The 63685-nt window shown below is 35.4% G+C and overlaps 2 protein-coding genes across 6 annotated transcripts in view; one reads left to right on the top strand and one right to left on the bottom strand.

Annotated features, from left to right (window-relative positions):
* Positions 1–3459: 3459 nt before the first annotated feature.
* On the top strand, positions 3460–43243 carry LOC110462241 (hepatocyte growth factor receptor-like). 2 transcript variants are annotated; one of them, XM_021516123.1, is made up of 20 exons: positions 3460–3595; positions 12665–13966; positions 16796–16999; positions 21448–21579; positions 25903–26094; positions 28961–29100; positions 29695–29833; positions 30301–30437; positions 30901–31080; positions 31625–31727; positions 31878–32141; positions 33390–33545; positions 34756–35014; positions 35398–35541; positions 36025–36108; positions 37519–37703; positions 38357–38466; positions 39174–39336; positions 39862–39998; positions 40369–43243. In XM_021516123.1, the coding sequence occupies exons 2-20, from the start codon at positions 12836–12838 to the stop codon at positions 40631–40633; spliced, it is 4125 nt and encodes a 1374-aa protein (XP_021371798.1). In that variant the 5' UTR covers positions 3460–3595; positions 12665–12835; the 3' UTR covers positions 40634–43243. The 2 variants fall into 2 exon arrangements, with proteins under 2 accessions (XP_021371798.1, XP_021371799.1); XM_021516124.1 differs by lacking the exon at positions 3460–3595 and adding an exon at positions 12177–12255.
* Positions 43244–52874: 9631 nt separating this feature from the next.
* Positions 52875–63685, bottom strand: part of LOC110462240 (hepatocyte growth factor receptor-like) — a 33628-nt gene continuing 22817 nt past the window's right edge. For all 4 annotated transcript variants that reach the window (XM_021516120.1, XM_021516118.1, XM_021516119.1 and 1 more), the window contains exons 16-20: positions 63490–63674; positions 57805–57914; positions 55928–56090; positions 55496–55632; positions 52875–54957 (exon numbers count right to left, since the gene is read on the bottom strand). In XM_021516120.1, coding sequence (XP_021371795.1) covers positions 54666–54957; positions 55496–55632; positions 55928–56090; positions 57805–57914; positions 63490–63674 — 887 coding nt within the window. In that variant the 3' untranslated portion in view covers positions 52875–54665. The remainder of the gene's footprint in view (positions 54958–55495; positions 55633–55927; positions 56091–57804; positions 57915–63489; positions 63675–63685) is intronic.

Genomic DNA, 63685 nt, shown 5'->3' with positions numbered 1-63685 from the left:
TGCGAGTCTGTGCTGTCCGTTGTGTATCTGCCTGTATGTCTGTTGCGAGTCTGTGCTGTCAGCTGTGTATCTGCCTGTATGTCTGTTGTGTATCTGTCTACACGTCAGCTGTGTATCTGCCTGTATGTCTTTTGCGAGTCTGTGCTGTCAGCTGTGTATCTGCGTGTATGTCTGTTGCGAGTCTGTGCTGTCCGTTGTGTATCTGCCTGTATGTCTGTTGCGAGTCTGTGCTGGCTGTTGCGAGTCTGTGCTGTCAGCTGTGTATCTGCTTGTATGTCTGTTGCGAGTCTGTGCTGTCCGTTGTGTATCTGACTGTATGTCTGTTGCGAGTCTGTGCTGTCCGGTGTGTATCTGCCTGTATGTCTGTTGCGAGTCTGTTCTGTCCGTGACAGCTGTTTATCTGCCTGTATGTCTGTTGCGAGTCTGTGCTGTCCGGTGTGTATCTGCCTGTATGTCTGTTGCGAGTCTATGCTGTCCGTTGTGTATCTGCCTGTATGTCTGTTGCGGGTCTGTGCTGTCCGTTGTGTATCTGCCTGTATGTCTGTTGTGTATCTGTCTTCACGTCAGCTGTGTATCTGCCTGTATGTCTTTTGCGAGTCTGTGCTGTCCGCTGTGTATCTGCCTGTATGTCTGTTGCCAGTCTGTTCTGTCCGTGACAGCTGTGTATCTGCCTGTATGTCTGTTGCGAGTCTGTGTTGTCAGCTGTGTATCTGCCTGTATGTCTGTGGCGAGTCTGTGCTGTCTGTTGCGAGTCTGTGCTGTCAGCTGTGTATCTGCCTGTATGTCTGTTGCGAGTCTGTGCTGTCCGTTGTGTATCTGCCTGTATGTCTGTTGCGGGTCTGTGCTGTCCGCTGTGTATCTGCCTATATGTCTGTTGCGAGTCTGTGCTGTCAGCTGTGTATCTGCTTGTATGTCTGTTGCGAGTCTGTGCTGTCAGCTGCGAGTCTGTGCTGTCAGCTGTGTATCTGCCTGTATGTCTGTTTTCTGTCTGTGCTGTCCGTGACAGCCGCAAGTCAGTTGTGATGTATATTTGTTGTGACAGACAGATAGACAGACATACTCTTTTTACACTTTCACTTTATCCTGACATACTCTCAGGATCATTTGAGTTTTTATTAGCGTTCTTAATACGTCACCATTGAGCTTTTAACACCCATTTACCATCAGCCTTAACCTTCTATTCGTTTACCTAGCCTCCATTACCATCCCCACCATTATTCTAAAACCTCCTATACACTCACTTCACATTGGCCTCCACTGCTACACGATGCTGTTACGTTGACTGTATACACATTGACAAACCAAATAAAAAGTATTTTCCATGGAGAACTGTGAGGTTGCTGATATTTTCTGGGTCATTATGGAGGTAATTACCAAATTATCAATGGTAATTTGATGCTATGTTACTGATGTGTCATGTACAGCCGTTGCTATGGTAATTGGCCGATGGGTCCCCTTTGTCACTCTACTAAACCCTATTGTGAGGAAACGTGAAATTGATGACACATATGTAAATTTCAACAAAGATGAGGGATCGGTATTTCTAATGTATTTTCATTTTGTTTCATCAATGTTTTGGTTAGAAACAGACAATTCAAAATTTGTGAAGTCTTGAAAATTTGAAACAGTCTGAAATCAAACTAAAAACGCATACATTTATGAAATTAATGTCGAAATAAACTTACATTTTGTGACCGCGGTCGGATTAAACTTTTTTTTTTTTTTTTTTTTTTTTAATCTCATATTTCAACCAAACCTAACGTTCGTATGCCTGATGTAGGACTTCATGTAAAAGTGTGTTGAAGCATTTTACATGATCAAATCTCCAGAATAACCGTTCCATCCAATCGAAATTCAGTTGAGGGCCAGAATGTATATCTATATATATATTAATATAAGTCCATGTGGTGGTTAAATATAGAAGAAATGACAAGAGCGTTTCTTAGTACTTCCCCACTACTTTCACCTCTTTAGAGGTTCATCAGGGGCAATGTTCATACATAGGTGAACGTACTACTTGCGAAACTGCACATGAACATAACGTGTTTCATTTTCCAATAGGTCAAAATCAAACATGGCAGGTGTGACCTATACTTGATTCAAATGATTTACAAAATTAAAGCATCATTTACTCGGGGGTCACCGTTATAATCAATACGTGTTCCAGAATGCTAAGAAAATGGTTCATCTAGTATTGTTAAGATTTATACAGTAGTGGTAATTTGAAGACATGCGCATAAAACACATTGCTGACTAATTGATGTAGTTAAACCTGTCTTATCGGAAACCCTGTTTGACTCAACACAATTGGTCAGATTAGACAAGTTGTCAGAACATACAGGTCCTATTTGATAATTTGCATTAAAAGTAGGGTTCCTTCCCTTTGAGGAGCCCCATGTTTATCTGACTTAGACCTACTGTAGATCTGTAGATTCGACCAAAATCGGAAAGTTTTGTAATAAAAACAGTGTTCAGGGTGACATGTTTGTGTTGTTTTTGTACTCTTTTGTTACTATTGACAAAGAGATGAACACATTTTAAAAGAAAGCCAGAATATAAATTTGTGAAATGTCAACTTTTAGAGGTAGAACGCGCTTTTACAGGCGAGATGTAAATATAATATGAAGTGTACACACTTGATTAAGCAAGCATGTCTATAAACGTTTGTCGATCCATTTTTGTTCTAAAGAACAATCGATGTTACATGATTTGAGTACAGATAATTGTAATTGAATACCGTCTTACTGCATTCCGACATATATTGTCTATGAAATATACTTACTGAGGATAAATGAAACTACTTCCTGCGTTTAGTTTGGAATACGCCAAGATATACATGTATGTTTGTGGTATAAATACGTTTAAGATAGATTGTTTGCTAAACATGTATGTATACCGTGTTTGTTGTTGTTCATTGTTTGCTAAACATACATGTATACAGTGTTTGTTGTTGTTCATTGTTTGCTAAACATACATGTATGCAGTGTTTGTTGTTGTTCATTGTTTGCTAAACATATATGTATACCGTGTTTGTTGTTGTTCATTGTTTGCTAAACATACATATATGCAGTGTTTGTTGTTGTTCATTGTTTGATAAACATACATGTATGTAGTGTTTGTTGTTGTTCATTGTTTGATAAACATACATGTATACAGTGTTTGTTGTTGTTCATTGTTTGATTACCAAATTGACCGATTAAGCGGTTACTAGATCGGAGGATTGTTCGAGTAATCGGTTACCAAAATTTGACCGGTTTCACAACCCTAATGCAAAGTGGAACTGTCTTATTGTTTTCTAATAGGAAGGATGTTTAAATAAATATTCAGAGGTCGGATTAGACAGGATTTTTGAAACTCAGGGTCGGAGTAGACATATTTCACTATGCATACATTTAAAACAGCAACGAATAGTACACTCGCATCAAACCTTTTCGGCGTCACATCTCCCACCATGTGGTCTTTAATTGAGGTATCCCTCCATCATCACTTGCTGGTCAAATGATGTGATTCGTGTTTTGTCCCAGCAGTGTGTCTGGTTGTGAAACAAGGGTCGGACCGAATGTCCAGTTATTGTTGAGATTTTACACACATGCAGGTGAGTATAAATATTACTTCTATCCGTATTGTTTAATGGCGCCGTTTATATGTGCCTGGAATGTGTATGTATGGAATTTCCTGTGAAGGCTGTCCCCAACAAAAGGTCGGATGAGGCTCCTTGTATTTCAGTGTGTATAAATATTTCAATTGTATAAAATCCAGAAATCTTTTCCTAAACTCAGGAGTAAATAACTGATTCAAGAATTGCTGATGTTGGAAACCCAATCGTGCTAAGGGTGTTATGTAAGTTAAAAATGTATAGTGATACTCCTACATAGGAACTACCTGTACATAGTATCAACCTGAACATAGTAACAACCTCTACATAGTAACAACCTCTACATAGTAACAACTCTACATAGTAACAAATTATACATAGTAACAACTTATACATAGTTACAACTTATACATAGTAACAACGTATACATAGTCACACCATCTACATAGTAACAACTTATACATAGTAACAACTTATACATTATAACAACTTATACATAGTAACAACGTATACATAGTTACACCATCTACATAGTAACACATTATACATAGTAACAACTTATACATAGTAACAACTTATACATACAATGTAGTAACAATTTATACATAATATCAACCTGAACATAATAACAACGTCTACATAGTAACAACCTCTACATAATAACAACTTATACATAATAACAACTTATACATGATAACAACGTATACATAGTAACAACGTATACATAATAACAACCTATACATAGTAACAACGTATACATAGTAAAGCGTATACATAGTAATTATATCAAAATAGTAACAACCTCTACATAGTAACAACTTATACATAGTAACACCATCTACATAGTACAATTTATACATAGTAACAACGTATACATAGTATCAACGTATACATAGTAACTAGCTCTTACTAGTAACAACCTCTACATAGTAACAACCTTTACATAGTAACAACCTCTACATTGTCACTACATATATTTAGTAACAACCTGTACATAGTGACTACGTCCACATAGAAATTACCTGTACATAGTGACTACGTCTACAAGTAACAACTTATACATAGTAACAACTTATAAATAGTAACAACATGTACATAGTGACTACGTCTACAAGTAACAACTTATACATAGTAACAACTTATAAATAGTAACAACCTGTACATAGTGACTACGTCTACAAGTAACAACTTATACATAGTAACAACTTATAAATAGTAACAACCTGTACATAGTGACTACGTCTACAAGTAACAACTTATACATAGTAACAACTTATAAATAGTAACAACCTGTACATAGTGACTACGTCTACAAGTAACAACTTATACATAGTAACAACTTATACATAGTAACAACCTGTACATAGTGACTACGTCTACATAGAAACTACCTGTACATAATAACAACTTATACATACAATGTAGTAACAATTTATACATAGTAACAACCTGTACATAGTATCAACCTGAACATAATAACAACGTCTACATAGTAACAACCTCTACATAGTAACAACCTATACATAGTAACAACCTGTACATAGTATCAACCTGAACATAATAACAACGTCTACATAGTAACAACCTCTACATAGTAACAACCTCTACATAGTAACAACCTCTACATAGTATCAACCTGAACATAATAACAACGTCTACATAGTAACAACCTCTACATAGTAACAACCTCTACATAGTAACAACCTCTACATTGTAACTACATCTATTTAGTAACAACCTGTACATAGTGACTACGTGTACATAGAAACTACCTGTACATAGTGACTACGTCTACAAGTAACAACTTATACATAGTAACAACTTATACATAGTAACAACCTGTACATAGTGACTACGTCCACATAGTAACCATACCTTTATATAGACGCATTATACAGAAACGTAATTTGCGAGTCGTCTTGTTTTTTTCTTCAAAAAATAAGCATTTCAATTTATTTTAATATTTTGGGGAAAGAAAAACCTGCAATGCATTATATTGTTAAGAAGAGTTCTGCACATATCTACCATTTCACATTATTTTAATGACTTTTTGATTTTCTGTTTGATGAAAGATAAGAAAGCAACGACTTTCTTTCAGGAGACATGGCGTTAAATTTAACTTTCTGTAGTCTACGAGTTACACATACGATTGCACAACATAATCTAGATAGTACCGGAAAACGAGTTTTTAATTGCTTACGCTTAAATTTAATATTTTTATTTGTTGAAGTCAAAAATACAGTCATGACGTATTCTCTCCAGAAGGGATTTTTACAATGGTTTAAAACAAACTGTACAGATTTAGACATCTTCTTAATGAAAATATCACAATAGATTTTTAAATTGGAGCTGGGCTCTGACAACTTTCCAAAGAATACACACTGCTTCTCGTATGATCACAATTTAACAATTATTTTCAATCTATTTTTTTTTCCAAATCAAGGGTCAATAAGGGTTCAACATGTGAGCGAATCTCGCAGGATGAGCCAAGACTCAAATGTCTGTGTTCATAAAATGTACTGAAGCTCCGACCGTACTTCAATGATATCAAGTGAAATTCAGGCTGCACATTTGTTTATTTTTCTGCTATAAATTTTCCATGACAACTTGTTTGTTTGAATATTTCAAAATGTGAGTCTATTTAAGTGAACGGAATTAAACTTGCACCGAGTGAAGCTCTATATCATCCGTCTGTAATCTGTTCCAGTCAAGCGTTCAGGCGAATCTCTGATAGGATCAGGAAGCTTTCTTCATCTCTGCAATTGCATTAAAATTTCAGCTGCTGATGTAATGATGTTCTCTGGAGTGAAGGGGTCAAACATTTACCAAATACAGCAGAGCTAGGGGATGAGATCACAAAACTGTACTGTGATATAAAACTTGTATATATTTCCGTTATATTTAAACACTCTAACAGTGTTAAACATTAAGAATGTTTACACCTTTTAGGTCAAAATATTTATGCACATGTAACCTTTATACTCAGATGATCATTATAGACTGACAGTGAATTTTAATAATTTTCGTTTAATAAACAGAGATTGGTAATTTAATTTACTATAGTTCAAATAACAAAGATGTCATATTTGTATTAATATGTTATAATCGCACTGATGATCAGACTATTCAATTATATGAAATTTGAATGTGACTTTGTTATCAGAATATAGCTCTATTCAAGCTTATGGAAAACTGTTAGTTGAAGTTAATCTTCTCCGAATATTTTTGTCTAGTGAAACAGACGTGCCATATATATAACAGGAAGTGACTAAACTCGACAAATACGCTAAACGCTAAATCGTGTAATCCCCTCAAGTAGACTGGGATCGTTTTATAGGACTGTACACAGAGGTTTATTTGTGTACACTTCAAGTTCCATTCATGAGAGAGACGATACAAACGTGTATATCTAGGTAGTTTACAGCAGTGTACTGGGTTCTGACTCTCATACATAGTTAAACTGGTCAGTGTTGAGTCACTGTTGAGTCACTGAATCCTACATGAGTAAACTGGTCATTGTTGAGTCACTGTTGAGTCACTAACTCCTACAGGAGTATACTGGTCAGTGTTGAGTCACTGGCTCCTACAGGAATTTACTGGTCAGTGTTGAGTCACTGTTGAGTCACTAACTACTACAGGAGTATACTGGTCAGTGTTGAGTCACTGACTCCTACAGGAGAACACTTGTCAGTGTTGAGTCACTAACTCCTACAGGAATATACTGGTCAGTGTTGAGTCACTGACTCCTACAGGAGTATACTGGTCAGTGTTGACTTAATGACCCCTACAGGAGTATACTGGTCAGTGTTGAGTCACTGACTCGTACATGAGTATACTGGTCAGTGTTGAGTCACTGACTCCTACAGGAGTATACTGGTCAGTGTTGAGTCACTGACTCCTTCATGAGTTGACTGGTCAATTTTGAGTCACTGACTCGTACAGGAATATACTCGTCAATAATGAGTCACCGTCTCCTACATGAATATACTGATCAGTGGTGAGTCACTGACTTCTACATGAATATACTGGTCAGTGCTTAGTCACTGACTCCTACAGAAGAAGACTGGTCAGTGTTGAGTCGCTAACTCCTACAGGAGAAGACTTGTCAGTGTTGAGTCACTAACTCCTACAGGAGTATACTGGTCAGTGTTGAGTCCCTGACTCGTACATGAGTATACTGGTGAGTGTTGAGTCACTGACTCCCATAGGATTATACTGGTCAGTGTTGAATCACTGACTTCTACATGAGTATACTGGTCAGTGTTGAGTCGCTAACTCCTACAGGAATATACTGGTCAGTGTTGAGTCACTAACTCCTACAGGAGTATACTGGTCAGTCCTTAGTCAGTGACTAAGGACTGACCAGTATTCTCCTGTAGGAGTTAGTGACTCAACGCTGACAAGTCTGCTCCTGTAGGAGTTAGCGACTCAACCCTGACCAGTATATTCCTGTAGGAGTTAGCGACTCAACGCTGACCAGTATACTCATGTAGAAGTCAGTGATTCAACACTGACAAGTATAATCCTATGGGAGTCAGTGACTCAACACTGACAAGTATACTCCTGTAGGAGTTAGTGACTCAACACTTACAAGTCTTCTCCTGTAGGAGTTAGCGACTCAACCCTGACCAGTATATTCCTGTTGGAGTTAGCGACTCAACACTGACCAGTCTTCTTCTGTAGGAGGCAGTGACTAAGGACTGACCAGTATACTCCTACAGGAGTATACTGGTCAGTGTTGAATCACTGACTTCCACATGAGTATACTGGTCAGTGTTGAGTGGCTAACTCCTACAGGAATATACTGGTCAGTGTTGAGTCCCTAACTCCTACAGGAGTATACTGGTCGTGTTGAGTCACTGACTCCTACAGGAGTATACTGGTCAGTGTTGAATCACTGACACCAACAGGAGTATACTGGTCAGTGTTGACTTAATGACCCCTACAGGAGTATACTGGTCAGTGTTGAGTCCCTGACTCGTACATGAGTATACTGGTAAGTGTTGAGTCACTGACTCGTACAGGAGGATACTGGTCAGTGTTGAATCACTGACTTCCACATGAGTATACTGGTCAGTGTTGAGTCCCTGACTCGTACATGAGTATACTGGTAAGTGTTGAGTCACTGACTCCTACAGGAGGATACTGGTCAGTCCTTAGTCACTGACTCCTTCAGAAGAAGACTGGTCAGTGTTGAGTCGCTAACTCCTACAGGAGCAGACTTGTCAGCGTTGAGTCACTAACTCCTACAGGAGTATACTGGTCGTGTTGAGTCACTGACTCCTACAGGCATATACTGGTCAGTGTTGAGTCACTGTCTCCTACAGGAGTATACTGGTCAGTGTTGAGTCACTGCCTCCTACAGGAATATACTGGTCAGTGTTGAGACACTGACTCCCATAGGATTATACTGGTCAGTGTTGAATCACTGACTCCAACAGGAGTATACTGGTCAGTGTTGACTTAATGACCCCTACAGGAGTATACTGGTCAGTGTTGAGTCACTGCCTCCTACAGGAATATACTGGTCAGTGCTGAGTCACTAACTCCTACAGGAGTATACTGGTCGTGTTGAGTCACTGACTCCTACAGGAGTATACTGGTCAGTCCTTAGTCACTGACTCCTACAGAAGAAGACTGGTCAGTGTTGAGTCGCTAACTCCTACAGCGTAAAACTGACCGTTGGTGTGTTACTGACTCCTTTAAGGAGTTTGATTTGCTCAGTTAAGAGTCGCTGAATCCTGCAGTGATCTTTACGTTAATGTTTGTGAATTTTGAATTTTAAAGTGTAGGATCCTGTGCTGTGATTTACTAGGCGTGATTGACTTATAGTCTGAGAAAGATCAATTTTTATCAATTTGAAGAGATCAATTTTGCTTGAACTTTCTACTTTGTTTTGTTTATACTGGGAAACGGGTATTATTTAAAAACAACTCTTCATGGTTTGATATCTGCTGTATGAAGGTGTAAATTTGTTAAAAACTGGTAGATCATTGACAAAGACAGTTGATTTGTTCATGTCTATCAAACCTAGCGCTTGTTTAAAGTATGTGTGACATAGAATCCCACACCCTCACACACGGCACACACCAGGTATACGTGTGACGAGTAACGCTGGTCTGTGTGCTATACCGAATCTTAATGTACATAAGGACACTTGACATAAGTACTAGGTCTTCAATGTAAGTATTATATTTTAATCTGACACTTTCTTAGATATATATTTATTTATATATGTACGACTTTTAAAGCATTACCGAAATATTTAGGTCTCAAGCAAAAACAATTTAAAATTGCCATTACACTTAAACTCCACAGCCATTGTTATGAATACTAGTGTCAACGAACACAGGGACATGGCAGATTATGATCGGTACTATATTATAACGCCCGTTTTTATACGTGACATGTCTCTGCGTATACAACACTGAGTTATGATACAATTTGTAATAGAATAGTCTCGATATTAATTTACATATTTTGTCAGGATAACCAAATGTAATCTGAGGAAAGTTGTACGGTGTAAACTTCTCTAAACTGACACACTTAAGGAGTGAAACTTACATGTATCTTCACAATAAACAGGTTGTCGGATTACACACGTTTGGTTTTCATCAACATACTTCAGATTCCTTCATTTCGCGCGCATTCATTTCATGGCTTGACCTTTTTCTGTACTTAATTTGTGAGGACTACCAATGACTTAATGTAAGTGCTAGTTATTGTGCATGTGTTATTTGAATTCGTAAATCAATGCTTACAAATGTAACATGATTAAATGCACAAATATAAATTAAATGTAATTCAAATTATCTATAAAACTTCTGATTGGGTAGAGTAAGACATATTTTGTTACAGTCGTGTGTATTGATCAAAACGGTTGAACCGGTTGGACCAGAGTTGTTCGTTTATGAAATAAGGTTGGACCAGAGTTGTTCGTTTATGAAATAAGGTTGGACCTAGTTATCTGATGCTGTTTTCAGGCGAGCCTTGACCAAGCCTAACAGGTCGGCTAGTATAAATATGAAGAAACACTCTGTTATACGCCCGAAATTTAAATCTCTTTTAATTTAGAATACTTAAAAATGGTAGAAAATATTACAAATGGGATGTTCTCCTCAGTGAACAATACACAGCTGTATAGATATAAAGCTGTATGTGGTAAGTACAGAAGTGTCAGTAGCCATGTCTATTGTGGTGTTATTGTGTTATCAACTGGGTGTTGACCTGTCTCATTACATCGCCCTTCATTATAATTTTCCAACCTGTGTACGCTTCATTATCCACTTGTGGTCATTGCCCTTGAACTGACCATCAATCGGTCAGACAAACTTGAAAATGGAAGATAAAAACGTTGTCTGTTGACCTGTTTTGAACTCTTATCAATTTCTTTCTGAAGGCTCGATTTCTTTTCGGAATCTTGTACATTTATTTTCATTTTGGATGCTTGAACCCATTGCTGAGACAGTCGTTTAATTTTGCACGACACACAAGTTTATTATTTACAATGAGTATTGATGTCGACAACATTACATGTGTCACCGTCCGCCGTGAAGCATGTATTAGTGGTATACTGTGTAGTTGTTGAATTTCGTGGGGCTAATATTTCGCAGTTGTACTGACCAGAGCTGTTTCGCGGGGATTCAATTTCACATTGTCAGGTAAAAATATCGCGCTCTCAAGAGTACTTTTGTATTAGGGTGATGGGATTTATTTTACAAGTGTTTTATCAAAATAACGTAAAATACAACATTGAATTGTCTCAATTACTAAGTATACGGCAGTTAAAAGGAAACACGTTTTTATTTCTTATTTCTGTATATTCTTCGTGTTGGTCTCGTTGGCATTTAATTTCGCGCTCGCTTTGGTGACCGCGAATAAAGCTAAATTAAATCCCACGCGAAATTAACAAGTATACGGTAGGTACAATAAATAATTAAAACAAATGATAACATATTACATGTATAATACACTTTATTTCTTATTTGACGCGCTTCCAACTGTTGTACTGTACCGTATGGAGGCACGTGCACGGTAGTCTAGTAGTAGGACGCAGGGCTCGTGACCGAAGGGTTGCCTGTTCGAGTTACGGCACGGCACTGTGCTGTATCTTTGAGCAAGCTTCTTTACTTCGCTTGTTCCAGTCTACTCAGCTGTAAATGAGTACGCGGTTGGGCAGTGCTAGAATTGTAGAATGCTAGCTGTTAGCGCCGAAATGTCAGCTCCGGCTTTATGCTCCCCAGGGAGTTAAGAAAGATACTGACTGGTTGCAAAGGCCCTATAACCACGGATAATAATTTGTGAACCGCTTTGAGACGAACTACGAACTAGGTTGTGATAAAGCGGTATATAAGAACCTCGAATTATTATTATTATTACTGTTGCCTTGAATGACAACGGTTAATGACATTCTTATTTACACCAAGGACTACAAAAGTGTACTGGAATTTTGAGGTTTTGGTGAATGTCAAATTCATGGCGTTTTGGTAAATAATGGCGACATAAATACTACATAATTTACACAATTCAGTAGCTCGACTTGGCCTTTATGAATCATACATTGTATAATCCATGGAATAAATATGTCCTTACGATCAGGCTGCTGAAACTGAATTCACAACGGTATCTTTATCACTGGTAATGCACATATAATTTGTACGGTAAGTTGAACAATGTCATCAGTTGTTGCCAATCTTCATACGTATTGGAAACTGTTACCATTTGAGAGAACACTCAATCATTCACGCCAGAAATTATTATCTGTTTTGTACTCGAATGTCTTATTACAGTAAAATCTCGATTGCCGCCCCTCGTTTCATTTGCCACCTCATTTACCGCCGACATATTTCAAGGTATTTGTTTTCTTTTTTTCTTAAGAATTCCTTCATTCATTTCCCTCAATTTATCGTCACACCCCTTTATAACGCCACAATTTCTCTAAATGTTGGCAGTCTATCGAGGTTTGGCTGTGTATATATATAGATACGACCTAGGTATTCACACGCCAGGTCTGTTTGTTTTAATGGCTAATTCAATGATTTACATGATTTATTTTATTTTTATTTTCAGATCTAAAATGAAGTCGATAAATAGTCTACATGAACCGAAAGGCAGAAGATGACGTCATCTTTGGTATTAAGGAGTATAATGTGTCACCGTAATTCGATAGGTAAATTATCAAATGGAGAAATAAAGACATGAGAAACAGTTACAAATGGTGATCTAAAATCTCATTGCGCCATGAAGGAAATACTTATTGTTAATATTTGTTTGGCTGTGTTGTGGTCCGCACCCATCAATACAGAGGCATTTTATACCGTGTACAATGTAAGCAGTGAGAATCAACCTCTAACTCAAATCACCATGGATACACAAAATGGAGATTTGTATGTCGGAGGCAAAAACTTGGTCCTACATTTTGATGAAGACTTAGATGTTGTGCAGGAACATATTCTTGGACCAGTGCTGGACAACAGTGACTGTCCTCCGTCACCTTTGACCTGCAGTAAAGTTCGAACTATGACACCAAATCATGTCCGTGTCTTGGAAATTAATGACCAAAAAGATTTTATACTCATGTGCGGTTCAGCCAATCAGGGACTGTGTTCCTGTCTCTTCCTCAACGATATTTCATCCAATCATACTCTGGTTGCAACGGCCAATGTGAATTATATCGGAACTACATCTCGTTCCACAGTTTCCGTGGTATTTGGATCTCCTAATCAGCACTCTGGTAGTACAGAAAAAGTCCTTTATGTCGCCATGGGAATGGACAAAAGAGATTTTAAGTTTCGCCCGAAAATTATGTCAACACGAGAGTTTAACTATGTTGATTCATCCTGGAGTCTGCTGTATTACGTACATGATAAAACATACGGGACATACTTAACAGCAGACGACTCTGTCCAAGATTTATTCCAGTCGTTCTACATCTATTCATTTGAGTATGGAGACTACGTATACCACATCTCTGTACAAATGAGGGACCCATTCGGTAATCAGACAGAAAACAACGTTTTTGTAACCAAAATAATACAAATATGTAAAAACGATGTAGCGTACGCTTCCTACACGGAACTCCCTTTACAGTGCGAACATGATGGTAAAATATATGAGATTGCAACTGATGCATTTCTTGCAGAAGCACCGAAGCTACTCTCAATATGGGACAAAAAGTTGTTCGTTACATTTGGTGTTAACAGACAACTTAATCCTAATCCAGACGAAAAAGAGGGATCCGTCATGTGCTTTTTTGATTTTACTGAAATAATTGGGAACCTTTCAGTTCTTCAAAAAGACTGCTTTTTGGGAAATGCCATACAGCCAGCCTGGGTGTACGGTAGAAGACTGGCCGCCCCAAATATGTGTGCGGTAGGTATGAATTCTGGAAGAAAAAATAAATGTGGTACATACAAATTAATTTGCAGTTATATCACATCCTGATTAGATATTAGATCAAATCGTATCATAAAGTAAGATTCTCTGTGGGATCAGGATGGTTTTTAGTTAACATGGGATAAAGTGGCAATGCAGGTCATGTCATATCGCGATATCTGGCGTCACCATTTTCTATACTTTAAATGGATACTAGTTTGGAACATCTAAATGGATTTAGATAGATTTTAGGAGTTTTAAGATTTTGAATTAAGAGTGTTTATAAATAAAGAGAACAATCAGTATATTAAATATAGTTAGAGGTAGGGAGCGTGCTATGGAATGTCTTTGAAGAAGAAATACACTATCTATTTAACAACAAGTATGAAACAAGTTATTACAACTCATTCTTGTTGACCGGGATATTAGTGCGTGGGGGGTCTTAATGTGGGAGGAAACCTGAGTAGCGGGATAAAACCCATGTTGTCGGGCAGGTGACCTCATATCTTTTAACGTCAGACCGGGGAATCGAACTCCGGCCGCCTTGGTGGAAGGCGAGTGCGTTATCCACTCTGCTACTCGACCATATCTTCAATAAGATTCATCAGTTTGGAAATATGTTACATCAAAGTCATACTTAATACACAAACAATGTACGTTTTAAACGTGTCGCAACGTTTCAAAACCGACTGGTCCCTTCCGAAGTAAGTACATTGTTTGTGTAAAAAATAAAACTTTGATATAACATGCTATACAGTACCAACTCAAGGAAACCATAGGTAGAAGATATGATAAACGGTTAACAGCCAAGTAGTGTACTTATAGTCATAATAAAAAAATACAGGTTGTTATAAGATATACTATAAAGAATAGGTAGTTATAAAGTTATACTAAAAATAATAGGTAGTTATAAAGTTATACTAAAAAGTAGAGGTAGCTACAAAGTTATACTAAAAAGAAGAGGTAGTTATAAAGTTATACTAAAAAGTAGAGGTAATTATAAAGTTATACTAAGCAAAAGTAGAGGTAGTTATAAATTTATACTAAAAGGTAGAAGTGGTTACAAAGTTATACTAAAAAGTAGAGGAAGTTATAAAGTTATACTAAAAGGTAGAAGTGGTTACAAAGTTTTACTAAAAGTAGAGGTAGTTATAAAGTTATACTAAAAAGTAGAGGTACCTATAAAGTTATACTAAACAGTAGAGGTAGTTACAAAGTTATACTAAAAAGTAGAGGTAGTTAAAAAATTATACTAAACAAAATTAGGGTTAGTTATGAAGTTATACTCAAAAGAAGAGGTAGTTATAAAGTTATACTAAACAAAACTAGAGGTAGTTATGAAGTTATACTAAAAAGTAGAGGTAGTTACAAAGTTATACTAAAAAGTAGAGGTAGTTATAAAGTTAAACTAAAAGGTAGAAGTGGTTACAAAGTTATACTAAAAAGTAGAGTTAGTTATAAAGTTATACTAAAAAGTAGAGGTAGTTATCAAGGTATACTAAAAAGGAGAGGTAGTTACAAAGTTATGCTAAAAAGTATTGGTAGTTATCAAGTTATCCTAAAAAGGAGAGGTAGTTATAAAGTTATACTAAACAAAAGTAGAGGTAGTTATAAAGTAATATTAAAAAAAAAGCAAAGATTGCAATAAAGTTATACTTAACAAAAGTAGAGGTAGTTATAAAGTTATATTAAACAAAAGAAGTAGTTTTAAAGTTATACTAAACAAAAGGAGAGTTAATTATAAAATTATATTTAACAAAAGTAGAGGTAGTTATGAAAGTTATATAAAAAAAAGTAGAGGTAGTTATAAAGTTATACTTAACGATAGGAGAGGTAGTAATAAAGTTATACTAAACAAAAGTAGAGGTAGTTATAAAGTTATACTAAGTAAGAGTAAAGGTAGTTACAAAGTTATACTAAACAAAAGAAGAGGTAGTTATAAAGTTATACTAAACAAAAGGAGAGGTAGTTATAAAATTATACTAAACAAAAGTAAAAGCAGTTATAAAAGTTATATTAAGCAAAAAGTAGAGGTAGTTAAAAATTCATACATAACGAAAGGAGAGGTAGTTATAAAGTTATTCTAAACAAAAGTAGAGGTAGTTATAAAGTTATACTAAACAAAAAAAGAGGTAGTTATAAAGTTATGCTAAAAATTAAAAGTAGTTATAAAGTTACACTAAAAAGTAGAGTTAGTTATAAAGTTATACCAAAAAGTAGAGGTAGTTACAAAGTTATGCTAAAAAGTAGAGGTAGTTATATAAAATTATGCTAAAAGTAGAGGTATTTATAAAGTTATACTCAAAAGTAGAGGTACAGTGTAGTTATAAAGTTATACTAAATAAATATAAAGGTAGTTATAAAGTTATACTAAACAAAAGTAGAGGTTGTTATAAAGTTATATTAAAAATCAGAAGTAGTTTTAAAGTTACACTAAAAAGTAAAAGTAGTTACAAAATTATACTAAAATGTAGAAGTAGTTTTAAAGTTATACTAAAAAGAAGAGATAATTATAAAGTTATACTAAAAAGGAGAGGTTGTTACAAAGTTATGCTAAAAAGTAGAGGTAGTTATAAAGTTATACTCAAAAGTAGAGGTAGTTATAAAAGTATACTAAACAAAAGTAGAGGTAGTTACAGTTATACTAAACAAAAGTAGAGGTAGTTATAAAGTTATATTAAACAAAAGTAGAGGTAGTTATTAAGTTATGCTTAGCAAAAGTAGTAGAGGTAGTTATAAAGTTATGCTAAACAAAAGTAGAGGTTGCGCATATGTGATTGTTCTTTGAAGAAAAACTGTATAACAATTTATATTCTTTGTCTTCAGGCCAGTAATTTAGGCAGAAACAAAGAGTTCTGTGGAAGTTCGAGTAACATCGGTATTCAAAACTATCGACAAGAACATCGTGTACGGAGTATGGCTACCGCATACATACCCAACAATGTGTTGACATCTGTTGCCGTGGTTACCCAGGGCGAGGCTACAGTGGCTGTACTGGGAACGCATACTGGCCATTTGCTTAAAACTAAGGTAAGTAGTTGTTTTGTGACGCGGAACTGCAATCACGCTCTGATGAATGCTGCTTCCGCTTACATACAAAAGAAGATTAGCCACACAACGAGTGAATGAGGTGTTGTATAAGAGTACAGATGTGTTGTACCAGAGATAAGCCTATCGGGATATATTATTAATAAAACTTAACATATCGTGTGATATGTTATCGTGTTATAAGCCTATATATGGTATAACATAGATAATTTGTTTTAATGATATATACGTTGAAAGTTGAAATAATATTATGTGGTAATGATACAATCTAGGTTGATGTAATACTATATGGTAATGATACATTGTAGGTTGTTGTAATATTATATGGTAGTGATACATTGTAGGTTGATGTTATATTATATGGTAGTGATACATTGTAGGTTGTTGTAATACTATACGGTAATGATACATTGTAGGTTGATGTTATACTATATGGTAATGATACATTGTAGGTTGATGTAATACTATATAGTAATGATACATTGTAGTTTGATGTTATACTTTATGGTAATGATACATTGTAGGTTGATGTAATACTGTATGGTAATGATACATTATAGGTTGATGTAATACTATATGGTATTGATACATTGTAGGTTGATGTAATACTATACGCTTATGATACATTGTAGGTTGATGTAATACTATACGGTAATGATACATTGTAGGTTGATGTAATACTAGACGCTTATGATACATTGTAGGTTGATGTAATACTATACGGTTATGATATAGTGTAGGTTGATGTAATGATATATTGTAGTTTGATGTTATACTATATGGTAATGATACATTGTAGGTTGATGTACTACTATACGCTTATGATACATTGTAGGTTGATGTAATACTATACGGTTATGATATAGTGTAGGTTGATGTAATGATATATTGTAGTTTGATGTTATACTATATGGTAATGATACATTGTAGGTTGATGTAATACTAGACGCTTATGATACATTGTAGGTTGATGTAATACTATACGCTTATGATACATTGTAGGTTGATGTAATACTATACGGTAATGATACATTGTAGGTTGATGTAATACTATACGGTAATGATACATTGTAGGTTGATGTAATACTATATAGTAATGATACATTGTAGTTTGATGTTATACTTTATGGTAATGATACATTGTAGGTGGATGTAATACTGTATGGTAATGATACATTATAGGTTGATGTAATACTATATGGTATTGATACATTGTATGTTGATGTAATACTATACGCTTATGATACATTGTAGGTTGATGTAATACTATACGGTTATGATATAGTGTAGGTTGATGTAATGATATATTGTAGTTTGATGTTATACTATATGGTAATGATACATTGTAGGTTGATGTAATACTATATGGTTATGATATAGTGTAGGTTGATGTAATGATATATTGTAGTTTGATGTTATACTATATGGTAATGATACATTGTAGGTTGATGTAATAGTAAATGGTAGTGATACATTGTAGGTTGATGTAATACTATATGGTAGTAATATTTTGTAGGTTGATGTAATACTGTATGGTAATGATACATTGTAGGTTGATGTAATGATACAATCTAAGTTGATGTAATTATACATTGTAAGTTGATGTAATATTATATAGTAGTGATACAATATAGGTTGATGTAATACTATATGGTAATGATACATTGTAGGTTGTTGTAATACTATACGGTAATGATACATTGTAGGTTGTTGTAATACTATAAGGTAATGATACATTGTAGGTTGATGTAATACTATATGGCAATGATACATTGTAGGTTGATGTAATACTATATGGTAATGCTATATTGTAGGTTGATGTTAGATACATTGTATGTTGATGTAATACTATACGGTAATGATACATTATAGGTTAATGTAACACTATATGGTAATGATACATTGTAGGTTGTTGTAATACTATAAGGTAATGATACATTGTAGGTTGATGTAATAGTATATGGTAGTGATACATTGTAGGTTGATGTAATACTATATGGTAGTAATATTTTGTAGGTTGATGTAATACTGTATGGTAATGATACATTGTAAGTTGATGTAATGATACAATCTAAGTTGATGTAATTATACATTGTAGGTTGATGTAATATTATATAGTAGTGATACAATATAGCTTGATGTAATACTATATGGAAATGATACATTGTAGGTTGATGTAATACTATATGGTAATGATACATTGTAGGTTGATGTAATACTATATGGTCATGATATAGTGTAGGTTGATGTAATGATACATTGTAGGTTGATGTAATACTGTATGGTAATGATACATTGTAGGTTGATGTAATATTATATGGTAGTGATACGTTGTGGGTTGATGTAATACTATACGCTTATAATACATTGTAGGTTGATGTAATACTATATGGTAATGATACATTGTAGGTTGATGTAATACTATATGGTAGTTATACATTGTAGGTTGATGTAATACTATATGGTAATGCTATATTGTAGGTTGATGTTAGATACATTGTATGTTGATGTAATACTATATGGGAGTGATATATTGTAAGTTGATGTAATATTATATGGTAGTGATACATTGTAGGTTGATGTAATACAATATGGTAATGATACATTGCAGGTTGATGTAATACTAAACGGTAATGATACATGGGAGGTTGATGTAATACTTTATGGTATTGATATATTGTAGGTTGATGTAATACTGTACGGTAATGATACATTGTAGGTTGAGGTAATGATACAATCTAAGTTGATGTAATGATACATTGCAGGTTGATGTAATACTAAACGGTAATGATACATGGTAGGTTGATGTAATACTTTATGGTATTGATATATTGTAGGTTGATGTAATACTGTATGGTAATGATACATTGTAGGTTGAGGTAATGATACAATCTAAGTTGATGTAGTGATACAATATAGGTTGATGTAATAGTATATGGTAGTGATACATTGTAGGTTGATGTAATATTATATGGTAGTGATACATTTTAGGTTGATGTAATACTATACGGTAATGATACATTGTAGGTTGATGTAATGCTACAATCTAAGTTGATGTAATTATACATTTTAGGTTGATGTAATATTATATAGTAGTGATACAATAGAGGTTGATGTAATACTATATGGTAATGATACATTGTAGGTTAATGTTATACAATATGGTAATGATACATTATAGGTTGATGTTATACTATATGGTAATGATACATTGTAGGTTTATGTAATATTATATGGTAGTGATACATTGTAGGTTGATGTAATACTATATGGTAATGATTCATTGTAGGTTAATGTTATACAATATGGTAATGATACATTATAGGTTGATGTTATACTATATGGTAATGATACATTTTAGGTTTATGTAATATTATATGGTAGTGACCCCTTGTAGGTTGATGTAATACTATACGCTTATGATACATTGTAGGTTGATGTAATATGATATGGTAGTGATACATTGTAGGTTGATGTAATACTATACGATAATGATACATTGTAGGTTGATGTAATACTATATAGTAGTGATACATTGTAGGTTGATGTAATGCTATAGAGTACAGTAGTGATACATTGTAGGTTGATGTAATACTATATAGTTTTGAATTATTTTAGGTTGATGTAATACTATATAGTAGTGAACTATTGTAGGTTGATGTAATACTATATAGTAGTGAATTATTGTAGGTTGATGTAATACTATATAGTAGTGATACATTGAAGGTTGATGTAATACTATATAGTAGTGAATTATTGTAGGTTGATATAATATTGTATGGTAATGGTACATTGTAGGTTGATGTAATGATATATTGTAGGTTGATGTTATACTATATGGTAGTGATACATTGTAGGTTGATGTAATACTATACGCTTATGATACATTGTAGGTTGATGTAATACTATATGGTAATGATACATTGTAGGTTGATGTAATACTGTATGGTAATGATATATTGTATGTTGATGTAATACTATATGGTAATGATACATTGTGGGTTGTTGTAATACTATATGGTAGTGAAACATTGTATGTTGATGCAATGATATATTGTAGTTTGATGTGATGCTATATGATAATGATACATTGTAGGTTGATGTAATATTATATGGTAGCGATACATTGTAGGTTGATGTAATACTATATGGTAGTGATACATTGTAGGTTGATGTAATACAATATGGTAATGATACATTGCAGGTTGATGTAATACTATATGGTAATGATACATTGTAGGTTGATGTAATACTATATGGTAATTATACATTGTAGGTTGATGTAATACTATATAGTAATGATTCATTGTAGGTTGATGTAATTATACATTGTAGGTAGATGTAATGATACATTGTAGGTTGATGTAATACTATATGGTAATTATACATTGTAGGTTGATGTAATGCTATATAGTAATGATTCATTGTAGGTTGATGAGGATCACAGACAAATGGAGCCTTATATGGACTTGGACCTCACAGGAAACACCAACATTCCTGTACAACAGGACATGCAGATCGATTCTAGTGAGGACCATGTGTATGTCCTAGCCAGTAGACAGGTAATATAGAGATTTGTTTTGTTACAGACAGAGGATATACATATATGTTAGATAACAGTCAGGTTATATACAGATATATATGGTAATAGACAGGTAATATATAGATACGTTAGGTAATAGACAGGTACTTAACAGATATGTTAGGTAATAGACAGGTAATATACAGATATGTTAGGTAATAGACAGGTATTCAACAGATATGGAAGGTAATTTACAGGTAATATAAAGATATGTTTGGTAATAGACAGGTAATGTACAGAGCTGTTAGGTAATAGACAGGTTATATACAGATATGTTAGGTAATAGACAGGTACTATATATATATGTTAGGTAATAGACAGGTAATATACAGATATGTTCGATAATAGACAGATAATATACAGATATGTTAGGTAATACACAGGTAATATACAGATATGTTAGGTAATACACAGGTAATATACAGATATATTAGGTAATAGACAGGTAATATGCAGATATGTTAGGTAATAGACAGGTAATATATAGATACGTTAGGTAATAGACAGGTACTTAACAGATATGTTAGGTAATAGACAGGTAATATACAGATATGTTAGGTAATAGACAGGTAATATACAGATATGTTAGGTAATAGACAGGTATTCAACAGATATGGAAGGTAATTTACAGGTAATATAAAGATATGTTTGGTAATAGACAGGTAATGTACAGAGCTGTTAGGTAATAGACAGGTTATATACAGATATGTTAGGTAATAGACAGGTACTATATATATATGTTAGGTAATAGACAGGTAATATACAGATATGTTAGATAATAGACAGATAATATACAGATATGTTAGGTAATACACAGGTAATATACAGATATGTCAGGTAATACACAGGTAATATACAGATATGTTAGGTAATACACAGGTAATATACAGATATATTAGGTAATAGACAGGTAATATGCAGATATGTTAGGTAATAGACAGGTAATATATAGATAAGTTAGGTAATAGACAGGTACTTAACAGATATGTTAGGTAATAGACAGGTAATATACAGATATGTTAGGTAATAAACAGGTAATATACAGATATGTTAGGTAATAGACAGGTATTCAACAGATATGGAAGGTAATTTACAGGTAATATAAAGATATGTTTGGTAATAGACAGGGAATGTACAGAGCTGTTAGGTAATAGACAGGTTATATACAGATATGTTAGGTAATAGACAGGTACTATATATATTTGTTAGGTAATAGACAGGTAATATACAGATATGTTAGATAATAGACAGATAATATACAGATATGTTAGATAATACACAGGTAATATACAGATATGTTAGGTAATAGACAGGTAATATACAGAGATGTTAGGCAATACACAGGTAATATACAGATATATTAGGTAATAGACAGGTAATATACAGAGATGTTAGGCAATAGACAGGTAATATACAGATATGTTAGGTATTAAACAGGTTATATACAGATCTGTTAGGTAATAGACAGGTAATATACAGATCTGTTAGGTAAAAGACAGGTGATATACAAAGCTGTTAGGTAATAGACAGTAAATATACAGATCTGTTATGTTTTAGACAGGTGATATACAGATCTGTTATGTAATACACATGTTATATACAGATCTGTTAGGTAATAGACAGGTAATATACAGATATGTTAGGTATTAAACAGGTTATATACAGATCTGTTAGGTAATAGACAGGTAATATACAGATATGTTAGGTAATAGACAGGTAATATACAGATATGTTAGGTAATAGACAGGTAATATACAGATATGTTAGGTAATAGACAGGTAATATACAGATATGTTAGGTAATAGACAGGTAATATACAGATATGTTAGGTAATAGACAGGTAATATACAGATCTGTTAGGGAAAAGACAGGTGATATACAAAGCTGTTAGGGAATAGACAGTAAATATACAGATCTGTTATGTTTTAGACAGGTGATATCCAGATCTGTTATGTAATACACATGTTATACTCAGATCTGTTATGTAATACACATGTTATATACAGATCTGTTAGGTAATAGACATGTTATATACAGATCAGTTAGGTAACAGACAGGTTATATACAGATCTGTTATGTAATAGACAGGTTATATACAGATCTGTTAGGTAATAAACGGTAAATATACAGATCAGTTAGGTAACAGACAGGTTATATACAAGGCTGTTAGGAAATAGACAGGTTATTTACAGAGCTGTTAGGTAATAGACAGGTTATATACAGATCTGTTATGTTTTAGACAGGTGATATACAGATCTGTTATGTAATACACATGTTAAATACAGATCTGTTAGGTAATAAACGGTAAATATACAGATCAGTTAGGTAACAAACAGGTTATATACAGAGCTGGTAGTTAGTAGACAGGGTATATACAGATCAGTTAAGTAACAGACAGCTTATATACAGATCTGTTAGGTATTAGACAGGTTATATACAAGGCTGTTAGGAAATAGAAAGGTTATTTACAGAGCTGTTAGGTAATAGATAGGTAATATACAGAGATGTTAGGCAATAGTAGACAGGTTATATACAAATCTGTTATGTAATAGATATGTTATATACATGTCTGTAAGGAAATAGACAGGTTATTTACAGAGCTGTTAGGTGATAGACAGGTTATATACGGATCTGTTAGGGAACAGACAGGTTATATACAAATCTGTTATGTAATAGACAGATATTATACATGTCTGTTAGGTAATAGACTTGTTATATACAGATCAGTTAGGTAACAAACAGGTTATATACAGTTCGGTTATGTAATAGACAGATATTATACATGTCTGTAAGGAAATAGACACGCTATATACGGATCTGTTAGGTAACAGACAGGTTATATGCAAGGCTGTTAGGAAATAGAAAGGTTATTTACAGAGCTGTTAGGTGATAGACAGGTTATATACGGATCTGTTAGGGAATAGACATGTTATATACATGTCTGTAAGGTAATAGACAGGTTATATACGGATCTGTTAGGTAATAGACATGTTATATACAGATCAGTTAAGTAACAGACAGGTTATATACAGATCTGTTATGTAACAAACAGGTTATATACAGATCTGTTAGGTAATAGACAGGTTATATACAAGGCTGTTAGGAAATAGACAGGTTATATACACATCTGTTAGGTAATAGACAGGTAATATACAGATCTGTTAGGTAATAAACAGTAAATATACAGATCAGTTAGGTAACAGACAGGTTATATACAAGGCTGTTAGGAAATAGACAGGTTATATACACATCTGTTAGGTAATAGACAGGTAATATACAGATCTGTAAGGTGATAGACAGGTTATGTACAGATCTGTAAGATTAATGATAAATACCTGACAATATGCTCGTCTTTCTGATCAGTCATAAGATCCGTTCAGTACTGCCTCGGAAATACAATATAGTTTCGGTTAATGACAGACAACGGACCATGGACGTCTGATGATGTTGACTTAAAACATAGACAACTAAAAAAACCGAGAGTAATTTCTATAATACTTTGAATCAATATACGTAACCTGATGCTGGTGTTGTTCTCGTGTGGTTTACGTAATATACTAGCCTAAGTATACAGTATCTGTTGTAACAAACCTATTTGTAACGTTATAAGAGTTGTCTAGACATATCTCCCTACCTGTTGTAATACACAGATATTTCGGAACGCTTTTGAGATGGATTTTTCACTGATCAGTCCTAAATGGACGGTATTGCCATATGCTGCAGTGAAATGTTAGTGTTTTGGCTTTCGGCATCGATCTATAATCTAGATTTAGGTGTTTCCTTTCTTCGCGTTTCTAGTGATAAAGTTGTGCAGATGTGTATCTTTTTTTTTTTTTTTATTATTGATATCAATTTTTTTCTTGTGATTTGACATAATTCTGGTTTATTTTACCTGTACAATGAGGGTAGAATATACTAGAACAAGGGTACCTGTCTGACCGTTGTCTGTCCGTAGGCCGTTGGTTAAGACACAAACATGTTAAAACTATATTTCCCGAAAAACTGTTTATTTATCAATGAAACTTTGTACACAATAAAAGTGGTAAGTTACATGTAGCTATGTAATTTAATTATTCATTTTGAGCGAAAATATTACCATATTACTTCTCCTTAAATGCTACATAAGGTTCAACGATTTTTTGTCCACTTTTATCAAAGTTCAAGATAGTTATCGACTGTGCAATTTATTGATCATCTATGTATATAAATGCCATTTGTTTGTCTATAATCCAACCAAAAGATAGCCATAAGGAGGCGCGGGGATTACAAGCTGGCCTGCAACTTACCATTGTATTTTTTATAGGTGGTCAAATTCCCCCTTCGTACATGTGAAGTTTACAGCACGTGTGAGACGTGTGTAACAGCAGACGACCCTCTAGTGTGTGGATGGTGTGTGGACCGTTGTACAAAGAAAACAGAGTGTGTCAAACCGACACGGAACCTGGGCATCCAGACCACATGGAGCCTGGACATCTGTTCTCCTATCATACACTCCGTAAGAGTTCTCCAACTATTAACTGTCTTGTATCAATTTATCTCTTGTAGGTTGTATGTGAATGCAGTGGCAAATAATTCAATAATAACAATAAGATCAATAAGTTTTGGTAAATATGTTTAATGTCAATGACAGTCTTCTCCTTATGCTCATCACACCAGCGAACGGTACAACTCTTGATATTGTCATAGCGTGTAATATGAAAATTAGGAAATAAAATAGAACTGAATTGAAGATTCAGATTCAGTGAAATTTTATGCAGGTGTGTTAAATCCAAGCGAAGGAAACTGCTTTACTGGCAATCTAGCTTTACCAGTGATGAGATAAAGCCCCTAGGACGCGCTAACTAGTTCTTCAGCGTCGAGCGTAGTCACTACGCTGCCACCAAATGTAACTCACCGGCGAGCACCCATCCAGCCACTGACCATACACTCGACGTAACTGCACTATTGAACGCGTCCCAGGGTTATACTGCATCACATGAAACTTCTCCTCATATTCCTTGGCTGATAAACTGTTCCTTGTTCGAGAAGTGTCGTCCCGCGACTTGGCATGGGCAATCCTGTGGGTCCTCCCTGTGTACAAATGCATCTTTCCGAACCACCGGGAACTAGCTATTCCATCTTTGCGTATTGCAGAATTATCTTCTCTTGGGAGCAGGTATTGATTGTTACATCACTTGTTTGTGAGAGAAACGTCATCAATTTTTGAGAAAATGAAGTAATTCTCTCACACAAACCAATGACGTAACAATCAATCCCTGCTCCCAAGTGAAGATAACTCTGCAATACGCAAAGACGGAATAGCCTTACATGATTCCACACGGTCCCAACACTGCCATTAAATGTAAAATGCCGGCGTGCACCCATCTAGCCGCGGACCACTCTCGACGTTGCTGAACTTGTACCTCCTCAATGAAAAACAGTGTACGTTGCTGTTACACATACAGCCTCGTCATTCGGGTTTTTTCACAAGAAATGGTGTCTATATCCTAATCACCAGTGTTCCTCTTTGTAATAATTCAAAACGTTACATACAGCCTCATCATTGCTACATATTTATTCATTTAGACAAAAGGTACGTACATCAATTTTTTCCTGTGAGTTAATTAAGAAACAAATATTTACAACACCATCACAAGTACTCCTGTCAGTAACAATTCAAACGTAAATAGCCCCGTACCCTATGTTTCCTCTGGTTGATCATTCAGACAGATAATTAGAGTGGTTAGGGGAGAAACGGTACATACTGTATCATCAAGTTTTATCTACTGACTGTCACAACACAGTCGTATGTTAGGTAGTACGACACCCCAGTGTCCTATATGAGTTAGATCATGCAAGTCAAATTTAAGTTAATGGCGCCATACAGAAAGAAATTTAAGTATAAAGGTTATTTGAAATAATTTGTTCGAACGATTTGATGCTGTTATAGCTAAATACTTGTAAAAGGCATGTTGAAACGATTTCTCAGTAGCTGACGAATACACATAAGGATTAAACATAATTTGTTTTATGTTCATGCCGGTATGAACGCATATTATTTACATATATAGTCCATGAAGTCCATCATCATCATCATCATCATCATCATCATCAATCTTTATTTCCCCCGATATGGAGATAAATTGTACATAAACATATCATGTAAACATTGAAACACATGATTTATATATATACACATTTGCAATAACAGTAGACACTGAGGAAGACAATTTCCTTGGTCCAGTCATTCACAAACATTCTCTCCCTCCAACATACACGCACGCACGCACGCACGCACACACGCACACACACACACACACACACACACGCACGCATCATCACACACGCGCACATACCTCTTTGCACATACACGCTAGAGCACACACACCAATCATCAGACTTATGCACGCACACATCATCACACACACGAGCACGAACACTTCCTCACACACGCACACAATTAAGCACACACATCTCACAAACGCTCGCAAACATCCTCACACACACACGAACGCGCCCTTTCTCACACACGCACGCACTCACACACTTAAGCACACACACCTCACAAACGCACGCACACATCCTCGCACACACTCGAACGCATCCTTCCTCACACACGCACGCACATATTACTGTTATGCGCTACCATCAATATTCAGCTAGTATTTACACATACTAATTAATCAATAATTAGTGATAGGATAATAGCCAAATAGGATTTCTCAGACCATACGATTTCGAATGATCATCATATGTCATCACAGTTCAATATATGTTATATTACTTTATTTATTATTGGTTAGAAAACACAATTGTGGTTCAGCAAATAGATGAGTAGCAGAGCCTGCTCAGTTATTGCTATAATAGATGTGCATAGCTTCCCTGATGAAGGCTGCACACTGAAATCGTCTCTGGTGGGGCGGTCTGGCAAGTCTGGGGCTAGGGACTCTGCACCAAAAAGTGCACACAGGAAGTCCTCGTCTTCCATGTCATTTAGATAACTATAAACCTGTGGTCCATACTCTTTGAAATTACACCGATCGCATTGCGTTCAAATCCCTACGGACGCAATTTCTTCTTGTAATGCTTATATAGGAATTTGTGGTGGAAACTTAAACATATGCTCATGGCGGAAGGGATTGCCATTTGGCAAACATAAACTTACTGTATTGCATTGTTTCATGTAATCGATGATAAGTGCTCAAAAATGTATTGGTGTATTCATGGTACAATACATGTTAAACTGATGGTTATTTTATTGGTTTCAATGTACATTTTGTATATCCTATTTGAATTATGTCTAATTTAATCAACATGCCTAACAATCAAGTTTCATTCTTGTCAATATTGATTACTCTTTTACCTTTTAAACACGATCACAGATCGACCCAGACACTGGTCCGTTTGAGGGACAAACACCTATCACCATCCACGGCCACAACTTCGGGTCAATTCATGCTCAGGAATGGCAGGCTCGTGTAGGCAACTTGGAATGTGCAGTCAGCTACAGAAACTTCACAAGGTTTTTCTTCTTTTCTCTAATTAAGATATATCAGTCAAAATTGGCTAAATAAACAAAACAAAAGTGATGAAAGTGAAAGAAAATGCTACATTAGTATAGTTTAAATTCGCGGGGATAATAATTCACAGTTGTCCCAATCGGGGAATTAAGTTTTACCTGACATTCCCCGGTAACAGTGTCACGACAACGAGTGTACCTTGGGTAATGGTATTTATTTTGCACATATTTTATCAAAACAAAGTAAAATACGATATTGAGTTGTTAATGGGATTTTTTATTCTTTATCTCAGTATATATAGATATTCATGGATATTATTATTTATGGTATTAAGATTTGCGAAAATAAATCCCCCGCAAATATTACTAGCTATACAGTATTAATTGGATTCCTATATGAAAAGGTAATGATAGTTGTAGGTATAAAACCGAACCCCTTCGTTGCAAATACAAAGTGAGAAAAATACTAAAAAACTTTTTAAAGTAAGGTTCTAGTATACCACGGAATCTAGTCTAGATGCTAGCTAAGTCAATAGGGATACCAAGATAACCAGTTTTAGTTTTACAACAGTTGACTCAGTCAGTTTATCATTTCAGTCTAGTCTGCATTGCTCCACCAGTGATGATGGCTGAATCAGTACCTGTGTCTGTGAACATTTCTGACGACACCAAAACAGGAATCAAGTATAAAATCGAGGGGACTTATTCTCTGTCAACAGCTCTCTTCAACTACAAGGTAGGAATATATAGTTTCTGTATCGCCCGATATATCACATTATCATGGTATCACAATACGATACGTATCATAATACTACACTCATACGCATACGTATCGCAACGATCAAGTACAAAATAGACATATTCTCTGTCGACAGCTCTCTTCAACTACAAGGTAGGAGCATAGTCTCTTTATAACTTGATGAGTCACAATGTCTTGGTATTACGGTACGACTCATTATACAGTCGATTGTATCACAGTATAACAGTACTATATATGCTGGCAGTCCAGATATGAATCACATTTTGTTATTTACTACAGCCATAATACAACCAAAGTTCTTTAAACATTGTACATATTACTCAGAAATATCATCATTGTGCATTTGTGGATTTAGATTAACGTAGATGACATACAAAACCAATATACCGTAGGAAAAGATAAATTATTACAACATAAAAAAATATTTTAATCTTTGTCTCTAGTCGCCAAAGATGGCCAACTTTACACCCAGTTTTGGACCAATGTCTGGCGGAACAATCGTGGTTATCAAGGGAGATAACCTAGATATTGGGAAGGACCGTTCTGTGAGGGTAGCCAATGTTCCTTGCATTCTGAAGAAGTGAGTGTCTTAATAAAAGTGGACCAGTGATTTAGATTTCTCAGATGTATATCTCTACATAAATTTTACTAAATTTCTTAAATAAATACAATAATTTCAATAGAAGATCAATGATATGATAAAGACATATCCTTGTACTTGTCTTTAATTGTGTCCAGATAGATCGAATGTTTTCTTTAATATGTTTAAACAACTAAAGGTTCTTCTAAGATTTTTCTGTTTTGTTGATATTTTTGATTTGTTTTACCTCCAAACTCGTGAAAATAAAACTTTTGCAACAAAATAAGCAGTATAATAATTCTATATTCAGATAAAGCACAATACTAGATAAGTGTCAATAAACCACTATTTATAAGGAACATTCATGTTTAAAGATAAGTTCTTCACAAATGTCAGTTAAAGCTGAATGTCACATGATACCAGAGGAGTTGTAAACAAAAGACTTTCCATTGTTTTGAAACAGTCACAACGTGACCATGATTATCTGTGAGACGACAGCCTGGACACCAGGAGGGTCCGGACGAGTGGTGAGCGGCCCGGTGGAGGTCACTATAGACGGGACCAAGTTCCCCATCTATGCGGATTTTACCTATATGACCGATTCTACCATCTCTAATGTGTCCCCACCACGATCTATTGCCAGGTCAGCCCTCACAACGATTTAGATACCGTTGCTACCAAATGTCCAACATATATGTAGATGGTAGACAACGTATTCTTTTGCAAAATGTGTTCATCATACAGTATGGCAGACCAAAAACCACTTCTTTACCGGCACTGGGTCACCACTGTAGGTGCAGGTTCGACCCCCGGCATCGACCTTAGACCTCTGAACAAAGGCTTGATATAATGTATACGTATTACTTGTTCGTAGCAGCTTGACAAATACCTTCAGAAAGTTGGCTCTTTTTCTTCTCGGGAATCAGTTTTCATAACCTCTTTCTCGAAATCTACAGTTGACATCAAATCAATTTCATCAATTTAACATTTTACTGCATCGGTCTTTAACTTGGTAAGACCATCAATTGTTTCTTGTGTCATTCTCGTCTGTGATTGACACGCCCATGTAGTTCTTTCCTGGGTAACTGTTACCTCACTAATTCTAACATGAGTATCTGAACCTCGTTATTTTTCTCCGTGCATTTTTTTGTTACCTGTATATTATATATATTTATTAATTTCCACAGCGGTGGTATCAATCTGACAGTGACGGGGACAAATTTACACATCGTGGCTGATCCTCAGATAGGAGTCACAATTGTCAAGACCCAGAAGACACCTCCCACCAAGGTCAGACATTAATTACAGGCATTCATGCTTTTTAACTTATTTCTGTCCTTGCACTTTTTTGCCGTTTCTTAACTATCTTTGTTACTGAAATTGACCTCCGCATGTTTGTATGACAGACGTTCTCATAAACAATCTACATCTGTATTACAGAAATGTAAAGCTTCTGCTAATGGACACACAATGTACTGCCGATCAGTAAACATCACCGGCTATGTTGATGGGCAACTTCCTGTCCGGTCCGAGGATTATCACATTTGGTTCAAAATGGATGGCATCGAGGAACTTGGCCAGAAGAATTTTGTTGACCAGGGATGGGCAATATTTCGATATTATCCCGATCCTAACTTCTACAAGTTTAGTGGCAGTGGACATTTGCGTTACATGGACATCACCGAGACGAAGTTGGACATTAAGGTAACTGTTGCTATGCAACATCGTCCGTCGTCATAAATCAAACGAACGTGTTCCACTTATTTTTGTGAACCGAGAGACTTAAAAGTCAATATATTTGGTCCTTAGCTTATCGGGGATGTGGGACTGCCAGTTTTGTTTTCAAATCAATGACATACATCTACTTTCAAGGTCACAAGGGTCAACTTTAATAAATCTTCAAACTACCTCTTTCAAAGATATATAGTATCTGGAGTACTAATATGATGGCTATAGCATGCAGGCTGAAAGTCTTTAAGTATGTTTTATGCAATGACAGTGGACCACTTACATGTTACTGTGGTTTACTGTGTTAAAAACTTCAGACGATATTTTCTTCTAAAGATCCATAAGGCAAAGGCAAAACGTTACAATATTTGATCCTTAAGCTTGTTGAGATGGAGAACTATCATTTTTTTCATATAAATGACCTCGGCATACTGTCAGAATAAAAGGAAGCAAATGCATTTAAAAGCTCTTATAAATATCAAATGAGTCAAGAGTAATGACAAATAGATTGTATGTTTCTGGTATAAAGCGTATAAAGATTGTTCAAAAACATGGCTGATTTGAAGGGCTATTACATTTGTTGGAACTACTTACTTGACCCACTTTCTATGTAACCGGGTCAAATTTGTTTTAATGGAAAAAAGAAGATCCCTGAGCTGTTGTTGGTGAAAGTATTAACATGTGCAATGCTACATAAATAATATATTACACAGTTATATACTAAGTATTGTAACTTGCACCTGGTATTGATATTGGCGTTATATCTTCAGACCATGTTATGGTCTTCCTTTCGTAAGTCAAAAGAGTTGCGCAGTCACAAGGGTGTACAACTGGACAGATATAACAAGCGTGTACAACTGGATGGTTATGACAAACTTCAATAAGTTAATGCCACTTTCAGGTGAAATTTGTATCACTGATATTTATCATGGTTATTTGAAAATAGGTATTGTTTATTCTGGGAGTTAGGATGATCATTGTAGATAATATAAACAAAAATAGTCATAATCTTACAAATGTTTTTCAATAACATGAACCTGAATGATTTTGCATGTTTTTAACCTGATGAAATATGCGAAAACAGAGTTGTTTCAATAAACAAATAAAAGCTTATTTATCTCTACAAATAAGTTTCAATCATCTCTCAGATAAAACCACATGAGATTAATTTCTCTTCTTGTATCCGGAAGAATGATCTGTCGTTGTTTCTTTGGTCTGTTACAGGGAGAGCACCTAAACCTGGGAATATCTGTCAGGGATATGGCCGTCAGGGTCGGGACAGATGGTGTGTGTAACATCACCAAGCTGCAGGACACTGTCATGCACTGTACCCTACATAACAAGCCTGCCAAGGCTTCACCGCAGAAATACCGTGTTACGGTAAGTGTATAGCTCTGTTAGTTGTTTCTATGTTATATTTACAATATTTATTTATTTTAAGCACTGAACGATCTTGCGAGACATAAGTACCATTTTTATATTTTTAATTTCCTGAATTGATCATGTATAGACAAGACTTAAGAGCCGATATCCGGATAATTTAAACACCACTTGAAAACTACAGAACAGGATGATTACTGGTAAAAAATACCTTGAATATGTAATGATAAAATTGAAGACACGCGTGGCAAGCTGCTTGATCGGTTTCAGTTAAAATATCTGACCAACCTTATAGCTGATATTTGTCCTTTGAGGATTTCAGAGCAGCGAAACCCGAGTTCAAAGTTAGTCAGTTCATGTGATTTACTTTAAAGGATCAACCTAGTCTAGTTATACATTGTTTCATTGACAATGTGCAGAGCCTTCGATTTTATCATGACACTATCCAGGGGTTGCAGAGAATGTAAACAATGTTAAGCTTGGAATTTCCAAGTTGCCTGTTCTCATTTTAACCCTTTTATGCACCTCGTGCAAAAAAAAAACCCCAAAGCTTTCCCACTCTTAATTTCCCATACAGTATGTCTATTTTTAAGCCTTGCTTTAGATTGCTTATTTGATATCTAGGTCAAAAATAGAAATCGCTGCTTTTGAAAGATCGATTTTAATTCAGTATCTTTGAGAAAGGCAGTATGCTTGCTTCATGCTGATTTACTTGAGAGTTTTTATGTATTTATTCCCGGCTACTTCGCTGATATCAAAGTCTCCCAATGTCTAGAGTATAGGTCACTGATTAAAAGGTGAAAAATAATGTTGCTGATCTAAATGTCTTACTGCTTGTACCAGTCCTATTTCAAGGTAAGTGTGAAGTATTATCTAATCAAAACGAAATGGTGGTCATTCTTTTTAAACAGTAAAGGGAAGATGTCAACAAATGTTTGCATCGTTTGATTTGTTTTATTATCATTTGTACATATGGAAATTATCATCGTTTAAATTTGGCAAATTATTTCTAATTACCATAAGATATTTTCGAAATTAAAAACCTCTGACGAAACACAAAAAAGATCGCTTCGCTAGATGATTTTGAAAGTTAGTTTGTTAATTAAGAACACCAATTGAATTGGGATTATGAAATAACGGTTTTATCTCACGATTTTGTCTCCAAAGGTAAGGAACTGAATGAAAATCAAGTGTTATAAAACTATTTCAGGTCACAGCTGGTGGGATAGAGAAAGATATTGGATTCCTGGTTTTCACCTTGACAGAGGAGACTACCCCAATCATGACCATCATCCTCGTCGTGGCCCTCGTCGTTGTCATCGTTCTTATCATTATCTTAGTAATCATTTTGAAGAAAAAATATATTTATCCGTTCAAAAAGCCATCAGATTCCTACATGGCCCAGTATCAGTCCGTCCGCACGGACGCTAACGGCCAGAGGGTAACGGATATTCAGAACCGAGCAAATGGTTTGTATTAAACAAAAGATGCGTTATTAGCTTTAAGGATTAAGGTTCATTGCACGTGTAATCAAATCTTAGACTAATGACATAATTATTTTACATCAATACTCTTAATGTCATTTTTTGCTTAGATTTCAGTATTTGTTCAGATTTTTATGAAAATAGAATAATGGAGAAATATATGTTATCGTGAAATTAAATTGATGAAATATTAACATCAACTTAAATATATCAGTAATGTCAATGACAATAATATAAAGTTAATTATAAATATCATGCATTATATTTTTTCATAAAATGTATTACATGGCAAAACACATAAACATTGGAAATGCAGTTTATTTAAATAAAAATCATAAATTATTGACTGGGAGGTGCATTTTTGACAGACTATGCAGAACAGCGGATGTCGGAGAGCGGAGCAGCAGCCTCCCTTCTGTCGGGTATCGATGATGACACACTGTTGGTTCTCCGAGACAAAAACCTTCTAATAGAGCGAGAGTGGCTCACTCTTGGGGAGATCCTTGGGAGAGGTCAGTATTTGTTATTTATTTGATGGAGGGGACTAATAGTTGAGAGGTTAGAATAGTGTGGCCACACCTTGAGAATTATCGTGGAGAGGCTGAGAATAGCGTGAACCTGACACGAGAATGTTACTTCCCAACACTTTGTCAATATCACAAGTAAAACAATATAAAATGAAAATACATATGTATACCACAGATAGCATAGGAAATGTTGCTAATCTTTTGGGAAAACAGCGTATATTAAAATGAGAAAAGATCGGGACTGTTTCAGTGGTTCAAGTGTAAGTTTTGCTTTTAACGCTACAGTATTATCAATTATTTAATAAAAACGTTCAATAATAATTTTAAGTATTTGTTCAAGTATACTATAATATAGTACTTGAGGAATCCAACCATTTGACGGGGTTTACATTTAATTATTTCAACTTTCAACAAATTGAATTCACAATTACAGTTACTTTATGCAACAGTGACTTGACCTTATTTCAGGTCACTTTGGCTGTGTACACATGGGCTATCTGACTTTCCCTGACACAAAAGGAGACACGCTGGTTGCAGTCAAGACATTACACAGTGAGTAAATGACCATTATTAAAGAATAAAAACTAACAATTAAAAACCCATTACTGTTTCCTGCATGTCAAAATCGTACAGAAATTTTAATCTTCATACATCTCCTAAATCATTTCGTGTGCTTATATAATCGCCTAACTCACAATAGACTGGTATTTGGTGTGGAGCAAGGAGATGCACTTTATTCCCTGTATTCCAAAACACAAGAAAAAGTGTTATTTTTCAAAGTAAAAAGGCATTGTGGGACAAGTATGAAACTTTCACAAATTAAATATCATCATATAACAAATATATATGCCAAGTTGCATGCTTGTTCAAAAATAACTTTTATGAACAATTAGCATATACATTGGGAATAGGCAGAACAATTGATGAAAACATTGAAATGGGTTAACTTAAACGATTAAAACAGATATTTTCCTTGAGGCTAGGAGACTTAAATTTACCAGCAAACCAAATTTCATATATTAAATTAATCATTTTACTGTAGTTGTGGTTGCAAATGCCATTTTTTTGTATTTAGTTTATTAACTATTAATATGTTATACTTAAAGCGTATAAAGGGTGTCCTGCACCGTTTAATTCACTTAATGTAGAGATGTATTTGAAATTGCCAAGTTTGTGTAGAAGCCATAACTATTATAAAACAAAAGGAATGTGCATTTTATGTACATGTACGTGTACTCAAATGAGTAAACTTGTAAATTTCATCTCAAAATATAAATAAGAAAAGAAACTATTGAGAAAACAACACATTTTACAATTGAAAATTACCTAAAAGTACCCTCTGACTCAATCCTCCGTTTTATATACATGTAAGCTTTTTAAGTGACGAATGAATTTCTATCATTTTTCATTCTTTTATATATGCCTGTTGAATTTACACATGTTTTCAAAAACAGGAAAGGTATTAGCTTGATTGTTTTAGCTCGTTTTCAAAACAGCAAATTATATTTGTTATTTATCTTCCCCTTTTTTTGTACCGCATAAACCTACTTTCGGTTTTTGCGCATGTACTGCAATAGGACAACTTTGGACAAATTAAGGAGGACAAATCCGGATATTACCGGGGCCCAAAAAAAGGCCTTATATTCATCCTTTAACTTTCAATAAATTTGAATATAAATTTTATATATTTTAAAACAATTATAGAACAAGTTATTTCAACTTATATTAATCATTCTTGTTGGCCCTGATGTTAGCGCGTGAAAAGCGAATGCGCTATCCTCTGCACCACACATAACTTTCAATAAACTGAATTCACAATGTACAGTTACTTTAGGCAACACTGGCCTGGCCTTATTTTTATATTCCTTGATCACCTTGATCACATGTAGCACTATATTTCTTGATCATTTATTGCACTTCATTATCTGGTCATGTGTAACTCCTATTTTTAAATGTTTGTAGATGACAGTCCAAGAGAAATTGATGTGCAGAGTTTCCTTGAGGAGGCCATGCGTATGAAAGACTTTCACCATGATAACGTACTGACCTTGACTGGAATCTGTTTCGGAATGGATGACATGCCCTTGGTTGTGCTGCCATATATGAGCCATGGTGATCTCTTATCCTATATACGCAACGCCCATAATGTAAGTCTATATGTCTGTATTTTCCTTTCCTGCAAAATATATATATGTGACCTACCACTGCGTCAAGACACAAACATAAAATACTCACATTATACAAAACTACAAGACATATTATTAATCATAATGTGCCAGATATATGAAAAACACGCAAGTTTAAGGTCATGTTTTGAAAAACCATTATCTTTTTCTCCTGGTGTATGTTAAGAATCAGCGATCTATGTGTATGTTGTTATGGTCTAAAGGGCCGAATGTTGCCTCCCCTTGCCGAAAGAGCGAGACCCGAAATAGTTTAAAATCAAAAGACAACATGTTAAGTACGTGCAAAGAGATTTTTAACTTCTTCGGCAAGAGGTATGATTGGAGGGATTTTGACCTACCTACTTGGAACATGCTTTGATCGGGGTTCGATATTTTTTTCTCTCAAAATAACAACAACAAAATAAAAATAAAAAACTCCAGAAATTACCAAAGCGTTAAGCAAAACCATAATCCCAACTCATTATCAATGAAATTAGGGCAAAATACGAATAAAGCAAAGATTTACATGGAGACCTTTGAATAAGTACACGGAGAATAGGAGCAGAATTTCCGAAAAGGTAGGCAACTTTTGCTTAAAAATTTAGGGTGTGGTTTACCTTTTATGTTCGTTTCAGAATCCAACAATCAAAGACTTGATTGTGTATGGAATAGACATAGCACAGGGAATGGACTACCTCTCTGGACTTAAGTTTGTTCACAGAGATCTGGCCGCCAGAAACTGTATGTAAGTAAATATCTGCGGTCATGTTAAACTTTTTTTTAAAGTTTTAGCAAAGGTCTTGTGGCCGGAAAATCTATTTCGGTAAAAACATTTGTGCAAGTTATACAATGTACGTTAAGTTGTTGACGAACACTTGGCAGGTGAAGATCTAGTTACTTTCTTGCTATCAAATGTCGTGTGCTTGTTAACTTTTAGAAAACTGTCGCTACCATTACCTAGGAGAGAGTGCATTTTTTGCAAAAGATCATTAAACAATAAAATTCTTTTTTTTTTTATTTAAAAATTGATTCATCATGAAGACTTCCTGTTTTGTTGAATGGTAAAAAAGCAATGATGCATCTGTTGTATTCGTTAGTGTTGTTTCTCGTTTGGTTTTCTCATGACCAGAGACTTTTGTCAGTTGATATTATACTAAGCCGTGTATTACATCCTCCTCTGTTTATCATCGATAGATTTGCATAATATGTAATTCATTTAACATCGCTGAGCAAATGTTTTGTTTTATAACCTTCAGTGAGGTAGAATCAAATTGGGATATATTCACTGAATTATCGCTATGTAAAGAAAATATATCGAAAAGAGGTTTCAAGGGTTAAGATATGTATCTGTACTTGTGTTGACCTTTTTAAAAAAAACAAAAACTTATTGGAACATCCTGACTGATGAACAAATGATACTGAATGTGATATAATGTACATGTACGTTTGCAGGTTGGATGAGAATTTTAAGGCCCTAGTAGCTGACTTTGGTCTGTCCAGGGACATCTATGAGCGGGACTACTACAGCAGTGACAACAAAAAGAGTAAACTACCGGTCAAATGGATGGCCCCGGAGAGTCTTGAGAAGGGCAACTATAACTCAAAGTCTGATGTGGTCAGTGGGATGTTTGTATACATTATTAATGTTTTTAACAATATTGTCTATCAAAAATGCAAGGTGCAAGGTGTACGACTCTGCTGGTGGTTTCTTATCCCCAAGGTTCACCGTAACCTTGATGAATACAGTGATCTCTTTTGAGCAGTGGCACGGTTCATAATGTATAAACTTTATCTTATGTTTCCCTAATTGGTGGAATGCATATAAATAAGGGGTTTCACTCACCCTCCATTTCGACAGTAGTTGAGATGGGTTTGGATTTACATCTTTGTGGCCCCTTTCACCACCGATTAGTCCTAGAAAGACGTATAGAGTGTACTATAGAGCAGTGTCATTGTATCCATTACCAAAGTGTATTGGTGTAATCACGTGCGTGTCTTACGTTAATCAATTAGTATGAAACTATTTATAACGTATCCGGAGAGAAGACAAAGCTGGTTTCGTGTGTATGGACGATTCACTTATGACAAAAAATATTAAACATCAAATTAAGTATGTCCGATTGGCATTTTGTTTTTCCAGTGGTCCTACGGTATCTGCCTGTGGGAGCTGATGACAAGGGGAGTTAACCCTTACCCAGAGGTCGATAACTGGGACGTGTTGAGATACATCAAGGCGGGTAGAAGGATGCCACAGCCTCCATTCTGTCCCGATAGTCTGTAAGTAAGCTAAAGGTCAATATGTAACTGCAATATAAAGTTTATATTACAGAGCTCGATTAAAACTTAATTTAAACCACTTAAAATTGTGTTTACTTTATTTTCACAAATAATAGTTCTGAGCGAATAAATGCTTGAGCCATGTTTAAATCATAAAAGTACTATACTCTAGTTCTTAATAATGGCATGACGTCGATTCTGTATACCGGGTTGTCCTTTTGTTACAGAAAAATACCCTTAATTACTTGCAACGTTCGACATCAGTTGTTTCATAACACTCTAGCCACACATCACTAAATTTCAGCCCTGTTGTAGCTTTTGGCCCTCACATAATGAAATACAAACACTGTTTCGTATCTTATTATTTCAGATACAAAATCATGAAAAAGTGCTGGATGTTTAATCCCAATGATCGTCCCACCTTCTCAGAACTGTCTCACGGAGTACGTGAGATGGTCACTATTTTACAGCATCAGATGAGACAGGGACAGCAGCGAAGTGATATACAAAGTACCTACGTGAATGTAGAAACTGCGACCGATTATCACTATGGCGACGCCTGCCAGGCGGCCGTCATGACAACTGATGCCTCAGAACACATTCCACCAGCAGAAACAAACACTACCATGACATAGTCGCAGAGCTCAATAGTCGTACTAGTAATAAGTCCATACAAATGTAATTTTTTTTTTTAAACTTTTGTAATGCTATAAAATGTATATATTTTTATTATGTCATGGACTTTTTTTAAAGTTTTAAACATGTGTTCAGGAAACATGTGTGTAAGCTTGACAATACCTGCCCAGAGTGTGTGGACTTTTTGGTCTTAAATATGTCTTAGTGAAATACATGAAGCAACCTCTTTACTGTTTGTATCATTTTTGTGATGAATAAGATGAACAACTGATTTGTTCGAAATGAAATTTTATTGTATGCACACCTTCAACTTATTCTTTTGTACTTAAAAAGAAAAAAATGTTTAAAAAACATACTACTTGCTAAAATAATTTAGAAGCTTGACATGGAACACATTGTTTTCTTTCTCAAAACGATTTAATTTTAGTTACGTTTAATTAAAGTAACACAGAGTTTACGAGGAAGTCGGGGACTGAAAAGGCAAAATTGAATTTCACAGATACATTAAAGGATGTCCAACGTTGAAGTTCTTCACGAGAAACGTTCTGGAGCTAAGATACCCCGGAAAACCAATTTGTAAAACAATTGTTCTGAGTGTGCAACGGCAGTGTCCTGACCCAACTGTGCTATGTAAAATATAAACTTTACAACAATTACGAATCAAGATGTTACTTCCTATATTGATCACTTTTGATGGCCAGGATTTTAGCGCGCAGGGCGTCTTAATGTGGGGAAGAAACCCCAACTGTGCGACAGTTCATCTGAAAGAAAAAGAAAGTAAGTGTATACTACTGTATGCATGGAAAAACCCACAGTGCAGTGTGACAAAGATCCTTAATAAAATCAGCTTGTTATATGTTGTCAAGGGATGATATGTATGTTTATGGTCAACACTTAATAAGTGTAAGTTGAGATGACTCATTATAGAATGAATTGTCGTGTGGCTCTCGATTATTTTTGACGTCACATTTACTACCTTATTTACGATCATAAGAAATACGAAATCAATATTATTTTCAGAGTAAAGATTGAAAAAACTGATTCTTGGCATATTGTGAAATAGTTTCACAGGCAGCATCATATAGTGTTGTCAAAAATAAACAGAATTTAAATCATATGTTGATAAATATCAAATAGTTTAAAAGTTAATAAACCTAATTATTCAAGCTAAAAGTTTATATTCAATCAGCAATGTTATAGATTGTGAAACTTTAACTTCCATGTATGACTGACTTTTATAGAAATGTATTAATGTACAAATGTGATGTTTGAAGTCTTGCCCATGAGTTGTAAATGCTTTTTGATTTTATAGATATTTAAAACAAATGTTTGTTCTATCTTTCGTGTTTGGTCTTTACTCTGAGATTGTGCATCAAAAACGTGCAGTGGAGGATTCGGGATGGATTTGGTGATGGTTATAACATAATGCGTTAAGCGTTTCTGTGAATTTTACTGATTTAGGATTTATCTATTTTGTACAATTCACTTCTGAATTGCCTCTCGTGAATCTTTATAGAAATAAAGGTTTGAACTTGTTTCACACAAAAATGAATATGTCTTTCCTTATGCACTGGTGACATGTCGAAATCAATGCAGGTCAATAGGTCACAATATTCCAATATCTGGAGGACAAGGTCTCATTCTTGTCCTTATATGTGTGTGAAAGGACTAGGGGCGTAAAGGGTCATTTCCGGAATCATCTGAGTTTTAGAAATAGTTGTTATATTCGTAATCTAGAATAAATGAAGTACGCAAATATAAAGTTTCAAAATCATACGACAACTGGTTTAGGAGATATGGCATTACAAAGAGAGACATAAGCAAGCATTTTGCGCGTTTGGTTGAAATTTTGCCATTTGGAAGGAAATTAACAAAATACTCTTCAATTTTTGGAAGCCTCCGCATGCTCCAAACAATAAATATCTGACATGCTTAAACATCGGCACACCAGTGTTTACTCATCGAAAGGAATGTCACATGCGGAGGGTTTCATTTTTGCATGCTAACTGTCATAAACACCATATTTTGGCTATTTCTGCATACATGTAGCAACACATTTTTTTGCTATGGTAGGCCATCTACGCATGCGCTTTGAAAAAAATCAGCACAAAGAAAGCTAGCCCCAATTAACCAATATGATGTTTATAATGTTTTGGTATTTTGCTAATATTATATTGGGAGGTAAACGATCAATATCAGCAGAAAAATATACATACTTTAAATATTTTAGAGTCAAATGGAGTTCTGATTAAATTCCCTCTCCAAACTAGTGTTTGTTTTGATAAAATAGACTTTTTTGAAAATGATATCAAAAAAGATATCCTCGCACGGCACTTAAATCTTCTTACATTTAAATTGTCAATGTAACGATAATCAGCAGCCAAAAAACATGTTGTACAGTTAAATTGTCATAAAAGTATCATCAAGTGAAAACTGCATACTTAAAAATAATTCTTTAAATAGCATGACAGTTTATTGGGACGTTTTGCTACAAGTGTCCCGTTTTGGGTACTGTTACGTTTTGGGTACCGTCCTGTTTTGGGTACTGTCCTGTTTTGAGTACTGTCCCGTTTTGGGTACTGTCCCGTTTTGGGTACTGTCCTGTTTTGGGTACTGTCCTGTTTTGAGTACTGTCCTGTTTTGGGTACTGTCCCGTTTTGGGTACTGTCCTGTTTTGGGTACTGTCCCGTTTTGGGTACTGTCCTGTTTTGAGTACTTTCCTGTTTTGGGTACTGTCCTGTTTTGGGTACTGTCCTGTTTTGGGTACTGTCCTGTTTTGGGTACTGTCCTATTTTGGGTTCTGTCCTGTTTGGGGTACTGTCCTGTTTTGAGTACTGTCCCGTTTTGGGTACTGTCCTGTTTGGGGTACTGTCCCGTTTTGGGGACTGTCCTGTTTTGGGTACTCTCCTGTTTTGGGTACTGTCCTGTTTTGGGTACTGTCCTATTTTGGGTACTGTCCTGTTTGGGGTACTGTCCCGTTTTGGGTACTATCCTGTTTTGGGTACTGTCCCGTTTTGTGTACAGTGATGACGGGAGCATCAAGATTGATTTCCGGTGAAACGTACAATTGAAACTGACAGATGAAAATACTATTTTACTTGACAGTTAAATAGGGGTGGTGATGTTCCGGTGATATTCCGGTGTTTTGTGAGTCATCTCCAGGATGATACCCTTCATAATCCTGCTGATATATTTGCTCTATTTTGTCATTTTAATCTTAAAGAATGATATATTAAAGGGATTTAAAGTTTCTTTTGCTATATTGTTGAATTCAGTAGAGATCTGTGCTTTCTTTCCACTTTTAATGTAATATAAAGCAGGTGGTTCATGGTTATTTAACATGTTGTAAAATGTAAATATAGATACATGCATCAAATACTCAAGTATCATACATATTGTAGGGGTTGTACTATAAGGAGAATAACTCCCGAGTTTAGTAGTAAAAATGTGAACCAAGGAAGTATTTTCGTTTCTCCTATGTTTCTTCTCTGAAGCACGTATTTGTTCATAACATTGACATTTACAAATGTATGTATTTAAATGGCAATTTTAATGAATAAAAAATATCTTTAATACCACTGTGTTTTTATATATTCTTTACTGCTTGTTGAGTTTAACATAAAATGTCAAATACAATTGATAATTCAAATAATTAACCTATACTTTGAATCACATGGGAAAAGTCCACGAAATGATAAACAGAGATAAAGGCAGAATATCAACTACAACCCAATCTGCAGAAATGTAAAATTGCCAAGCACCGTGAGTGAAAAATGACGTCATTTTTCGTCTCTGGAATTCAGTAGATAACGATACAAAATCAAAAATCATTAACGTTCTCAAACAATTTCAATATTCTTGACTACTAAAGCACGTGTAGCATTTCGCCTCCTCCGGTATCCGTTGACATTCGAAGCTTGGCAAACGCAATAGCAAGTCCTTCTAGTTTTAACATCAATGTAGCCCTTGAAATTATGTTTTGTTCAGTGTTAATATTGCTGATTACAATCAACAGCTTGTCCGTTATCTGTTCCTAGTACATTGATGAAGTCGACAACACGACCCCAGTATAGGTAATAGTTTGGACTTTGAACCATTCACTGGAAGATCTTGACTTTGTAGACGTTATATTTATTGTCCTACCTGCACATTGACACAACGTCCCGGTTGCTCAATGGTTAAGAGTTAACTAGTGGTTAGGGAAACTTTAAATACGAACACAACAACATCAAGACTATCAGGTATCGTTGGACATGGGAAAAGTCCACGAAATGATAAACAGAGATAAAGGCAGAATATATTTATTGTCCTACCTGCACATTGACACAACGTCCCGGTTGCTCAATGGTTAAGAGTTAACTAGTGGTTAGGGAAACTTTAAATACGAACACAACAACATCAAGACTATCAGGTATCGTTGTACTGCTATAGATTGGTTGAGACAAAGAAGGTTGGTGTATTTTGAGGATTTCTTTTGCTTTGACGGCACTTGCTTCTTATTGGGAACGATTTGAATTTTTCACTAACCACTGGTTAAAGTTAACCAACGTTTGAGCAACAGGGGCTAGGATGTTAAAACAGACGATTTAGAAGAGAGTTGCTGTTAGATTGTGTCTAACATCAACAAAGAAAAGAGCAAACTGTTAAAGGTCAACACCAATGCACAGCTTCGGCCAACCATAAACTATAACATGATAGAATTAAAATGTTAGGTCTATCTTGTCAGCTAAATTGTAGCCGATTTTAAGAGCAGAATAACACAATCTCTAGCTTATTTTGCGAAGAACTGGATAGCATCAACCATCGACATCAACACAAGTTTTCGACAATAAAAGATGACGCTGGATCGACTTCGTCTATAGAATTATAGCATCAACTACTCCAAAGGTCGACAACAGCAAGCCAATAAACAAATGACGATCCAAGAAGACGTGGAGACTATCACGATCAGTGGTTACAGTAGCAAAATCTTGGGTAGACTTTGGGCGGAAGTTAGGGCCAAATATAACAAATGATAACAGAGATGACGCTCCTCTTTAAAGACATCTTGTACCCAGTAGCTCGAAAAGGATCAGTATATTATTCTCAATTATGGGGCAATAAATCAAAGCAAGATTTTACTTAGACTTGAGGATATAAATATGACTCTAACATAAGTTAAGCAATGAACTGATTTCAGTTGACATTCATAGGCAATAGGCGAATTCAATGAAGCGCTATAGCATTTCATGTTGGATTTGCCCAATTCACATTCATATTGCCTATGAATGTCAACTAAAAAGTAAATATTTATATTAACCATTTAAGAATCCGTTTATTTCAAAGAAAATTCAAATACACTTATCATAACTCAGCACTTAGTTCAAATAATGTTTTTGTCGTATATGCGTGTTGAATGAATAGAACAGAAGTCGGGTCAGTGTTATCCACTGTAACAATTATGACGTTGTAATAATGTTCACAGCTTATTTGAATGCCATCTGAACGTGGTAGGGATATAAAGAGGCAATACCATACGATGGTATATACTACAGTATACGTACGATTCCTCGACATGATGGTATATACTACAGGATACGTACGATTCCTAGACATGATGGTATATACTACAGTATACGTAAGATTCTTCGACACGATGGTATATACTACAGTATACATACGATTCCTCGACACGATGGTATATACTACAGTATACGTAAGATTCTTCGACACGATGGTATATACTACAGTATACCTACTATTCCTCGACATGATGGTATATACTACAGAATACGTACGATTCCTCGGGATGATGGTATATCCTACAGTATACGTACGATTCCTCGGGATGATGGTATATACTCCAGTATACGTACGATTCCTCGACATGATGGTTTATACTACAGTATACGTACGATTCCTCGGGCTGATGGTATATACTACAGTATACGTACGAGTCCTCGACATGATGGTATATACTACAGTATACGGACGATTCCTCGACATGATGGTATATACTACACTATACGTACGATTCCTCGACATGATGGTATATCCTACAGTATACGTACGATTCCTCGACACGAGGGTATATACTACAGTATACGTACGATTCCTCGAGATGATGGTATATACTACAGTATACGTACGAGTCCTCGACATGATGGTATATACTACAGTATACGGACGATTCCTCGACATGATGGTATATACTATAGTATACGTACGATTCCTCGGGATGATGGTATATACTAGAGTATACGTACGATTCCTCGGGATGATGGTATATACTAGAGTATACGTACGATTCCTCGACATGATGGTATATACTACAGAATACGTACGATTCCTCGGGATGATGGTATATACTAGAGTATACGTACGATTCCTCGACATGATGGTATATGCTACAGTATACTTACGATTCCTCGACATGATGGTATATACTACACTATACGTACGATTCCTCGACATGATGGTATATACTACAGAATACGTACGATTCCTCGGGATGATGGTATATACTAGAGTATACGTACGATTCCTCGACATGATGGTTTATACTACAGTATACGTACGATTCCTCGGGCTGATGGTATATACTACAGTATACGTACGACTCCTCGACATGATGGTATATACTACAGTATACGGACGATTCCTCGACATGATGGTATATACTACACTATACGTACGATTCCTCGACATGATGGTATATCCTACAGTATACGTACGATTCCTCGACATGATGGTATATCCTACAGTATACGTACGATTCCTCGACATGATGGGATATACTACAGTATACGTACGATTCCTCGGGCTGATGGTATATACTACAGTATACGTACGACTCCTCGACATGATGGTATATACTACAGTATACGGACGATTCCTCGACATGATGGTATATACTAGAGTATACGTACGATTCCTCGACATGATGGTTTATACTACAGTATACGTACGATTCCTCGGGAAGATGGTATATACTACAGTATACGTACGATTCCTCGGGATGATGGTGTTACGCGTGTTAAACGTATATTTAACAAAAACATATAGATTTGCCAAGTGATCATATTTCATATCTATATTTTTCCAGTGTTCATCTAAATTGACCTCGAGTTCTTTAATTGTAGTTGAGTCTATAGCTCTCTGTGGGAAACTGTTCCATGTTCTTATTGTCCTGAAGTTAAAATTGCAATATTTAATTTTTGTGAATGACCGTGAGTTTAACTCTTGCAAAGGTATCAGGAATGGTACGTTTAGTGTGGCCGGGGCTTAACTCACTTTTATTGTTTTGTTTGTCCCAGACTAAAATGTATGGTATTTATTGTTGCCAAAGTTCCCGAATAATTATGATAAGTATACTAGTCATAGTTAATAGAAATACATGGGTATGTCTTACATAACCTATTAAACATGTATCCAGGCATGGGAATTGCATTGTTCTACTGCAGTTTGCAACATGTTCAGGTAAATATCAGAACACAAAGGTTCCGTATATGGTACTTTCTGAATTCTATCTAACCATTTAATTATAACATGATGTTTGCATTTTCCAGATACCAAAATCAACGCAGTTAATAATTAAAGCCGTTCGTTTTGTTTTGATATCTCCTCAGGTTCTGTTGAAGTTTCGTCATGAACTTACTTTAAGAACTTGTCTGTTTTTTGGTGACAATGTTATTTATTATTTCTATCCTACATTCATATTTTTGAGATAACAGCGTTTGTTTTCAAATTCTGTCAGCTACCGACTTGGTTTGAGAGTATATTACGACTACTATAACCCATTCTGGCAGCTACCGACTTGGTTTGAGAGTATATTACGAGTACTATAATCCATTCTGACAGCTACCGACTTGGTTTGAGAGTATATTACGAGTACTATAACCCATTCTGACAGCTACCGACTTGCTTTAAGAGCATATCACGACTACTATAGCCCATTCCGTCAGCTACCGACTTGCTTTAAGAGTATATTACGAGTACTATATAACCCATTCTGACAGCTACCGCCTTGCTTTAAGAGTATATCACGACTACTATAGCCCATTCTGTCAGCTACCGACTTGCATTAAGAGTATATTAGGAGTACTATAGCCCATTCTGTCACACACAGGTGGAAGAAATGATTAAATTTTGGCAAATATGTTAATAGATATCTTTACCATTTACATTTCGTACTACAGAACATACTGTTCACGTGATGTTACATCATACTGTACTTTGACATATTTATTCTTTCCCGACCGACTGTACTCGTTCTGTATATTTCTCCACGGGGTGTTGTCTTCGTCCATCTCCCATGTCTTGTTCTGTAAATTATGTTTCCTCTTAAAATTCTAATATAAACCAATAGGTTTTACTACACAGCTATGTAAAACAGCTATAAAATGTATATGTTATTGTACAACACAGTTGAATATAAACACAGAATCACTTGCAACAAAGATATTTATGTTTTATTTATTTAAAAAATGTCATCTAAATACAGTTTGTTATTATAATGAACAAATAGTTATACACAGTGAATGTTTATCATATTATAACGCACTTGCCCTTCACCGGGGTTCAATTCCCTTATCGGACGTGAAAATGTACCTGGCCGACTGGGTACTCCGGTTTCCTCCCACATTAAGACCCACCTGTGTGCTTCTACCCGGGCCAATAAGAGTGATCAATATAAGTTATAAAACTTGTTTCATAATTGTTATAAAAGAAATATACTTAATATATTTTAAATATGAAGCAAGAATGATTATTTATCATTTTTATTTCACACCATTTTTACTACAGACTCCATAGTTACATGCGACTCTAACATACCACCAATTTTCGATGCCTAATGTTTACATGTACATTTTGGAACTATACCTCAATATCTATATGTTTTAAGTAGCACCACAATATAGTTACAAGAATTGTATAAAAAATGGATATTATCTTAAATGCAGACATAAAACGTGAGCAAATCATGTTTTTAAAACAAAATATGTATCATGTGTTCCCATTTTAATGTCTTTTATTTCTCTGTTTTATAGAGCATATTGTAAAAACATTAGATAAAAGTAACAAAACACCCCATCCTGTTACAAAACAATATTTTTAATGTATCAAAAAGACTTGTGAACTTTTGAAATGATGAAAAACAATGGTATGATAAGGAAATCCTATAAACAGAGGAAGATACCTTGCACATTCATCAATAAAAACAATTTCATTAGTTGATCTAAGAAGAAGACATATGAAAATCTTCAAATTAAAGAATAATAATAAAACAACGTTTTTGCAACCTCCCCCAGGGTTCACAGCATTCTGTATTCTCATTAGAGAGGTATGTATGGAACACAGGGAGAGATAGATGTCATTTTATCCCTAGAAAATTTGTCGTTTGTCCGAAGTGAAAACATATGTTCATATACTGAATATGTATGTCACTATCATCAGGAGTTAATATTTACATTTTTAGAAGTCAAAGAAAGCTGCCATCAAATATCTTTTGCTCAGATACAGCAATGAAAACTAATTTTGAAACTTATAAAAAAACTATAATATAGGAGGTTTATAAACAGCAAGTTATTCAGAGGAAATTCAATTCACTGTCCCCACCCAAAGCTACTGTACCATAAATAGTGTCGATGGTACAATTATAACCATAATGATATGTTTATCTGCCAGTCCTTAAGGATCTCTGTCCAACCGCCCTGCAGTTTTCTTATATACAGTAACCGCCCCCTGAACTTCTGTTTAGATAGAACTGTAGCACATTTAATTTGGGCTCGTACATTTCCGTTGTCCAGGTAGCTCAATCGGTTTCAGCAACAATCTGAAGTCCAGAATTCAAATCCGGTCTGGCCCCACAGAACACGTTTGTTAATTATATTTTGTTTATCTAATCTTCATTATGTTTTCAAACAAGTCCTGCAAGGTATACTTCTCTTTTCAAAAATGACTAATCAAAGCTATAGGCATGCCTGAAAAATACATTTCTAAGGCATAGTTACATTTTTTGGCAGTGGTATGGGGATTCTTCACCATAAAAGGCCTTATAGCGGTATTTACATACTTCAATCACAAATATGTGTATGTTTATTTCAAATTAATGTACCAATCATGGAATGTTCAAGTATAAACAAATATATCACATTAAGTTCTTAGTCTAATGAGCCGTAAAAAATCTAGTGTGTCACTAAAAATCTGGACACTCCCAAAATTAGGTTTTCCTGTCCACAGGGACCTGAAAATTTCTTACAGCTATCTTTGGACTGAAACTGAGGTGTTCAGAGTAATTTTACATGTTTTCGGGACTAAGATCAATTTCAGTGAAAATGCCAACCCCAATCAATTATGGTATAAACGAGTCCTGTACCATCATTGGAGGTGGCATTTTTCCTGAAAATTTGATAAAAAAAAAAGAAAGATGTAAAACTACTCTAAGAATCTAAATTTGGACCAAATAAAGCTCTAACAAGTTCTCAGGTCCCTCTGTTCCTGTCTATAGGAGTTAATTACCCTCTTCCTTATCACTTTATCAGTTGTGGTAATGACCAATTAAGGCGACTGACATATTGAAATTTCAAAGGGAGGTAATTCATAACCAAAACACATAAAATGGTACACTAGGCAGCTGTACCTCTGAATTGATATGTATACACATACTTTGGTCATACAAATATATTTCAAATACATGAACGAATAATGGAATGACTGAGAAAAAAATATCAATCATTTACACATGGAGGGAGAAGTTTCTAGATTAAAATGTATGTAACATTGGGAACCTACATATATTATAGGTATTTATCTAATTATAGTTAACAATAATTTTGAAAAATAATTGTCATGATTAAAAAAAGTCTTGCTATGAATACAATGCATGATTATCCTTTTCTGAAAAACCCATTTTTTATATTATGATTAATATATCTTTATAATTATATCATACATACTTTTACTGTTCACCTTGATAACCATAAACTTAGTAAATACTTATCATTAGTAAAGGTTACTCTAAGAAAATTGTATAACTGATCAACAATTCATAACGTAAGTAACAAATGTCAAATGTAAGGATTGTTTGATGTCATTTGACACCTCCAGTATGTTAATGTGCCAGTGTTACATAATTAAGGTGATCGAGGATTCCTGAGTGTCTTAATTCGGTCTATATAAGACATTCCCGTCTCTAGACCACCTAATGATTATGAAATCAGCTATCCATGTATTGTGACCATACACTGTTTGATACATATGTCTAACTCATTCACCCCTGAAGACACCACATTTTAACTCTTCCAATTCAAAGGTTGGAATAGTTCATTATGAAATTTCAGGGGTGAATGAGTTAAGATTGTTTTTACATATATAATCTGACTTACATGTATATAGAAATGGGATATTCAGTCCAAATTCTTACCTCATGCATGTGTATGCATACACCGATAGCTTAGGTCTTTTCATTAAGCTGTTTTCCAGGTGGTAAGTCTAAGTCTAGTTCTGGTATTTCTATCTTGATTGTAAAGTTCATAGCTATGCCTACACATATTATCATAAGCTGGTTACCTGGCATACATTTAAAACAAAACATTACAACATTGCACATCCCTCAATTGATTTGGTAAACGTCTGTTGTAGAATTTTGACATGGTTCTACACATAGACTACTACGTGAAGCGGGACTTTAATTGTAGATAAATGGTACAAATTGATTAAGACTGACCAATGGGTTTTGGTCAGCCTACCTATAGCTTGCTCATTTGAAAAGTTCAGAAAGGCCATGAAAATCTTGACAAGCTTTGTAGCATGACCTGGTTATGTCCAAATATTACAATTTGATTACATCAGAATTTGAAAGAATGCATGTGAAACATATAATTTGACTTTGGTAAGTGTTTCAAAATATTTGAAGTAGGATCGAACATCTTGATAACAAACTATTAAAGAAATCAGAACCAGCAATGGTCATTGATTAATGTATGTTTAAGAACCTTCCTTAATATTTTGATGATAAAGGACTAGAAATCACATAAGAAGACTTTGAAACATAACTATACATTGCAAAGTATGATCAGTATGCTGGTAAATTATCTGCCCTTTATTCTCCGATTCACGAACATCCAAGGAAAAGAGTGTGACCTTTCCTCCACAGGACATTGACCTTGACCTTCATTAAATATATTAATTATATGTTGGTACACAACAAAATTATATAGTCTTTATGTAGATGGAAACAAAATATTTAAAAAAAAAATATATATATATATACTTCTACATACATTGTATAAAATATTCGCAAATTAATTACCGATCATGCATTTAACTTGATTACCAGAATTTGTGAGTAAATTAAATATGATTAAATTTGTACATTAATCCATTTCTATACAACCTCAATTTAAGTTGAATTATTAATCCTATAATAATGATTATAAAGCTATATAACCTTACAGAAAAGCTATATTTTATGCATATTCATTCATGTATTACTGTTGGTTGACCTTGAATACTAGTATGAAATTTGTTTGAGCATCAATAATGAGTTTTATTTAATTAGAAACTATTTAATACTAACATCTTTTTTTAAATAAATTTAAGTAAAGCTACTTATTTTTATATTTTTTTGCAGAAAATAATAAAAGCATTCTGAATTATCAGAAGACACCATCCTGACCTTCCATTCAAACTGTCCTTCAAGAACTGTTTATTTTTCAGCGTTTTGTCCTGAAAAATGTACACACAATTTTTGTGCAGCACTTTTAATGATCACGAAGAATGTTACAAAAATGATATGTCCAAAAATAGAAGTGAGTCAATCACTCATTCTACATGGTCATCTTCACAAACAGTTTGTCATGTAATAACTATACAAACATATCTCCCTAACATTGTCTTACAGGGTGACATAGTACATTTTACTGGTGTCTTACAAAAGAGTTCCTTGTAAATTACTATACCTCCTCCATACATCTTGGAATGTGTTCTGCATATATATAACTGAGCTGACAGCAGAGGAAAGTGTACAATTTCCTACAGTCAGAATAAATCTGTGTATCTGTGTGTATATAAAGCAATTTTTGTAAAGTGTTGGTTACCCTTGGGAATAAAATTTTACATTTTCATAAAATATATCAACAATGTAAAAACAACAATATCTCTAATTACAACACCTTCTTAACTTAACATAGATGTTGTCATGGAGATGATTCATTTGCCGTCTATTTCATAATTATGTTGCAAATAAGATTTTTGGAGAATCAGTTTTAACCAATTTTCACAGATTTGAAAGCAGATGTTATCACAGATTAAGAAGGTTTCTTGTGGTGAACTTTAACCTTTAACCTCACCTTCATGACTTGAACCCATGACAATATGACACTCTTTTCCCAGTCCCCAAATTTGTTGCTAAAAATATTCTACTTCAGTCAATTAAATTAAAACGTTTTTGAGAAGATAAAAACCCAAAGTTGTCCAGCTTACTATTCAACACAGTTAATTAACCCCTTCAACACTGTAGACCATAATGGACTCGTCCAGATCAATGCATGGTAGAGTCTACTAAAGTTGCATAGGGGTGAAAGGGTTAAAGGTGTGTATGAACATGAACACAGTCTTGAATTTTGAGAAAAGGCTGGTATATTCAAAAAGTCCCCCCCCCCTCCCGTTCATTTTATTTCAAATTTTGCAGAATGATATCATAACTAAAAAGGTGTTCATAGGCTAAGGTTTCATTTGCAAACAGACATTTTATCTATTAAAACAATAATCAAACATCACCTCCATAACAGAAATGGGACAGACAGCAATGAAGTGATACATGTATTTCACCAGGACAGATTCAGCACCAAACAGTCCACATAGCTCCAGACAGGCATTGCCAATTTTACACACATACTTCCTGAATATTTCCAGTCCAGGCATTTGATGCCACAAAACAATCTATGACACAATGAAGACATACATATTAAATTCTATCTAAATGGTAAGAACATTTTTAATGGTATGATCATGTAGCTACCTAGGTAGTATGGTTATTGAGCGTTGGGACTATGCTATGGTAGTGTTTGGTTCTGATGGCTCGGTAGTGTTCGGTTCTGTTGGTTCAATGTCATGCTCCGTGGCATCAGGTGTCATGATGGCCGACTGGCTGGCGTCGCCATAGTGATAGTCAGTGGCAGTTTCTACGTTAACGTAAGTACTTTGTATGTTACTCCGCTTCTGTCCCTGTCTCATCTGATGTTGTAAAATAGTGACCATCTCACGTACCTCATGAGCCAGTTCTGAGAAGGTGGGACGCTCACTGGGGTTAAACATCCAGCACTTTTTCATGATTTTGTATCTGAAATAAATTAAATTTTTCATGAGACAGAAGGTGAACGATATATATATCTGGGTGTTCTGTGAAAAGGACCCTAAAATGCATTTGTATGCACAGATCTGTTATGTGTAAATCTGGTTCAACCGATTCATCCAGCTATATCTGAAAAGAAAACAACATGCTCAGATCTGAACCAAGGCTGAGTGTATATCCAGGGGTCCAGGCCTGCCTCACTGAAACTAAAATGCTGACTATAGGTTAATTTAATATGAAAATTTTAGGATATGTTATACAATTTATTGGAAGCGTGAAAGAAGGAAACATTATTCTTGAATATAGTGATTTATTTTACTTAACTTCCAAACTGTGCATTTTTTAGATCTGCCTACATTTCGGTCAAGTGTGTTCGTTATTGAGGAATATTTCTGTGCCACCTGAACCATTTCAACCAGGATATGCAAATGCGACCCAGGTAAAACACATTTTTAAATGATTAAATAGAGCTTCTTTTATTGAATTGCTATAATGCAGTTAACAGGTAGGCCTTTAGCTTACTTACAGACTATCGGGACAGAATGGAGGCTGTGGCATCCTTCTACCCGCCTTGATGTATCTCAACACGTCCCAGTTATCGACCTCTGGGTAAGGGTTAACTCCCCTTGTCATTAGCTCCCACAGGCAGATACCAAAGGACCACTGGGAAAATAAAGGCACAATTGAACATAAGAAACTTAAATCAAACATTTATAGAGGATTATAATTTATCATCATTGCTTATTAAAAGTTCAAACAAGAATGTCTCAACAAATGCTGCTTGAAATATTTTTTTATACTGATTGTCTTTCCATGAGTGAGAAGGTCAAAAGAAAGCTCTTTCAGTATTTTTTGTGCTCTCCAGAAATATTGATCTAATACTGAATATACATTATATTCTTTGTGATAGAGGGTACAGCAACAAACACATGTTTTTGCACATAAACATCCCACTGACCACATCTGACTTTGAGTTATAGTTGCCCTTCTCGAGACATTCTGGGGCCATCCACTTGACCGGTAGTTTACTCTTTTTGTTGTCACTGCTGTAGTAGTCCCGCTCATAGATATCCCTGGACAGACCAAAGTCAGCTACTAGGGCCTTAAAGTTCTCATCCAACCTACAAACCTAGATATGGTTATCAGTATCATAAGCCTGGACAGACCAAAGTCAGCTGCTAGGGCCTACAAATTCTCATCCAACCTACAAACACAGATATGGTTATCAGTATCATAAGCCTGGACGGACCAAAGTCAGCTACTAGGGCCTTAAAGTTCTCATCCAACCTACAAACCTAGATATGGTTATCAGTATCATAAGCCTGGACAGACCAAAGTCAGCTACTAGTGTCTTAAAGTTCTCATCCAACCTACAAACCTAGATATGGTTATCAGTATCATAAGCCTGGACGGACCAAAGTCAGCTACTAGGGCCTTAAAGTTCTCATACAACCTAAAAACATAGATATGGTTATCAGAATCATAAGCCTGGACAGACCAAAGTCAGCTCCTAGGGCCTTAAAGTTCTCATCCAACCTACAAACATAGATATGGTTATCAGTATCATAAGCCTAGCAGTCAGTGCCTCAAAGATAAGCTACTACTATAGTAGTACAGTTTACAGAAAATGATTTAACTCATTCACCCCTGAAGACTCATTCGAGCTCTTCCAGTTCAAAGGTTGCAATAGTGCATTATGAAATTTCAGGGGTAAATGAGTTAAATAAAGATGATGTAAAAACATGATATTTCAACCCAAAGTATGATGTTTTTTACAAGTGACTTTGTTAAACAGCGGGGATAGAATTATGTGAGGAAGATCACTTTAATGAAGGTTCCAAAAGAACACAGCTCAGCAATGTTTAATGAATGGCATTAATACGACGATATGACCAATGATTACGTTTTCTCCAACTTTTGATTGAATGTATGGTTTCCCGTTTTACCTGTTCAAGATATCTCTGTCACCCCTAGGCCAGGGTATGACAGCTTAAACAAGGGACTGAACTTGATTATCTTACACATTTTTGTAAAAAGGCACACTATCTGCTCACCAATTGATATCACCGAGAGGCAGAGAGGAATGCCAGGAATGTGATGGTCATAGTAGTAGGAAGCCACAGCTTCCATCAAATACTATAATGGTATTCATAAACTAGGTGGCAAGACATTTTTTTTGTGGAAAAACCTTTGAAACACATGTGAACACAACATAGATTTTGGTTTTGGTTTTGGTTTCAAAATATGGGTGTTCTGGTGGCACAGTGGTCTAACACTCTGTACTAGATGTTCATTGATGCGTAGCCACTAGTGGACCGAAGACCAATGTCAGTGTTTTGATGTTTAAATTTTAAGAAATTTATGTAAATTTAAACGTCAAATTTTATTTTAAAAAATATCATAATTTGTCACCCATATTAATTACGTTTGATATTGTATACTGTTGTAAATATGCTTTCTCTGTATATTTTATAATTTTGTCAAGAGAAATAAAGTTGAATGATTGATAGATTGGTCATAGAGCCCAGCCTTATCTCTCATGCGACACCATGAGGTTCTCTCCATGCACTATGGCTAACTCCATCAATGAAAAGCAGTCCTACCATCAATCCCTACTAGCTGGTGTCGGAGTGTGGTTGTGTTTGTAAATAGTAATCCCTAAAATCACCACGGAGCGGTGACGGTGATTGGGGAGTGTCAGAGAGGGCCGTGTTATCACCTCAATATTAAGGGTTCTCCTACAAAGGAGGGACTTTTAGTACAAGCATACATATGGCATAAATCACTCTACTTTGGTTTTCAGGTGTTTGTGGGGCCGAACCGCTTCATACTTACATACAGTTTCTGGCGGCCAGATCTCTGTGAACAAACTTAAGTCCGGAGAGATAGTCCATTCCCTGTGCTATGTCTATTCCATACACAATCAAGTCTTTTATAGTTGGATTCTGAATTGAAAATAAAATTTTCAGTTCAGGGTTTTATGAGTAAAGAAAAATAAAATATTTTTCGTAATCAAGAACTCCTTTTACCTAACCAAAAATAAAACTACTGTAACATACATAATTGGTCCTGAAGAAATTGTACTGTCTAACCCTTTCACCACTGTAGACTTTAATGGATTGATCCAGATCAGTGCATGGTAGAGTCTACTAGTTATATAGGGGTGAAAAGGTTCATAATAAATATCATAACCTAAATGTAATATCAGGAAGGGATAACATATTATACTGACATTACCAAAAACTGTTTTGTTTATATATCTAGGGTTCCACTGTTCTGTATCTTTGTGTGATTAATTGTTTAGTGCTCATGACAAGGGGTTGGAATGTCTCAAAAATTTAACAAAAAAATAGTGTTTGCACTGTTGCAGTTACTTCTTTACTTATACATTAGGTACATGTAAAATGTACAGTGTAACTTCACACCTGACGACAACCTGACACCCATAACAACCCACACAGACATATACTGTATACAATGTGGTCTTTGTGTAAATAGGCTAAGAGAAGGTGGAGACTTACAATGTGGTCTTTGTGTAAATAGGCTAAGAGAAGGTGGAGACTTACAATGTGGTCTTTGTGTAAATAGGCTAAGAGAAGGTGGAGACTTACAATGTGGTCTTTGTGTAAATAGGCTAAGAGAAGGTGGAGACTTACAATGTGGTCTTTGTGTAAATAGGCTAAGAGAAGGTGGAGACTTACAATGTGGTCTTTGTGTAAATAGGCTAAGAGAAGGTGGAGACTTACAATGTGGTCTTTGTGTAAATAGGCTAAGAGAAGGTGGAGACTTACAATGTGGTCTTTGTGTAAATAGGCTAAGAGAAGGTGGAGACTTACAATGTGGTCTTTGTGTAAATAGGCTAAGAGAAGGTGGAGACTTACAATGTGGTCTTTGTGTAAATAGGCTAAGAGAAGGTGGAGACTTACAATGTGGTCTTTGTGTAAATAGGCTAAGAGAAGGTGGAGACTTACAATGTGGTCTTTGTGTAAATAGGCTAAGAGAAGGTGGAGACTTACAATGTGGTCTTTGTGTAAATAGGCTAAGAGAAGGTGGAGACTTACAATGTGGTCTTTGTGTAAATAGGCTAAGAGAAGGTGGAGACTTACAATGTGGTCTTTGTGTAAATAGGCTAAGAGAAGGTGGAGACTTACAATGTGGTCTTTGTGTAAATAGGCTAAGAGAAGGTGGAGACTTACAATGTGGTCTTTGTGTAAATAGGCTAAGAGAAGGTGGAGACTTACAATGTGGTCTTTGTGTAAATAGGCTAAGAGAAGGTGGAGACTTACAATGTGGTCTTTGTGTAAATAGGCTAAGAGAAGGTGGAGACTTACAATGTGGTCTTTGTGTAAATAGGCTAAGAGAAGGTGGAGACTTACAATGTGGTCTTTGTGTAAATAGGCTAAGAGAAGGTGGAGACTTACAATGTGGTCTTTGTGTAAATAGGCTAAGAGAAGGTGGAGACTTACAATGTGGTCTTTGTGTAAATAGGCTAAGAGAAGGTGGAGACTTACAATGTGGTCTTTGTGTAAATAGGCTAAGAGAAGGTGGAGACTTACAATGTGGTCTTTGTGTAAATAGGCTAAGAGAAGGTGGAGACTTACAATGTGGTCTTTGTGTAAATAGGCTAAGAGAAGGTGGAGACTTACAATGTGGTCTTTGTGTAAATAGGCTAAGAGAAGGTGGAGACTTACAATGTGGTCTTTGTGTAAATAGGCTAAGAGAAGGTGGAGACTTACAATGTGGTCTTTGTGTAAATAGGCTAAGAGAAGGTGGAGACTTACAATGTGGTCTTTGTGTAAATAGGCTAAGAGAAGGTGGAGACTTACAATGTGGTCTTTGTGTAAATAGGCTAAGAGAAGGTGGAGACTTACAATGTGGTCTTTGTGTAAATAGGCTAAGAGAAGGTGGAGACTTACAATGTGGTCTTTGTGTAAATAGGCTAAGAGAAGGTGGAGACTTACAATGTGGTCTTTGTGTAAATAGGCTAAGAGAAGGTGGAGACTTACAATGTGGTCTTTGTGTAAATAGGCTAAGAGAAGGTGGAGACTTACAATGTGGTCTTTGTGTAAATAGGCTAAGAGAAGGTGGAGACTTACAATGTGGTCTTTGTGTAAATAGGCTAAGAGAAGGTGGAGACTTACAATGTGGTCTTTGTGTAAATAGGCTAAGAGAAGGTGGAGACTTACAATGTGGTCTTTGTGTAAATAGGCTAAGAGAAGGTGGAGACTTACAATGTGGTCTTTGTGTAAATAGGCTAAGAGAAGGTGGAGACTTACAATGTGGTCTTTGTGTAAATAGGCTAAGAGAAGGTGGAGACTTACAATGTGGTCTTTGTGTAAATAGGCTAAGAGAAGGTGGAGACTTACAATGTGGTCTTTGTGTAAATAGGCTAAGAGAAGGTGGAGACTTACAATGTGGTCTTTGTGTAAATAGGCTAAGAGAAGGTGGAGACTTACAATGTGGTCTTTGTGTAAATAGGCTAAGAGAAGGTGGAGACTTACAATGTGGTCTTTGTGTAAATAGGCTAAGAGAAGGTGGAGACTTACAATGTGGTCTTTGTGTAAATAGGCTAAGAGAAGGTGGAGACTTACAATGTGGTCTTTGTGTAAATAGGCTAAGAGAAGGTGGAGACTTACAATGTGGTCTTTGTGTAAATAGGCTAAGAGAAGGTGGAGACTTACAATGTGGTCTTTGTGTAAATAGGCTAAGAGAAGGTGGAGACTTACAATGTGGTCTTTGTGTAAATAGGCTAAGAGAAGGTGGAGACTTACAATGTGGTCTTTGTGTAAATAGGCTAAGAGAAGGTGGAGACTTACAATGTGGTCTTTGTGTAAATAGGCTAAGAGAAGGTGGAGACTTACAATGTGGTCTTTGTGTAAATAGGCTAAGAGAAGGTGGAGACTTACAATGTGGTCTTTGTGTAAATAGGCTAAGAGAAGGTGGAGACTTACAATGTGGTCTTTGTGTAAATAGGCTAAGAGAAGGTGGAGACTTACAATGTGGTCTTTGTGTAAATAGGCTAAGAGAAGGTGGAGACTTACAATGTGGTCTTTGTGTAAATAGGCTAAGAGAAGGTGGAGACTTACAATGTGGTCTTTGTGTAAATAGGCTAAGAGAAGGTGGAGACTTACAATGTGGTCTTTGTGTAAATAGGCTAAGAGAAGGTGGAGACTTACAATGTGGTCTTTGTGTAAATAGGCTAAGAGAAGGTGGAGACTTACAATGTGGTCTTTGTGTAAATAGGCTAAGAGAAGGTGGAGACTTACAATGTGGTCTTTGTGTAAATAGGCTAAGAGAAGGTGGAGACTTACAATGTGGTCTTTGTGTAAATAGGCTAAGAGAAGGTGGAGACTTACAATGTGGTCTTTGTGTAAATAGGCTAAGAGAAGGTGGAGACTTACAATGTGGTCTTTGTGTAAATAGGCTAAGAGAAGGTGGAGACTTACAATGTGGTCTTTGTGTAAATAGGCTAAGAGAAGGTGGAGACTTACAATGTGGTCTTTGTGTAAATAGGCTAAGAGAAGGTGGAGACTTACAATGTGGTCTTTGTGTAAATAGGCTAAGAGAAGGTGGAGACTTACAATGTGGTCTTTGTGTAAATAGGCTAAGAGAAGGTGGAGACTTACAATGTGGTCTTTGTGTAAATAGGCTAAGAGAAGGTGGAGACTTACAATGTGGTCTTTGTGTAAATAGGCTAAGAGAAGGTGGAGACTTACAATGTGGTCTTTGTGTAAATAGGCTAAGAGAAGGTGGAGACTTACAATGTGGTCTTTGTGTAAATAGGCTAAGAGAAGGTGGAGACTTACAATGTGGTCTTTGTGTAAATAGGCTAAGAGAAGGTGGAGACTTACAATGTGGTCTTTGTGTAAATAGGCTAAGAGAAGGTGGAGACTTACAATGTGGTCTTTGTGTAAATAGGCTAAGAGAAGGTGGAGACTTACAATGTGGTCTTTGTGTAAATAGGCTAAGAGAAGGTGGAGACTTACAATGTGGTCTTTGTGTAAATAGGCTAAGAGAAGGTGGAGACTTACAATGTGGTCTTTGTGTAAATAGGCTAAGAGAAGGTGGAGACTTACAATGTGGTCTTTGTGTAAATAGGCTAAGAGAAGGTGGAGACTTACAATGTGGTCTTTGTGTAAATAGGCTAAGAGAAGGTGGAGACTTACAATGTGGTCTTTGTGTAAATAGGCTAAGAGAAGGTGGAGACTTACAATGTGGTCTTTGTGTAAATAGGCTAAGAGAAGGTGGAGACTTACAATGTGGTCTTTGTGTAAATAGGCTAAGAGAAGGTGGAGACTTACAATGTGGTCTTTGTGTAAATAGGCTAAGAGAAGGTGGAGACTTACAATGTGGTCTTTGTGTAAATAGGCTAAGAGAAGGTGGAGACTTACAATGTGGTCTTTGTGTAAATAGGCTAAGAGAAGGTGGAGACTTACAATGTGGTCTTTGTGTAAATAGGCTAAGAGAAGGTGGAGACTTACAATGTGGTCTTTGTGTAAATAGGCTAAGAGAAGGTGGAGACTTACAATGTGGTCTTTGTGTAAATAGGCTAAGAGAAGGTGGAGACTTACAATGTGGTCTTTGTGTAAATAGGCTAAGAGAAGGTGGAGACTTACAATGTGGTCTTTGTGTAAATAGGCTAAGAGAAGGTGGAGACTTACAATGTGGTCTTTGTGTAAATAGGCTAAGAGAAGGTGGAGACTTACAATGTGGTCTTTGTGTAAATAGGCTAAGAGAAGGTAGAGACTTACAATGTGGTCTTTGTGTAAATAGGCTAAGAGAAGGTAGAGACTTACAATGTGGTCTTTGTGTAAATAGGCTAAGAGAAGGTAGGGACTTACAATGTTGTCTCTGTGTAAATAGGCTAAGAGAAGATAGAGACTTACAATTTGGTCTTTGTGTAAATAGGCTAAGAGAAGGTGGAGACTTACAATTTGGTTTTGTGTAAATAGGCTAAGAGAAGGTAGAGACTAACAATTTGGTCTTTGTGTAAATAGGCTAAGAGAAGATAGAGACTTACAATGTGGTCTTTGTGTAAATAGGCTAAGAGAAGGTAGAGACTAACAATGTGGTCTTTGTGTAAATAGGCTAAGAGAAGGTATAGCGACTTTGATCTTTGTGTATGTATATTGCTAACATACATACATTAGTGGTAAACTTATTTCAGTGCTTTCATCCTTGAAATAATACACTAATTATGACTGCTCTATATTCTGCAACTATATAGATTTCTATTGCATATATTGTGGGTGTTTGATAATGTACTAAGTTTTGAGTGTGCTTAAATAAGTATACAGTATACGATAAGAGGACAAAGAGATTTATTTACATTTTAGTCAAAGTATAAGAGACCGAGACAGAGGTAGTAACATTTAATTAAGTTGTTGCAGTTATGTAAGGTCACTTAACCCTTTCACCCCTAGGTAACTTTAGTAGACTCTACCATACATTGATCTGGATGAGTCCATTATGGTCTACAGTGGTGAAAGGGTTAAAGAGAAGGCAGACAACTATACTTACATTTTCTTCGTTACGTATATAGGTTAAGAGATCACCATGGCTCATATATGGCAGCACAACCAAGGGCATGTCATCCATTCCGAAACAGATTCCAACCAGGGTCAGTACGTTGTCATTGTGGAAATCTTTCATACGCATGGCCTCCTCAAGGAAACTCTGAACATCAATTTCTCTTGGACTGTCATCTACAAACATA

This window comes from Mizuhopecten yessoensis, unplaced genomic scaffold (genome assembly GCF_002113885.1).
Source record: "Mizuhopecten yessoensis strain PY_sf001 unplaced genomic scaffold, ASM211388v2 scaffold10765, whole genome shotgun sequence".
Classification (NCBI taxonomy): domain Eukaryota; kingdom Metazoa; phylum Mollusca; class Bivalvia; order Pectinida; family Pectinidae; genus Mizuhopecten; species Mizuhopecten yessoensis.
The sequence above is the reverse complement of the archived record's forward strand: the minus strand, read 5'-3'. Positions and strand labels throughout refer to the sequence as shown.

Excerpts from the sequence above, each read along its gene's own strand:
- LOC110462241 (XM_021516123.1), top strand. The coding sequence starts at position 12,836 with ATGAAGGAAATACTTATTGTTAATATTTGTTTGGCTGTGTTGTGGTCC. Across the intron at positions 17,000-21,447 it reads GCCATTTGCTTAAAACTAAG|GTTGATGAGGATCACAGACA; the intron begins GTAAGTAGTTGT and ends GATTCATTGTAG. Across the intron at positions 26,095-28,960 it reads GTTCTCCTATCATACACTCC|ATCGACCCAGACACTGGTCC; the intron begins GTAAGAGTTCTC and ends ACACGATCACAG.